General features: G+C 45.1%; 1 protein-coding gene across 1 annotated transcript; it reads right to left on the bottom strand.

Annotated features, from left to right (window-relative positions):
* Positions 1-707: 707 nt before the first annotated feature.
* On the bottom strand, positions 708-38,830 carry PARP1 (poly(ADP-ribose) polymerase 1). Its single transcript, XM_075042519.1, has 23 exons — positions 38,670-38,830; positions 34,594-34,756; positions 33,596-33,714; positions 32,319-32,533; positions 26,699-26,795; positions 24,913-25,029; positions 23,755-23,931; positions 23,173-23,314; positions 21,400-21,540; positions 20,417-20,659; positions 19,336-19,404; positions 18,475-18,607; positions 16,874-17,069; positions 15,454-15,582; positions 7,554-7,637; positions 6,630-6,752; positions 6,076-6,204; positions 5,623-5,721; positions 4,900-5,052; positions 4,499-4,626; positions 4,047-4,108; positions 2,829-2,943; positions 708-1,280 (listed from the first exon to the last, which is right to left on the bottom strand). The coding sequence occupies exons 1-23, from the start codon at positions 38,787-38,789 to the stop codon at positions 1,199-1,201; spliced, it is 3,036 nt and encodes a 1,011-aa protein (XP_074898620.1). The 5' UTR covers positions 38,790-38,830; the 3' UTR covers positions 708-1,198.
* Between the last annotated feature and the right edge of the window lie 22,118 nt (positions 38,831-60,948).

Raw genomic sequence — 60,948 nt, 5'->3', positions numbered from 1 at the left:
GATCTGCTGTTACCACACAGGTTACCAGAGACTGAAGCTACAACTGTCAGAATGAGCTTGAACTGTCCCTTCTTGGGAAGGGAACTGTCATAGTGGAGGAGATACTGAATGCACTGCCAATGCAGAGCTGTGCCTGGGGATTAGCCAACTTGCCCTAATAGCTCAGGGAAATCAGTAATTTTTGAAAAAAACTGATGTTGCTCTATAGTCAAGTACTCCTATATTGCTCAATGACTTACTGAAAGTGAGAAGTAACAAACACCACTAAAACATTGAAATTATTAGTTTATATTGATGTTTCAAGACAGGGATTTCAAGACTACCCACAGAGTAGCGATTGACCTCACTCCAGGTCATGAGTGCAGCTTGAGCCCAAACTCAACTTACAGCTCTGTTAGGACTTGAGTCTACAACAACCAACTTACATCACGTTGAAGGTTGATATTAAAGGAGATTTATTGGGGCTAATACTAAATTCAAACAGCCACAAATTCATTTCCATGTTTACCACACCAACCGTTGACAGATGAAGTCTCAGTGGAAAGTCCGAATTTTCATTTCACCTTGACTTTCTGAAACGTGACTACAGATTTCAATATTTGGCATTTGATCTTCAGAGGGAGATATCATGTTTAAGAACATTCTACCAAATACATTTAAATCGTGACTCAAAACCCAAACAGTTTGGAAGTTTTGAAACATAAAGCTGTTAGTATGAAATTAGCTTTTATTTTTTACCTCAAAATAAATGCACATTTATCATATATTCAAATGAAAACTGAAAAAGGGTAAACTTAAACAAGAGGGAACCTTAACAGAGCAAATATCGCAAACATCCTAAAGTTCCTTCTCCTGCTATTGCCCAGCTCTGTTTGGCTAAAGACACAAGCTTGGTTTTTGTTTGTGGGTGGGTTTTTTTTTTGGTCAGTTTGGTCAACTAAAAGAAACACTTAAAAGCCCCAAAATTAGAAGTGGTACAAAACAAAACCAGGTACTCGTTCTCATCAGAATTCAGGTCCGTGTGTTGCCACACATTTATATAAAACTTTCACTAAGTGTCGTACTAAATAGGATTTAGTAACCTCTTCTGCAGTTTAGCTCTTGATATCTTGGTAAGAGAAGTCAATGCATAAGCATGTCAGAAGTCAACGCTATAGTGTAACTACAGTATAACTCTAACAGGGCTTCTAAATACTGTTCACCAGAGTGATGTCTTATAGTTGAATTTCAATTTCAGCAGGTACTTCAGATTTACCTGAGCAACATCATACACAATATATCTGGGAAAAATGTTAAGGAATAATAATAGTTGTTGATATTAATAACACAGAAAAACCTCAAAACATAGTAAAACTTTACCTCTGAACTTAAGTTACGATACAGATGCTTGTGTAATTAAGCAGTTCTAACAGCTCAAACCACAAATCTTTAAATTTGACTTTTCTTTGAATCTGAAAATGATTTATACAATAGTTAGAAACAAACAACTAACAGTCATATGGAGAATTAACGACGGTGCAGCAGGAATCCTGAATGACAGGCAGGTGAACTGACTTAGATACGGGGCTGTAGCTCTTGAAGATTATTTTTTGTCAGCCAGAGCCACAACACACAACATCTCTCTTGCTATCTCAACAGTGGATTGACGTAGCCTAGATGATATCTGCAGTTACAGACTTGGCATCTACAATTATAATCATAGCTCTGTTGCTACTTTCCAGCACAAAGTCATTAATGTCCTCTTAATCTCCCACCAAAAACCCCAAACTGGAATCAGAGAGAAGAGCTCTACAATGGTTGGCAGTGCTTGCACATTCTATGACCACACTGCACCATTTTTTTTTTTTCAGAAGACAGTCCCAGCTTGCCTATTTGTTTCTCAATGCTTTAGGCCTCAAACTTACCTCTAATCCCAATTTTAGATGAAAAGCATCCCCATTAAACACAGTGTAAAACAAAATGAATGCACATCATCTTACCTCAATTAGCTATTATTAACTGTATTATATTGTATCATCTGACCAAGACAGATGCTGTATTCAAGAAAACTCAAGATAAAAACAGTGCTGCCATGAGTTCTGTTGCCAAGACTGCTTGTAAGAGGAAAACAGCTTACCAAGAGAGAAGACAGTTTCTGCCCAACCCAGAGGTTGTATTAATGAGTCACTTGCTTCACTAGCAGTGAAGAGAATTATCTGGGACCTCAGACATCGCTTATTCTTATGACCTCGTGTGAATGTTGAGCACCCATTCATTTGCGGGCACTTCTGCCTAGAAAGAGGCTTAATGGCTACATCTCATACATTACATCTATGATGGGCATCTGAGCTTTACCTCAACACTTGCAAAAGGTCTGGGGAACACAAGAGAAGCTGTGTGATGATAGACTCCATCGAGCCACAGAGCTGGCTCCCCCACCTCCTCCTGGCCAAGCTGGCCAGCCACAGCACCACGAGGAAGAAACCAGACTGGAGTGATGTGAAACCACAGGCTGCATTCCTCTCCCCTTGTCCTGGCACGTCTCTGGGCAAAGCACTACTGGGCTGTGTTGCCTGGCCACTCCAATGCTTTCACGTATTGAGTCTTGTTGGGACAACAGCTATTTGCTACATGTATTGTTTCCTTTTTCTGCAGAATAATAATTTAAGTGTGAGAACTGTAAAATCAGATGGAGAAGAGACTCTAAATTGTCTGCAAGTACTCCAAAGCAGATCTAAAAGAAACAAAACACAATGTGCCAAACTCCTGACCGATGTTAGCGATCCTGCTCCTGCTAAACTCAGCAACACTCAAACACAGTGTGCAGCCAACATAATAGCAAAGGATACTCATTATACAGAAGACAGGTATCATTAATTCCTGTTGAGATCCCATTCCCTAAGGGAACCTCTACACCACCAAGGGTGGTAGTGGCTGTGGGATCAGGTGCAGTTTTGCCCAAGCCTAGAAAGGGGAAAAACATTAGTTAGAAATCTAGAAGGCAAACACAGACTGTGCACATGAAGAAATGACTCAACCAGCCAAATATTACTTCACATAAATTTTCAAATGCTGACCAAGTGCAAAAGTATCTTAAAAAGAACACAAAGAATACAGTCTGTTTATTCAATTCAGCATCACCACACTTATGGTAGTCATACTCAGCTATATTAAGAGTAGAGAATTTTAGACTTTTGGCTACTAATTGTCTAATCTGTATGATCAAACCTAAACCAGACCAGATTTATAGCTCTCATATCTGAGGTCCATTAATGAAAACATGCACATTGCGGCATTTTCAGAGAAGTATAACAAACCAATTCTTATTCTCTTTAAACTCTTCAATACAAATCTGATCTGACATTCATAATAGTGTGAGTAGTATGTATTGAAAAAGATGCTAAATCACATTTTATTCTATTTTAGGCAACTGATTTTTTAAGCCTCTCAAAATAAATAGTTTAAGAAAAGCCACTCATTACTGAATGTTACTGTTCTCCGCTCTCCCATTTCGGTACAGAAGATAGTCATGATTACCATTTCTTTTGCCTGAATTAGAGAGCTAAGTCTTTTCTCTCATCTTCTTTTTCAGTGCAATATACTGATACTTTTTGCAGATAGAAGTGTAATGAGAACAGCTGTTCTATCTGAACTTTTATTCTTAGCTTTTCCCTTCTCTCCAAGCTTCTAAGGCACTTTGAAGGCTAAACAATTATTCTTCTGATCTACCAAACCTCTCATCTTTCTTCTAAAATACATAGTATTGTTATGATGAAAGCAAGTAAGAAGCTGGAGAACACACCTTACATTTTCTCTTGTGTGATGTCAAATGAAAGTTTCCTCCTGAACTTCAGGCAAGACATTAACTTCAGTCTTAACATTCCAAGCATACTAACTCCCACCTCAAAACACCACATACACATATACAGATGCAACTATAGGGCAACATTATGCAAACCCTTAAAGGAAGTACAGCTATGAAATTACTATAGTTCTCTTTGCTAAGCGGAGAGCCACAATAGTTTGCCATCAATAACAGATTACCAATGACAACTGCTAATGCTTACCTTTCACACTGTGTTTTCCCTTGGGCAATTTTGTTATGTGAGAAGCATTCTTTAGCTCATACCTGGACAGCACAAAGAACACACAATAGCATTTTACATTCATCTTAAACTACCTTGGTGAAAAAAATCACAGTTCTTTCAGGCTTCAGTTTATGGTGAGTCAATATAAAGTTAATTTAGATTCTAGACTTCTAGAACTCAACAGCCTTCCTTCTTTGTCTCAGTTACTGATTTTAATAATATTGGCATTTAGTACAAGATTCTAGACCTGCAACAGTGATTTCCACCCCCCTCCGCCCCACCCCAATAGCTCTCATTTTAAGAAGAAATCCTTTCTACAGGAATGCCACGTGCTCTTTCTTCACACTGAAGAAAAGGCTTGCAATTTTAGCATCACCTTCTGCCATGATATATTAAACATGTTCGGCAAATAGTCTTCATAAGTTACTTACATATTTCCAAGGGCAACTTCTCCCAGTAGTATTAAGCCAATGGGATCAGCTTGAGATGTGTGACAGTAGTTGGCACTCTTGGATACCATGTCTGCAAAATAGATGCCCTTCCCAAACATGTAGCCAGTCTGCAAGCAGCAAAAGAAACAAAAAAAAAAATTGGGACAATAACACAAAGGCAGCATTGAATCCACCTGGCTGGGCTCCCAGGAGAGCAAAGCTGCAACTCAAGCTCTTGCAGACAGCAGTCAGCAACCAACGTTGGACACACAATGTTGCCTGCATGCTGAGAGAAAACATTGAGCCTGCCCCACAGAGAAATTCTCCTATTTAGGTTGTCTCCAACTGTGGCCAACTCTGGGCACGGGGATGGAGGCAGCCAGAGAAGCTGTTTAACGTACCACAGGAGCTTCAGGGGGAGCTATCCGGAGACCCTGTGAGAGGATACCAGCGAAGTTGGTGGTGCGGGAACCATGCCACAGCAGCTGGCGATTATGAAGCTGCTTAAATGGCTTGTATCGCTGACTCTCTCCTTCACGCTCAATCCTGAAGATCTTCAATTCAAAAAGAGATAGGAAGAAAAGAACAACCAAGCAAATAAACCATTACCTTCATGCAACTAATCAGATGGGGAGGAAAAAAAAAAAAAAATCACCTATCTAGTCTGGAATATATACTAATCTGCTAGGAAAATTGATCTGGATGGTTTTTAGTATTTGCAGTTTGCTGTATCATGCTAGCAAAAAAGAGGTAGCATTGATCACACAGTACTTGTTATTGATTACTTCTCTATCTTCCCTTCTGCATTTTCATGAGATCATAGTTTTCTGAAAAATCATTCAGTGGACTAAGGCTCAGTTTTAGAAGATGATTACTCCTCCACCTCCTTTTTGAGGCCAATTAAATTAAAATAAAAACACATGCCCACAGACAGCTCAGTAAGCTTAGACTTATCTCTGTCTAGACTTTTACTATTCTATTAAATAGCAACTGGTCTATCAAACCATCCCTTCAACAAAAGAAACTAGATAAGCTACTCAAAAATAAAAGGAAACCGCAAACAAGTCAGTCAACTTAGAAGAGTCCATCTTCACAAACTTAAACCCCAGTATTGCCCAGCTTACATCCACGACTTTGAGATCATATGCATTGTGAGTAGCAGCATGAGTATTTTTCACATATTGTTTAATAATCTTGGCTTCTTCTGAATCTTTGTCAACAACCTGCAAAGAGGCAAATGAGAGAAGTTTCTTTAGCGTACAAACTAGCAGGCTTCTTATAACGTGATGACATCCACCATATGCTTGCAACTCCCCAGTTTAAGCCTCCTTTATCATTTAGGTGGAAATTTATTCCCAGCTAGAGAAGATGTACAGGTATACAGACAGCACTCAGTCACAGAATGTCTGAGATGGGAAGGCACCTCTGGAAATTGAGATGACTTCCAACTCCCCTGCTCAAAGCAGGGTCAGCTGGAGGAGGTTGCCAAGGGTTGAGTCCATTTCATTTGTTGTACTCTAAACTAACAGGACACCAGCTTGTATTCACAGTCACTCATTTCGTTTTATTTCCTTTACCTTAATATCAGTTCGAAGTTTTTCATAGTTGATGTCAATTGGGTCTTTATCTCCATCTTCATTTCCACCTCTTAGAAGGCTGTAAGCAACCTCAATATCAAGCAAGTTGTCCAACATCTGTACTTTAGCCTGAAGAATTTGAAAAGGTTATTTTACTTGTGCCTTTGACACGTTCAGAATAACTCTGGAATACCCCAAATGATAAAAGCGTATGTGAATCACTGGCCACATACTGCTGTCTTAACAACACAACATTGCCTTTTAAAGAAAAATATATATACTTAAACATCCTAAAATACAGACACATATACACATATATATAAATAAGACTATATTATATAACATATGTATCTTCTAATACCATACATATATAATTATTTGTATATGTATACACACATATATACACATAAACAAAAAGATATTCTGAAGAAAAACAAGCTTAACCTCATGAAAGCATGAGGTTAAAGCAAGTCTTAAAACCTCACAAATTCTCTGTTATATGTCTGATAAGAAGACCTGTTGCCTGCAGACAACACACTGTTTCCATTCAATACCTGAATGTATTCCAAGTTATTTAGGAGAGGTGGTTTCTTCATCCCAAAGTCATGAGGAATCAGAGTGTAGAAGCGGTTGGAGAGGTCCAAGATCTGGGATTCCGAACCACTGTCAGAAACAGCCTAGACAAAACAAGCACCGAAGAAAATTGCTGAGTAAGATTAAGTCTCCATAGCAATAGACACACACAAGAAATTGAGAACTAATACACAGAAGCAGCAATACAAATAGTGTTAAAGCTGAAACTCCCACAGAACTAAAAAGGGCAATTTATTTAATTGTTTTGCATGTAGTAAGTCACAGTACGTGCACAGAAATGCACAGACTTTCTGGTACAAGAAAAATTTAATGGGGATTATGTTTCTGGAAGGCAAAATAAAGGCTTCTGGATACGGAAAGGGTGCATGTCCTTGGCAAGGTACTGGTCCACTCTTAGCAACTGAAGTAAAACCTTATCTGTGCTTTGGCAGGGAGCCCATAACAAAAAGTAGGGTATACTGGTACACTTTTGCAAGCTGTTTAAGGCAATACTATGTAGTGATTGTTGGAATGGTCCAGATCATGATGTGTAAATACAGTAATGTCATCAAGCCAGACCCTTTCCTGTGTGAACATAACCTTTATTCTCATCCTCAGACAGAATTCTCTGGGGTGGAAACACCAGCTCGCTACTAGATCAAAACTCTGGCTTCATTTGCTCAACTGCCATTTATGCCTGGCTCAGCCTGAAGTTTGTGCTACAAAAGTGTGAAAGATACAAGTACTGCCCAAACTGGTATAACAGGGAAGAGAACTAGTTACCTGTGGAAGCCACATCCTCTTCTCCAGCGAGAGCGCACACAGATCTTTATACACACAGCTCAGCATTCACCCCACTCCAACTTCTGAATTCCCCTCTTGCTTTAAAACTCTTTCATGCTCACCTGCTGAACCTCGTTAAGGATGGAGTATGCGCTCTGGATCTGTCGCTTGCTCAGTTTTCCCAATGGCATCTTCTGCAGGTCAATCTGATGAAGATTTAAACGATTAAAAGAGGATTTCACTACACTGAAACTACTGCAGCATTCCCTCTCCAGTTTTTAGGGAACAAATCTCTCCATCCTGGTAGGACTGACCCCATGAAGAATGGAAACATTTCAGACTTGGTATTAATTTTCTGTGGATTGAGAAATGATGTCAGAAGGACAGTGCACACTACTGAGAAGACATCCTATAAACAAAGGAATACTGCAATAGGAAACTAAGCTTGCATGCTAGGGCAACAGAAAAATAAGGTATTAAGCATTGGCTAGAAGTTTAATATTGACCTGGTGTCAAATGCATTCCTCAATCACTTCAGTAACCATAAATTTCAGGCTGACAAAGAAGCAAACTGAATTAAATAGTTCTTGTTCATAAGATCATCTCTGTCTTTAGGTACAACCTAGCACACCTTCTTCCAACATTACCCTACAATTATCAAGGGTCAAACGCAAAGAGGTTTTTAAGGTGCTTTGTATTCATTAATGAAAAACAAATAAAAAAAAAAAGCAACTAAGTTAAAAGCGATGTCTTGGTTGCCTGCATTTAGAATCATAGAATCATTTAGGTCAGAAAAGACCTTTAAGATCATCGAGTCCAACTGTAAACTAACACTGCCAAGTCCACCACTAAACCATGTCCCTAAGTGCCACATCTACACATCTTTTAAATACCTCCAGAGATGGTGATTCCACCACTTCCCTGGGCAGCCTGTTCCAATGCTTGACAACCTTTTCGGTGAAAAAATCTTTCCTAATATCCAAACTAAACCTCTCCAAGCGCAACTTGAGGCCATTTCCTCTTGTCCTATCATTTGTTACTTGGGAGAAGAGACCGATCCCCACCTCACTACAACCTCCTTTCAGGTAGTTGTAGAGAGCGATAAGGTCTCCCCTCAGCCTCCTTTTCTCCAGACTAAACAACCCCAGGTCCCTCAGCTGCTCCTCATAAGACTTGTGCTCTAGACCCTTCACCAGCTTCATTGCCCTTCTCTGGACACGCTTCAGCACCTCAATGTCTGTCTTGTAGTGAGGGGCCCAAAACTGAACACAGTACTCGAGGTGCAGCCTCACCAGGGCCAAGTACCAGGGGATGATCACCTCCCTGCTCCTGCTGGTCACGCGATTTCTGATACAAGCCAGGGTGCCTTTGGCCTTCTTGGCCACCTGGGCACACTGCTGGTTCATATTCAGCCGGCTGTTGACCAACGCCCCCAGGTCTTTTTCTGCTGGGCAGCTTTCCAGCCACTCTTCCCCAAGCCTGTAGCATTGCATGGGGCTGTTGTGACCCAAGTGCAGGACCCAGCAGTTAGCCTTGTTGAACTTTATACAATTGGCTTTGGCCCATCAATCCAGCCTGTCCAGATCCCTCTGTAGAGCCTTCCTTCCCTCAAGCAGATCAACACTCCCACCCAACTTGGTGTTGTCTGCAAACTTACTGAGGCTGCACTCGATCCCCCTGTCCAGATCATTGATAAAGATATTAAACAGAACTGGCCCAAATACTGAGCTTTGGGGAACACCACTTGTGACTGGCTGTCAACTGGATTTAACTCTATTCACCAGAACTCTTTGGCCCCAGCCATCCAGCCAGTTTTTTACTCAGAATGCGCCCATCCAAGCCATGAGCAGCCATTTTCTCCAGGAGAATGCTGTGGGAAATGGTGTCAAAGGCTTTAATAAACTGCAGGCAGACAACATTCACAGCCTTTCCCTCATCCACAAAGTGGGTCACCTTGTCACAGAAGGAGATCAGGTTAGTCAAGCAGGACCTGCCTTTCATAAACACACGCTGACTGGGCCTGATCACCTGGTTGTCCTGTACATGCTGTGTGATGGCACTCAAGATGATCTGCTCCATAGCCCTCCCCAGCACTGAGGTCAGACTGACAGACCTGTAGTTCTACGGATCCTCCCTTCAGCCCTTCTTGTAGATGGGCATCACATTTGCTAACCTCCAGTCAACTGGGACCTCCCTGGTTAGCCAGGACTGCTGATAAATGACTGAAAGTGGCTTGGTGAGCACTTCCATCAGCTCCCTCAGTACCCCTGGGTGGATCCCATCCAGCCCCATAGACTTGTGTGTGTCTAAGTGGCATAGCAGGTCGCTAACCATCTCCCCTTGGATTATGGGGGATTAATTCTGCTCCCTGTCCGTGTCTTCCAGCTCAGGGGGCTGGATACCCAGAGAACAACTGGTCTTACTATTAAAGACTAGGCAAAGAAGGTATTAAGTACCTCAGCCTTTTCCTCATCCTTTGTCACTATGTTTCCCCCTGCATCCAATAAAGGGTGGAGATTCTCCTTAGCCCTCCTTTTGTTGCTAATGTATTTATAGAAACATTTTTTATTGTCTTTTATGGCAGTAGCCAAGTTAAGTTCTAGTTGGGCTTTGGCCCTTCTAATTTTCTCCCTGTGTAACTTCACGACATCCTTGGAATCCTCCTGAGTTGCCTGCCCCTTCTTCCAAAGGTCATAAACTCTCCTTTCCCCCCTCTCCCAAAGTTCCAGCCAAAGCTCTCTGTTCAGCCAGGCAAGTGGTATGCCCTGCTGGCTCGTCTTTCAGCACATGGGGATGGCCTGCTCCTGCACCTTTAAGATTTCCTTCTTGAGGTATGTCCAGTATTTCTGCACTCCTCTGCCCTTCAGGACTGCCTCCCAAGGGACAATGTCAACCAGGCTCCTAAACAGGACAAAGTCTGCCTGCCAGAAGTCCAAGGTAGCAGTTCTGCTGACCCCCTTCACTTCTCCAAGAATCAACAACTCTATCATTTTGTGATCACTATGCTCAAGACAGCCTCCAACCATCGTTATCACCCACAAGTCCTTCTCTGTTCACAAACAAATCCAGCTGGGTGCCTTCCCTTGTTGGCTCCCTCACCAGCTGTGTCAGGAAGGTAACTTCCACGCACTCCAGGAACTTCCTAGAGTTCCCTCTCCACTGTATTGTATTTCCAGCAGACATCTGGTAAGTTGAAGTCCCCCAAGAGAACAAGGAAGCGTTAGTGATTGCGAGACTTCTCCCAGCTGCTTATAGAATATTTTGTCTGCCTCTTCATCCTGGTTGGGTGGCCTAGAACAGACTCCCACCATGACATTGGCCTTGTTGGTCTTCCCCTGATTCTTACCCATAAACGCTCAACCCTATTGTCACCATCGTTAAGCTCTAGACAATCAAAACACTCCCAACATACAGAGCTACCGCATTGCTTCTCCCTCCTTGGCTATTCCTTCTGAAGAGTTTATAGACATCCATTGCAGCACTCCAGTTGAGTGAGTCATCCCACCACGTTTCCATGGTGGTGACTATATCATAGTTTTCCTGCTGCACAATGGCTTCCAGCTCCTCCTGTTTGTTACCCATTCTGGATGAGCTAGTGTAGATGCACTTTCAGATGGGCTATTGATCCCACCACCTTTTTGGGGGGAGAAGCCCTAAATCCTATGTGAACATTCTCAGGCAATTCCGTGGTTTCTAGCACATCAATAACCCTTGCATCTTTGCTGCTGCATGGATCTCCATGCCCTACCTCCACTGAGACAGCAGACCAAAGGACCTTGCTAGCATGCCATCCCTAAGATATTGGTGTGCCACCCCCTGGCTTATCTCTAGTGAGCCTGGTTTTATCCCTTTCCCCCTTCAAACCTAGTTTAAAGCTCTTTCAATGAGCCCTGCTAACTGCTGTGCAAAGATCCTTTTCCCCCTTTGAGACAGGTGTATCCCATCTATTGCCAGCAGGCCTGGTGTCATATAGACCAACCCATGATCACAAACGCCCAAATTCTGCCAGTGACAGCAGGCTCGGAGCCAGGTATTGATCTGCTGGCTCTGTTTTTTCCCTTATCATTCCCTGCAACTGGAAGGACAGAGGAGAACACTACCTGTGCTCCTGAACCCTTAACCAATTCTCCCAAGGCCCTGAAGTCTCTCTTGACTGCCCTTGGATTTCTTGTTGCAACTTCATCACTGCCTACCTGAAAAATCAATAATGGATAATAATCTCAGGGCCATACCAGGGTAGGAAGCTTTCTCTTCACATGTTTAACCCGGGCCCCAGGGAGGCAGCAGACCTCCCTAAGAAGTGGGTTTGGTTTGCATATTTGGCCTTCTGTTCCCTTCAGAAGGGAGTCTCCTATGACAATGACCTGTTTTTTCTTTACGGAAGCAGTTTTGACCCAGGGCATAGGCCAACGTAACCTCAGTGACACCTCCAAGCTAGACGAACCATTGTCCTCATTACTGTTCAGTTCCACTTGCAGAGCCTTGTACCTATCACTCGAGGGCACCTGGGAAGGTGGGGTAGTCACAGAGGAGACGTGCCGGCTACGCCTGGCAGGAACTTATCGCCATTGCCCCCTACCCCTTAAGTCACTGCGTTCAGCCGGGCGGAGAGAGGACAGGGAATCCTCCGTACCATGCATCCTGTCTGCCTGTCGAGCCTGTCTCAGGGAAGGGAGGGTGCAATTCCAGTAGTCTCTCTCTCTCTCGCACTCCCTGATACTCCTCAACCCACTCACCTCCTCCCGGAGCTCTGTCACTAAGCGGAGGAGTTCCTCTCCCTAGGCACACGTCTCACTGCTGCTGGCCACCGCTGGCGTAAGAGCAGGGCACAGCCTGCAGCCTGGCACCGGGATGGCAGCCTGTTCGCACCGGAGCTCTGTCTGAGCAGCTGCCTTGGTCGTGGTGGGTGCAGAGCTTAGAAAGGCCACGGCTTTCTGCCAGGTGGATACCATTGCTTCCTGGTTGAGCTGGCAGGGCTTCAGCAACCCTCCTGCATGCCCCTCTGCCCAAACTGCCGCCCCACACCCTTGATGACGCACCACACCCCGTATGCCCACCGTGGTCGCTGGTCGTCCCTAGGGGCTTCTTTTGTAGGTGTGTGGGAGCTTGCCTGCTATTGCTCCTGGCCCTGCCCAGGTCCCGTCAGCCACTGTGGCGTGAGCTGCAGGCTCCCAATGGCTCTCTCGGCTCCCCCAGTTTGGGAAACCCCCTGTGCACTGCGCAGGAGCACTCTGCTGCGGATCCTGCTGGCACCAGAGCTGCTTGCCTCAGCAACTGATTTAATTTCTATGCTGCTTTTGTTTGTGTATTGATGGATCTTGGGAGTTTTGGATTTGCATTAAATCCTTGCATAGTTAAGGACCATCTGAATGGAAAAACATTCAACAAAAGTCAAGTCCAATGGAGTCTTTCGCAAAGATCATACATACACCCTCTGGACCCTTGACAGTACTCACCGTACACCCCACAGGTCAGATTAGCTTTTACTTAACTTGATGGGTTTAAGATTCAGCTCAAGGACAGAAGATCCTATGAAACCATGTATATCGTGTACCGTCTGTGTAAGTTCCACATTATTTATTCGATATGGAGCTAGGAAACCCAGCTTTATGCAAATCTTCTCTGCAAACTGAACTCAGGAGGTTCTTCCAAGCTACAGACTGGTGTAAAAACCCTGAAGTGATTTTGTATAGAGATTTGCACCCCGTACTGGGCTTAGGAGAACTTTCACCTTGAGCTGCAGCTAAGCATACATAAAGCCAGATACTAAGAAAAGCCAAGATGGACTGCAAGAGAGAAGACAGGCTTCAAAACTGACTGTGTCTTGGGGACACAAGAGGCACAAAGCCAAGATTAATAATCTAATGAAAAACAACTTGCAATAGATTTGTAGCTCCCAAACTTTTGGGGCCCATACTTTCTTGTTGAGTACCATCTATCCATATTATTTAATTATTAGCTGAAAAATCATGAAAGACATGTAAAAGTAAAATGGGCCATTTAACTTGGATGTGCAGAATAGCTGCAGACACGTATACTAACTGTAAGTTATATAAACCTATCAACTAACACACGTAAACACTAACACATAAACTAACACATCCTCCAACAATGCGACTGAGTAATATATCTCTTACATGGCCCACATACAGCCAAAGGGCTGGAGTTTGTCTCCTATGAGTCATGGGAGGTGAACAGAGCCCTGCAGAGCTAATAAGCTGCATCCAAAGCTTTATCATTAGACACATCAAAAGAGCACAGCAGCCAAGGGGTTGGGTCTAAAACAACAACACTGCAATTACTGCCAGATGCACTGAGGGTAACATGAAGAACTAGCTCTGCATCACAGATGGGCGCACCAAGATTGTCAGGAGAGGCAAGGGAGATGTTTGCCTTCCACCCAGGCAATAGAAGACAGAGCACTAGAGTAGACTCAGCCCTCTAACTAGCCTTTTCATGTAAGGCTATGACACAGATAATTGTAATAAACTCCTGTATGCTTGGTGAGGCAAAACTCTTGAAAGCTAAATTTGAAGCAGGAAGAGAAATGCATTAGATAAATCTATCTTAACAGAAAGACTAAGAATTTGCTACAGTTTTGGCAGAGCAAGAGTGCCTGGATGGAATGAAATACTTGAGATCAGGCTGATTAAAGGAACCAAGCAGCCATTTTCAGAGGATGCACAGAAACCTCTAACTACGAAAAACATTATTTCCTCTAATGGAAAACAGCTGTTCAGCAGCAAGAGTACAGGAAGATAAATCTAATAGGAAGACAGGCCCATCTGGACTCCCAGGTCTCCTACAGATCTGCAGCTGGTGTGAATTAACATAGTTTCAACAGAGTTCTACAAAGCCAGAAGACATCAGATGATGATCAGTTCAGAGTCTTTACCCAGTTCCACTTACGAAGAATTATTAATATTTCAGGAGACTTTGATGTAAAGAACCACTGAAGATACAGGAGAACACAATTAACCCAAGGTACTACAAAACGTTGGCCAAGCCATCTGAAAGCTTTCAGATAAGCTGTATGAAATGGTGCAAAGCCTGTTCTGAAAAGTAGATACGTAAAATACTGATACAGAGAGCAAACAACAGCTGCTTAAATATGAAGTTCTAGAGCAGGATAACTAAGCTGGCTGAAGAAAACTGAAACTTGTTATTTAGATTTAACCCATTTTGAATGGCTGCATTAAAACAAACTGCAGGACCTCTGAACACCAGTAAAACTGTTTCTATGCAAGGAGAGACAGATGATACTACCAGACCACTCTCTGAAATCTTGTTAGAAACATGGATCGAGAAGTATGGAGGAAAGAAGAATGAATGAAAACAGGGTATCATTACAACAAATGAGAAATAGAACAAACAAACAAAAACCCCTCAAGTTTGGCCCTGTTCAGACAAAGATCTGGACTTTTGTCAAGGCACTTCATTAGTGCACATATCAACTGGCAGCATTTCTCAAGTCTGAGCTGCATGTTCATTTGCTACCTAAATTAGTAGTAGTGCTGCCCCCTCACCCTCCAATGTGGTTGACCACTCACGAAAAAAAAAAAATCCTGCCTCACATCACCAGCAAATTGGCTGTGTTAATATTTTAAGAGCATTCAGCAAACAGTGGTCATGATGCCTGTGTCACTAGAAAACAAACAAACAAACAAAAAACCCAAAAAACCCAAAACCCCATAGAATGGTTACTGATCCCAGGACTGGCAGATGAGTTTCTCATAGGCTTGTTAAGTTGAAGATGCTGATACAGACGTTTCCCCACTGAAGAACAAAAGGCAGCACCTACATTTTAAAAACTGCATGCATCATAGCTAAGTTACTATTTCCAGTGCTTGGCAAATTCTGGTCAGACTCTTGCCCTTATTATAAGGCTGATCTAAAACTCACACTGACTTCTGGGAAGTATGATGAACCCTGGATTGCAAAAAACTTGCTTCTGGCTGTATAATTATGATGTAATGAGAGAAAGGAGGATTAGAAGTGAGAAACATGAACATGTGTGGTCACCTCAAATTCCACCATCGCTTTCTTCATGCTCTCCACATCAAAGATCATCTTAATAAGGTCTTGGATTGGCTTAGCAAGTTTTGACTTAGTCCCGGCACCCACTGTCAGTTTCCTGACAGCTTCTTCATCCTGGGAGGTAAAAATAGTATCAGAATTAGCAAAATCACAAAGGATAAAAGTAACAGGCTGGCTGCCATGGTAACAACTCAAACCCAATTTAGTGTATGCATGCTATGACTAGCCTGAAGTTCATGGGGAGCGTGGGACATTGCTCTGACATTTTGGAACCAAGTGGATTTAAAAATCTACCTACTCAGTTATTTGGTATACATTATTTCAAGAGGTGCCACTGTAAAATATAAGTAGAATTAAGAGAATAGAAACTCTGTGTGCACCTCTGCTTCACCTCAAGCAATGGTATTAATTACTTTTTCTGCAAGCTTCCTGCTGCAGAGAGACCTTGATGTGAAAAAATGACTGTTTATTTTGTTGCTTTTATGATAAAATAGAGACGTAATAACTAGTTTCACTAAGTTTTTGTAATAAAAACTGTCACAGATGAGTACAGGAATCATCAATTAGCCACAATTCCATCTAGATGCTTTATTGGTACAGTGCTCTATTCATGAAAGCACCGGCCAGATGCTTCAGAATATCACTGTACATTGCAGTGTAACAGACACTTTGCTGCTGCAATATTCAAATTTCCAAAAATAAAGCTAAGCATCAAGCACTTCACACTGAAAGATGACATCCAGTAATTTGGCCACAGAAAAATGCAATGGCTTGAAAATATGTTCTCTGGTACCTTTACAGCTATTAAGAGCATTCAACTATTTCATCTGAAAATAGTTTAAGTTATGGCTATGCCTTTAAATAAACATACAAACCCCCGCTGGGCAGAAGGAAGAGAATTCTCATTTAGCTTAGCTGTCTAAATAGCCAAATCTTACTGGCAATGAATAATTTCTCTTTCTCAGCCTGCTCAATATGTGCACTAAGCAGAATGCTGCATAGGAGCTGCTTCACTGTTTGGGAGGATTTTGGATGCAGAAGATAGATGAGAAATATCTATTTTAAATAAAAGAAAATGGTGTTTTCAGACAGGATGTATGAAATGTCTGCCAAACTAAGTTCAAATTAACATCCTTAAAAATTAGAGTAAACAGGAAAGCACTAAAGGGACTTCGGACTTGACAACGGAAAACTGCTTAGGTTCCCAACACATCTATTTTAACGTGTGACGCTCGTTGACCTACAGCCCTCTTTCTATAGCACAGAGAAGATGCAATAGTTGCATCTGCACTTCATTCCTCAGGTTTGTTAAGCGTAAGTGATCCAACAGCAACTGCTGAACAGCACAGCTATAGCAAAGCAGCTGAGCAATGCTCTGTCTGGTACAGGGACATTTCAGAGTTACCTGTCCATAATCTATTTCCAGTGGGTAGAATTTTTTGGGATATTTAGTGAAGTTCTTTGAATGCCAAGAATTGCCAGTTTTCTCTTCATACAAATTCAGGAAGTGTTCAACGGCATCTTCTTTTGATGGCATCTGCTCCAGCTTGTTACTCCCGATTACAGTGCCCACGCGACCCCAAGATCTGAATACCCAGTATCTAGAGAAGTGAAACGTGAGAAAAGAACAGACATAAGATACTCTGGCTCTAGATCTCAGTCCAAATGAAACTGACCCTGCAAGAACCATGCGACTGCATGCGAATCCGCCATTTGCATACAATTAATTTTATGAAAGACAGTCCCTATCAGCAACTGCAGGAGAGCAACACAGGAGCCACCACAGAACATATGTCCAAGGACTGATGTAAAAAAAAAATCAGTGTTAACACACCAGACCTACAACCCTGAGGATAAGTGTGCACAGCAGGAACAGAGAGGATAATATCTCAGTCTTAAAGTTTTGCAAATAAAAATCTTCAGACTATTGGGGTCATATATTTGAAAAACAAACACCATGCATCTTTAAACCTGTGACTCAAAGTCCTGGAGCTCAGATTTTTAGAGACATCAAGTAATTCAAGTATTTGTTTGCATTACTGACACCACCTTGGGTGAGCTTCCATAGTATTTATAGGGATACAATCAACCTTTCCAATTCATCAGGCACAAAATGTAGGCAGAGATTCCTCCATGTACTGCATCACAGATCCAGTTACAAACCTCACATGCAAGAGCCAGCAATAAAAGCTTATTATGAAGATGGTAAAGTGTGATAAATCCAGAGCTGAACCAGGGTCGTCACTGACAGACATTAGCTCCCCTTAATTTCTGTGCATCCCTCATGTGCTATGGGGAACAGTTTCACCTTAAAGAACACTCTCCATTTCTTTATCTATTCAGTAACACAACCAGCTCTGCCATGCATTTGATGAGACTGGAAAGCTAAATACATGATTGTCCCCTGACAATTTCAGTGCATTTTGTCAAGCCTCAGGGCACTCAATTCAGGACTACACGTGGCAGAATAACCAGAATCTGGTTTTGTTTCCCAAGCTTACAGCTCTGCAATTAGAAGACAAGAGTAAGTTTGAAAACATGGGAAAGAGTCCCAAAATCACAGACTTTACACGTGGGGTCTTGATGTTAGACCAGAGGAACCTTCACCAAATTCTGTTTCTGTACTTTCAAGGGCAGCCATCAGTCAAGAGCACTGTGGCCCTCCTGTTAGCCAATTAACCCAGACTCCAACCATACGTGCCTCGCTCATCCCAGGATGCAGGAATGAGCACTACCAGAAGCAATTCTGCAAACTTACTCACCTCCCAACTTAAACTTCGTCAACACCACAAAGAAATGTCTCCATGCAGAGCAGAGGTCTCCCTGGGGGTTGGTTGTTGTTTGGTTGTTCTGTGGTTTTTGTGTTTGGCTTTTTTTAGATAAATATATCTATTCATATCTCCTCACAAAGACATTTTACTCATACTTTGATTTTGTAGATGCCAAAACCCCAGTATTTATTGGAAAAAAGTGAACAAAAGTATTTCTAGTCAAAACTAAACTCACCTGTTCTCTCTGTCATCCTCTAGCAGTTGCAGTTTATAATAGGAATTTGTTCCTTTTACAATATCTACTAGGCCCAGGGTTGCACTGAAAATCTTTCCACCTTTTTCAAAGACATGAGCAGAATCCTCTAAACCTACAGAGAAGAAACAAATTAGAACACAGAGAAGGTTACCATTTTAGGTCTCCTTCCCACATTTGTGCTTACCCAAACATTTTATGAAGTAGTGTGAATCTTAACAAAAATACCGCAAAACCAGTAACCACGTGCTCATAAATTGTGTGCATGCACCTTTAGACACACTGGACATCAATCCTAACTAGAGAACAAAAAAATTGTAACTTTTGACAAAGGACCATCTAAAATCTAGTATTTAACAGTGCGTGACTAGCTGAAGGAATTCTCAAGAGAGATACAGTTCTGCAGGTGTCACATTAGCAAATGGACTGAAAACCCAAAGGCTAGCCTTGGATGCAGTATGAATTCTCAGAACAACATCCGTGCACTACAGGTTTGGAGAGTAGCATCAGCTGCCCCCTGGAGAGTCTGGGGGCAGATGCTCATGCCAGACCTGTGGCTCTGCTGGCTGAGCCTTTATTCACCCCACTGACAGATGCTACTGAAGTTGACCAAAGTGCATGCCTTAGTTGAAGTGGTCCTTCTGAAAGCTGCACTAGAAAATCCTGGAATATCCAGCTTTGAATGTCAATCAATATAATTCCTTTGATAGCAAGAAAAAAAATGGTTAAAACGTTCATGTTCCTTTTATGCAACGCTTATCCTTTCACAGAAAAACATTTTGCAAACAATCACACATCCTGAAGACTGTGTGTGGTGCAGGCGCAGCCATTGTTACCACTCACCAGAATCAGGATCTACTGCCGCTCCACCCTTAACTGTTAGCTTCATTTTCTTTTCAGACTTGCTAGGTCCTGCAAGGAAATAGAGTTAATTTTTTTTCCTAGGCAGGCAACACAGTCTGACTTAAATCAACATTTAAATTCTCAGTTTGCATAATTATCACCCTAAGGAGACTTCAAATTGGATTCCCAGTATATGACTTCAATGGCTTTTTTAACCTGGCTTTAGCAGCCAATTCATAGACCCCACACCGCCAATTAAATGAAACAGATATAATCTGTGGAGATCTTATCTCCTTCCTCCCGGCCCCAAGGGGTGGGCCATATAATTTTTTCACCTGCACAGCAGACAAAAGTCACATTTGTAGTTGTGTTTAAGTGGGATTTAAAAACCTCACAGGGCATGGGAGGTGTTCAGGTCCCCTGGAGGTGCTACTGCTGTGACAGAGTCTGGCAATAAACATACCCAATTGTATGACAGAAACCTATGCTTGGAGGACATGGACAAGAACAGGGTCTGAAGATAGGCGAGCAGATCTGATGGTTTCGTTCACTGTTCAGCATTAATTATGCAAGCTCTCTATGGCACTGGTGAGGAATGCCACTGGCTTTGGCTATTTTTCCTCCTCAGTTAAAAACTGTTATGTTCTAAACCAAGTAGAACAAAGACCGATTGCTCTGGACCCCATATTTTCTCACATGCTAACACCCCTTGGGGGTCATGGTAGTGTCTGTCACATCTTGGTACCCCAGCAACTCCTTGGAGCTGCAACACTGACCCAAACTTGCAGAGAAGCTGAGGTGTTATGAGGAAGAGTCTAGACTGATGTCAGGTAGCCTGGGCACATACAGCACAGGAGATCTCTGAAGCAAGACTGAACTAGGGGAAAAGACAGCCAGCTCAGGAGACAGCTTCATGTTTACTTAAAGGTAGTCTTGCCCTGAGGTCTCACCATTTAAATTTATTATGAGAAAAAGGGCAGAGAACTCAAGGAAAGGTCAAGAATAGACTACACCCAAGTTTGCTTTGTGCATGCACAGCATTGAGAAAACAATGCGGAGAAACAACCGCTTTGTTCTTCACCTTGTTCTTCTTTGACCTTCCCAGCACTCTTCGTACTCGGGGGCTTGCTGCACTTCCCATCCACGGCCATTTCCTCATGCTCCATTTTCACCTCTGCACCCCAAGGTGAAAGTGCATGGAGAGATACAAGCTCCTGGAAGTCCTTGCTGGAGGATTTCACATCGTGAAGAAACTCCTCTGAGACCACACGGACTTTGGCCTCCTTCACTTCTTCCATCTTCTTGCTCATTTTCTCCACATCCTCTGCAGAGGCAGGGTGGGAAATGGAGAAAAAAAGCATCAGTGATGTTTCAGACATTAGCCCCTCCCTCTGGCCACAATTCAGGGCTCTGTAATGCTTTGCGGAAACACAATTCCACCACAATTTGGATTCACCATATTCTTTGGAGACCAAAATCCCCATTGGCTCAAAGCTGCAGCATGGGCTAGAGCAGAAACACTCCAGTTTTACCTGGCTGGTCCAGCTCTCCCCTTCCCAGGGTTGGGCTGGGGCTGTACAGTCCCTCTTGGACCTCCTGGCAGGTGGTAGCAGATCTCTTACTTCAGCAGCCAGTTTGCACCTTGACTCCAACAGGGAGCAAGAGCAGACCCTAAGTTGCCAGCAGAGAAAACAACTGCCCTCAGGCACTCACAGTCAGCTCTGCAGCTTCTCCGAGGCAAGCACAGATACAGTCCCCAGCACCCATCATCTCAACAAGGGTGGCTTGCACACCACCATGGTCTGCACATAGACCAGAGCTCCAGCTGCTACAGACCCAACAAAGCCTTATGGCACAACCTGCAGGGTTAACGTGCTAGGTAAGTAAAAATCAAACAGCACACATCTGTCTTTACTTTTCCAAGCATGCTAAGGCCACGTGCGCATACAACACATTATTCCTAATCCAAACACCAATCTCCAAACAGCTCCAAGGATACTCGTCCTCTGTAATCTGCTCAGCTCTGTTACCAGCGCTACCAGTAACCAAGGCACGGCTGCTTACTCTGTGTGCTGATGCACAGGGTAGCCTTGTTAGCTGTTGTCGTCATCTTTCCTCCCAGGTCCTCCACAATGCTCTTCACCTCCTCCTTGTTCTTTGACAGTTTTCCAAGAACCAGGATCTTCATGTTGGTCAGTGGTTTGTCTAGGGGTTCAGAAATAACACAGCATGTTAGCAACAGGCACAGAGCCCCCCAGACAAATAACAAGCACAAAGGGACAGCATCCCCCACAGTCAGTATAATCAGCCCAGCTGGCAGGGAGACAAAAGTCCAAAAGCAGGTCTGACCTGTGCTAAGCAAGTGGGAGGAAGCTCCCCTTCACCTAGGAAAGGCAACAAAGCTCAACACCTGTCAACAAACAGAAGGGATGAAAGGCAGGGAAGGTGGATATGTAGGCACATTATTTGCCTGCCTTTTTGGTTTTTTTAAATGGAAAAAAAAAAAACATCAGTCGTCTTCAGCACTGTGCTACTAGAGACTGTGCTCTGCTCCCCTCTTCTTTTGATGCCTGGACAGCATGGGAGAAACTCACTATAACATGAAAGCTCCTGCCTCTTCAAAACGAAATCTGTTTTTGAGGGGCTGGAGAAAGAGGATTGTCTCTCAAGCAACAGTGTTCCTACATTACAGTACATTAGATTCTTGACCTTATAGACAGCACAAGGTTGTATCACGTGAACCCATAACAAGTCAGGAAACAAGTCAGGAGCAAACTGCTAACCATCTGAGGCTCCATCACATCATTGTGTTAACGCTCTGCAATGCAGGTGGGTCCAGGACATGGCAAGTGTCTAAGAGTATATCTGCACTGCTAAAGATAAATGCTATTAACTCTGGTTGACCAACTGAGGGTTTTGTTTCCTCTCCTCCCCTCAACTCAGATTAGTTAGGTTGCTAGCAAACAAAACAACCTGGCTTTAATTCTGGTCAATGTTTTGACTTTACTTTTAGGGCACACTGGGGCTGGAATCAACTTGCCAATCAGAACCAATACCTGGGTTCCTTTGTCCTCATTGCTAAAATAACACGATCTGGCTAAAATTAGCTTTGCAGAATTGCTCCCCCCCTTTTCACCAAGTAACAATAATCCCCTGCTCCCAAAACTATTGCCAAGGCTAACAAGGCTGAATAAGAAAGAAGTCAGCATAGCTCTTAGTGGACAGGCTATATCACCAAGCATGCAACTCATTCCAACAGCCTACAGGGAATTTCTGTTGTCCAACCTTTTGCCAGTTTGTGGGCTGGAGACAGGACATTTATTTTGCATAAGGGGAGTCAGTGATTCGTAAAGCCAAATCCCAATGTAGTATTTAAAAAAAAAAAACAAAGCCAAAAAAACCTCTTGCCCTTAAAACCTAACACAATATGGAATATCTGGCATTATGGAGGTCCCTGGATGTTCCCCAAGAAACCAAGCAAGAAGGCATTTCACAGCAGGTCTCCCTTGGGACACACTTTGCAACACTGGCATTTAAGTTTCTGATACATTGCAAACACATCATTTCCTCACCATCAACAAATACCCAAAATGGTTTGTTAGAAAACAACCAGGACCTCAAGCCCATGTCCTCAGACAACCTGCCATATCAGGGTCTACCTGTGCTAGGAAGATGATGCACATGAGACTCTGCTATGTGTTTTTTTACCAGGAGAGCTCTGACATGCCTGGGGGCAGGAGAACAGCACACCCATTCAGGGTGGTGTGTTCATCTGGCTGGGAATGGCATTACACACCATCCTGAACTCCACTGACCCATGCCCAGCCAGCTGCTTACCTCTGGGTGCGGACACAGTCTCTGCCAAAGGAGCAGATGAGGAGGGAGGAGGCACAGAGTTCACAGTCGCAGCATCTGGAGGGAATACCCTGTCCTGCTTCTTACACTTAAATTTCTTCAGGTAAGGAATTTCCCGAAACTCCTGTGGGATGGAAGCATAAGTAGAGTTTCAAAACAACAAATACTATTATAAGATTTAAAGGCTCAGTTGAGCACTGGCCAGATGTTGGCATATACTGCATGTCTTGGAAAGGATTTCCAAGACATTCATACTAAGGTAGGCAAATACCCACTTTACTGACTGGGAAAACAAAGCTAGAAGAGGGTAAATGATGGGTTTCAAATCAAATCAGCAACATATCTTTCAATTTGGAAAATATATGATTTAGTTATGCATTAGCTGCCTGCCCCTGGAGGGATGTAGCTGTGACAGGACTTCCCCACTGTCACAGCTGCTCAGCACTGCAGCACACTCTGCTCTCTGGCATCCAACACTGATTGCTGCTTATTCAATCTCCTTACAAGAGGCAACACCAGTTAAGAAACGTGCTTCAGATCATCAAATTTGCAGTAAACACCCACCTTTGGGATTACCCAGTCCTTCCTGTTGGGAGTCTGTGTTTTAGCAACACACTTAGTCCAGGCAGTAATATCCCCTGAACAGTAGTATGCGTCACTCTTGAACACAAACTGCCCCTTACACTCCTCGCAGGGAAGAAGAGCTCCAAACGCCATCCCATCTGCTACTCGGTCCAAAATCTAAAGCAACAAAGAATACAAAACAGGTCATGGCAGAGGAAGCTGGAATCCCACACACTACATTACACTGGGCTGCACAAGAAAACTACCGTCAGGCTGCTGGCACGCAGACGTAGACGTTTCCAGTGCTTGTCATGCATACACTGCACTGTAAGCCAAGACTCTGATCAGCACTGATTGATTTACGACACCTGAAAGACGTGACACCAAGTTTCCCCGGTCACGCAATATCTGCTCACACCTGTGACTCGCAGTCTCTCCTATCCAGCTTTGACATTCAGGAGAGCATACCTACCACACAGCACCTGACCAGGCAGCCGTGCTGGAATAGCCGAGGAGGAGATGAGCTACTGCATCTGAGCACATGAGTAGGTAGGTGGGAATGTAGGCTCAGACAAGTCCCTGTTTTCCTGCCTAGAGAGTATTTCTTGACCATTTTGAGTCTAGACACTTCCCACATCCCAGCCCACACTCCTTACAAAGAGTCTTAATAAATACAAATACTTAAAGTGATGCGTGGCTCTGAAAAAGAGACTTTCACAAGTTACAGAGACTGAAAACTGACTGTTTTTAGAAAAGATACCAGGAAAGAATTTGTGCAGGTTTTGCTTCTTTTGGCATAATTTAACAGTTGAGGGAGGCAGTGTGAAGTGCCTTAACTAACCTGCTCTTGAAGAGCCAGCAACAAAAAAAACCAACCATGGACCAGTTTGGGCATAGCAGAATAAAGGTACATCACCGAGACCTAACACGTAGAATTCAGCATCACACGCCACAACACAGACCTTCACAAGCAAGCATAACAGCAATATCATCAGAGTCCTGTGCCAGAAGTCCCAGGACTTTGCACTGAATTTCTTTCTGAAGTGTTATGTTAGGAACCTGCTTCAGACTTGTGGACCTTGCAGCAATATTGGTTCGGGTTGGCTTCAGTGATTCAAAGACCCAGCACGCATGCAAAGCAACTACAGACTAACTCACCGCATTCTCCCCTGAAGGAACTTCCTGCTTGTTGGCGATTAGCAGCTCTTTCAGGTCATTAGTGGAGCAGACCTTCCTCAGCTCATCTTTGATGCCCCAGATCAGCTCTGTCTGCTCCTGTTGACAAAACTCAGCAGCTTAGCTACTTGCAATAGATTGCTTTCTAAGAACATTCCTGAAACTGCAGTATGTGGACAAAGTTTTAGCAAGCCCATGGTATCTTAAACACAGACTGTGAGATAAGAGCACCAAGAACCAGTAGCTTTACCAAAAGGGAGAGTCATGCATTTTATCCAAAAACCTAGAACAGGACTTTAAAGCCACATGCTTCAGATTTCAGTATGAATTCATGAGCACATTGCGGCTTCAGCAAATACTCTTCTCTTCTCAATATTATATGCAGAAGGACATCCCTATGGGATTCTGTATAAACCAAGGCTTCTCCGTCATGTACATGTGGAGAAAGGCCACAGAGTAACTTTCACAGCACTATCCCACATAAGAAGGTACAAGCCATACTAACAAGACAGCTTCCTTTTAGGTAGAGTGGAACCCACATTTCTATCACAGTTCTACCCTTAGCAAGCAAGTATCACCTAACTAGTTGACACTGACAACAGCGGGGATGCGGCTGCATTTGAACTTTGCATTAAAAGAAAAATCAGAAATGCTGATCGGCACTGTTCTTCTTTTAAGCTACCTAAGCATAAGAAGAATTTCTACCAGATCAGTCACCTGCAGCAGTGCAGAGGAGCCTTTATGTTCTTTTGGGCCTTTCTACAGAAGGTGAAAGGGTTGCACAGCAAAGCAGCACCCTAAAATATCACAGATAATTTCTGAATGTTATTCACTGGCTACAGTCAAAAATCCAGTCTACCCCAGAAGAACTGGTTGACTGTGTTAAATGGTTTAATTTTCAGTATTAATGATAGTGCTTGATGAAATGCTGTTAAAAAATATTAGTGAACCCAAAGTTAACCGTAATCTACAAATTGCCTTGATCCTTCCTAAACATCTGCACTGCAGCAGAAAAACTTTGACAATGTCTTGGCTAAGTTTTGTTGAAAATCAAGGTATTGCCACACAACAACAAAGAAAAATTTTGTTCAAAGGCAGACACACCATTTTTCTACAGCTCCATTAAGACTTCAACTGCAGCAAAAGCAGCTTGTTAATTTTTTTCTTGGAAAGTACCTATGCCAAACTTTCAATAAATACAAAATTCCTGATGCTCTGTTGGGAATTATTCCCACAAGATTCTAGAAAGTGAAAGGTAGAAAGCTGTGATCTATCACACTTTGTACCCAAGAACCAAACACGGCTCCCCAGAGGGTGAAAGAGACATGATTTCTCATTAATCTAGTTCCACATTTTACCTCTTTAATTTTTAAATGAGCTATTTATTGGTTTCCAAGCTCTTCTGCAACAGCGCTTGGGCTCAGAGCTTCAGCCACCACAACCAGATGATACAGGAAGGACCACAGAACCAACCTCCCTGAGAGAGAAGGTATTTAACGTAATCTATTTAAATCCAATAAGCACAAGTCCTAGAGAACTTCCTTCCTGTCTTTCAGGAGAAAGCAGCAGGGTGAATTGCCTTCAGCAAAGCCTTAGTGACAGGGCATCTCCTGTGCCAGGACATGAGGACCAGCTGTGCTGTGAGGACCTCTGCTTTGTCTGGGCACGAGGTACAGCCCCTCTCTAGGTGCCACAGCTCTTCAGTTAGTGCCTGACACTGCACCCTTCTAACGAAGCAGTTTTTAGGATGTGATCAGCTAAAACTCACCTTCAGCTGTTTTTCCTGCTTTGATTCTTTCTCTTTTTCTTTCTTTTGTTTCTTTTTCGCAGTCACATTTCCATCTACCTCTTCTCCTTTTCTCTTTCTGATAGAGAAAACCAAAACAAAACACACACACATGAAAGGAAGTTATTTAAATGCCTGTCCAGCAGTCACCAGAGCTCAGTTTACTGACTGCCGATATCTGCAGAGGCTTGAATATCCTCAGTTTTGGCAGGCAAACCCATTTTTCAAATTCCTTAGTGCTAGATTGTAGACATGTACTTGGCTCTGCAACACGAGCTGCCTCAATCAGGTCAGGTACCCTTAGAGCTTTTCCACAGGGTAACTGCATGGTCTGGCAGAAGAGCACATGAAATACTGCAACATTTTCAGGCATATTCATCTACACCTGTATTAGTTACACCAAAGGCATACCTAAGAATCACTGAATATAAGTGTACCTTTCCAAATCTGAGGAGGTGTAGCAATGCAGGTTGAAAGACTATAGTGTCTTTCAGCTGAATCAACAGTTTGATTTTTCAGCTTAGACAGTCCATATTGAAATAAAGGGCAGCAAACATGGTAACTTTAGTAAGCTAACACACTGGGGAAACGAGGTACTTCCCAGCTAGTTTCTCTTCAGACTGGAATTAAGTCACGTCTCTGAAATCAGACAGGAGGAAGTTTCTACTCGCAAAGTGCTCCCAGGCTGATAGCGGTTTTGTGATGTACTACTGTGCAGTTGTGTGTGAGGGAATTTATTGTTACTAGCTGGGGCCTTAGAGCTGTGCAAGGAAAAGTTACAGAAAACGCTGCTTGAGAAAGACTGCAAAGAAGAGGAAGCCAAATGAAAACTGGGGGATTTTGGCAGACTTCAGAATGACAAGAGATCTCAGAGGAAGATCATTTATGTTTCCAGAGTCATGTCATCCCCTTGGTCTGCCTGGCTTCAAAATACATCAATATCAATAAATCAAATCAGTGTGTGCTCTCTTGAGGAAATAAAGGGAAAATTTGCCCCACTTGAGGCAGGATGAGCCTGCAACTTGAGGCAGAGCATGAACACAGCTTGGATCTTGCACTTCATTTTGACAGAGCTGCTATGGTTTTGAAACATCAGCCAGGTTTCTTTTTAAGAAAGCATCTGTCTTAACTTTATAAGCTGTGGCTGATGGTTAAGCTGTAAAGTTGACATTCTCTATTGCTCGCCTACTTATAATTTTAAACACTTCACTTTCTAGTACTTCGCTACTGTTAAGACTAACACTGTATGACAGCTTATTAGCTATAAAACTGCAGGAGGATGTCAAAAGGTACTCTTCTCCCAAAGACTCACGCATAAGAGACCTGTAAGTTCTAGTAACTCTCCTGGCCCTAAAATTGGGCCATGTTCTCATTTTATTTGCAGTGGCCACCACTAGCCCATCATTAGCGCCTCTGACCAAACCAGATTCAGAGCACTTTTCAAGTCTTTAAAAGGGGCTGGTTTTGCAAAAGAGCTCGTCTTTCAGCTGTCCCCCTGCAAGGTCCCATCAGTCGAACTGGGGCTATGCTGTAAGGTGCACTGCCTTAGGCAGGGACAATAGCTGCACTGTGCTACTAGCAATTGCTCGCATTTCTTGAGAAAAACTCCATATTGTTTTCTAAATCAGGCAAGCAGGAACCCGCATGGCAGGACTGGATACAGCATGCACACAGCCATGCCTTCAAAAGTCCCCAGGCCATGCAAGTCCCCTCTCTTCCACGGCTGCAGCCCCTGCAAGGGGCAAGACCAGAGAATCCACTGGACCCCACCACGAGGACAATGACATTTGTAAGTTTTAACAGAGTCACAGGTACACAACATAATCTGGGAAAAACGTATCAGCTTGAGTGCAAAGCGCTCTGCTGCACCTTCGCAAGCCAGAGGGCTTAATAATGCAAGTATTTAGGATGGGTGCCCGAACACTGTGTATCTGCAGTGCCTCTCCCTCGGCAGGCTGACAGCCAGGCTGCCTCCAGCAAGCCAGCGCTCACTCCTATGCCGTAACTTGTCTCCCAGTCTCCAAAAGGAGGAAAGCCAGTACACCAACTACTGGAAGGCGATCACCCCGCTGAGAGGCCCTGCGACCCAGGGAAAGCATCCAAATTCCAGCAGGGACTCACACTTTTGGCAGCTTTTCCTCAGAGTCAAGGGGACAGCGGGTTGCTCTCCCAGACAGAGTGATTACTGTACCTGTTCCAGTCACTTGAACAAACTGCAGAGTGGGAAGGATCATCCCAATTGCAGAGAGGCATAAAACTGCCAGTCACCACCTTCTCTTTTGTCCCTGGCTATGCCCAAGGGTTAAAGCAAACTCTCATCATTTTATACAGCCTGGAGAAGGGAATGGCAAAGCCAAATTCACCTCGCATCGTCCCAAACCAGCAAATTTTAGAACAATCAACAAAATACACACTCACTGACACACACATTGATTTTATCTTCCATTCTTGGGATCAAACACTCTGTGTTGCTAACAGCAGCTGGGTGCTACTGTGTATGCCCTTTCTCCTGCTGGGGAAGGGACAGACTTCCCACATTCAACAGGTACGACCCAACAGCTTGCTTAGACAGACTGGTACTTCCCAGCCAATGTAAACCACTTCTTCTCACCTTCATGGAGAATAGACAACTAAAAGATTTATTCCAACTTTCGAGAAGATGAAGAGGCATGTAAACTGTCCCACTGTAGCCTGGCCCTTCCTTACCACCTGCTCTCCATTTCTCTATGTTCACCACCCCACTACAATGAAAATGAAGGGTGGAAAGGACAGTCACGGCAACCCTGGATAAAGCAAGCAGCCAACACAGGGAGGAAAAAGAAGTGCCCTTTTCTCCTCCTCCCTGTAAAGCACCACCAGATTGTTGCTGACCTGCGTACTTATCCTCTGCCTCAGGCAAGCCCTGCAGTTAATCCGGTACTGCATGACATCTCCAAAATGACATTTTGCGCCTGTCCTGGGCAGCAATTCTACCCAAACAAGTGAGGCAGAAAATACAGGAAAGTATTAAGCATGGAGCAGGAGGGTGAAACACATGCTACCAAAGTAGCACAGTCAAAGGGAGCTCGCAAGCTGCTACTGCATTTCCTACATCAGTACATGAGCACTCTTTCCACAGAGAAGCTGCTGGCAAGCACACAAGATCCTCCTTCCCCAGGCCTGCAAAGTGCTGGCGCTCAGGCACGACAGCCCGTAGCCCAGGGGAGGGTCGGCATGTCTCACCCAGAGCTGAGCGAGGAAAGGAGCCAGGATCCTTGCAGGAAACCTTCCCATTTTTGCCCTTCAGAGGGAAGGGATTTTTCCAACCTATTCTCAGTAGTCCTGCTCAGCACCTCACTTCTCTCATCTGCAATAGGCACATCACAACGCTGCTCTTACAGAAAGAGCTGAGAAGGCAGTCCCAAAGTCTGAGCTTCTCCTCAGAGTATGGGCTAGATATGCAGAAGCAGCACATGAATTTGGATGTGTCACATCTGAATCGCAGAGACATGTGAGTCAAGATATAATTTGGACACAGCGCAATTAGAAATATCTTTAAAGATCATTTTGAGAATCTCACCTACAGCAGATACTGTAATATCATTTCTGCAAGATGCTGTAATTTCTGTTGTTAATTTCTGTTATCTGATTGAATGTACAAGATGAATTATCAGAGGCAACTGCATCTCATTCAAGCTTCTGGGGTGTTTTTCTTTTGGCTTCTCCAGAACTTCTGCGCTTTCTTGGCAGAAAATCACCAGGTAGGAAGCACACCACACCTCTCCACTTCTGTTTATTTACACTCTCATTCAGTTTGTTTGACAGACAACTATTTTTCCAATTGACCCTTAATACCCTTGGCTCAAGCACACAGCCCAAACAGGAGAAGAAAGGTAGTGGAGTGTAAGAGCTGGCCAGCACTTTCACGGTTGAGGGGCTTGTTCATGCAGTGCTTGGAAAGCACGAAAGATGAGACGTCCTGCTGCTTTTCTGGCGCGAGGTTCTGGTTCACATTACCCTACATCACCAGTCTAAGCTTTTTTCCACTGCAATTCTAGGCTTTTATTTACACAGTGACTTGGCAAACTACTCTGTGGCCTATCTTTACAGAGCCTTCATATTTTCCATTGCATCCCAGAAGTGGCCCAGAAAAGCAGAGTCAGGGCAGACAAGAGAAACACTTACACAGTCAAATCTCTAGAGCTTTGCTGAAGACATGGGAGAAAACTACAAATAACCCTATTAAACTCACACACTGTTCTAGGACAAAGTGGAACACTCACCTCGGTACAAAAAGCAAAGGACTACCTGAAAAGCTGCAAGTGCATTAAAACACTGTACTTGTACTCACACTCGGCAACACACACAGAGGTAAAATGCCTGTGTGAAAAGATGGCAGGCTGCTAGGCAGATGCAGACAGCTCATCTCAGCCTCCAGTGGTTCAGCCAAGTGAGGTGAACAGTGCAGAACCTGATGGGGCTCCGGCAGGAGCACCCGCTCCTGTGGCACTGCAGGACCCTCCCCGCAGCACCCGCACCACTGCTGAACGCTTCTGGAGCAACTGCTTGCCAACCAAGAATAAAGCATGGAAGTTGCAGCCTCTTAACAACACATACATCAGTTTATGCACGCTCTGCTCTGTTACCTATGGCCAAGGATGACGTTCACATACATGCCAGGCTCTGAACAGTACACCACACCCATCAGCCACGTATCTGGAGGACCAATACTGACAAAGACTGCACAGATTTGACTTGGCTACACCTTCTCAGAATCCAACATCAGTCTCACTGGACAGTTTCATGGTCAATCCTTGCAAAAGTAAAGCTGAATTCAGTCTACAATGTACACAGGGAAGCCAAACGTTTTAGAAGAAGATATCTCCTATTTGTAGGACCCAGAAACACCTTATGTTCCTTCCTCCATGGGGACAATGCAACACTGGCTTGTGTTATGAAGCATGACTCCAGGCAAAGCCACTTTGAAAACAAATAACAAAAGCCTTCATTAACAGAGAAAGATTGACCAAACCTAGCAAGTCACCTGGAAGTGCTTCTCTGTCAGTACAAGTTCTGTCAAGAGCCTCCACTAAAAAATTCAATGCAAGGCAATGAAATTTCAGATGTACCATAAAAGATTTAGCAAACAAAAGCATCCAAGTGTAAGCACTACGCAGCCAATAAATACCATTATCAGATTCAGTGCCTGTCACAGATCCCCAGCTCATAGATAAGAGATGTCAAATCAATTCTCTAACAAGTGGTTAGAGCAGAGAAACCATTGCTGATAACAGCATCACACAAGGAGGCACAGAGCCCAGTATCCATTTGTATTAAGCATGCATTATTTTATGGTTGAAAGCCCCACATCAGTCCTCCAAGTCACAGCTGCTGGTCTCTGCATTTTCTCAAGGCAGTCACAGGGGGCAAGTGGACTGTATGCTTCCAGGGACAGGGAATTTGTCTGTTGTCATCTGCCTAAGGTCACAGGAAGGACCAAACCCTCCTGCAACCAATATTCTTTTAACAGAGACAACAGTGTCACAAAACATTTATCATGGATGTATTTGAAGGCAAGCAATGGCTCCTCTAGACAATGCAATTTCTTACATTGCTCACGTACCCTTCACTCTTGGTAGCCGGGAGCTGCTTCTTAAGAGTTTCTTTATCTTCAGCTTTCAAGATGCTGAAGCCCAGGAGCTGGGTGGCCCCATATGCCGGGAGGAAACCCAGCTCTGCTCGGCGGCTCACAAAGCAGTCTGGATGGTACCAGTTATCTATCATTCCCAGCTGCGGCTTTTCAGGATGCACCATCTTCTTGGAAATCCGAATCTGGCCCTGAGGTAGATTAAAGCGACAGAAGAGCAATTGTTAGGCCATTCTGGCTAGAGCAGGATGGTAATAACTTACCGACATGCTTCCTCCTAAACACCTGTAAAATAGGAACAGTTCCTCTATCAAAGCTTGCAACTTTTGTTCAAGCCCTTTCACTACAGCTCCTCTGTTCTCTTCAGTACTCTTTCTAGGTCAAAACCCCCAGCTTTTTAGGTAGTTTTCTGTTCAAAAACCACTCAAAATTGGTAATCCTGCAGTCTTTACTTCAACTCCCAGTAAGCTTGAACAAGCAATACTCACATGACCAAACCCCATGTAGGCAACTCCAAAAATTAACTTTATGTCCCTACCACTCAAGCATCAGTGCTAATATGATCTCACCCTATCTTACTACAAGTTACTTTGCAGATGCCAAACAAGTAGTTGTTTTAGGTGCTTTTAGACTGCAATATTTCATGCTCCAACAAGTAAATGTCTACACAAGTCACCAATGTTTCTGCAGATACAAGCATACCAGCACTGGTGTTTGGCCCTTGCCAACTTTACCCGACTGGCAGGTCTATTCACATCTATCAGAGGCTCACAACTCCATTCTGCCAACTGTCTTTAAAAGCAGAACACCAAGACATGTTAAACCACAGGGCTGCGTCATTAGTCAGCTGCATCACTGTTTTTGTCTGCTTTCATGAAGTTAATATGGATACACTGCACACAAGCAGAGCTGGTCTGGCTGAGGAGGAGGAAGAGGCCAACACCTTTGCAGTGCTGCACCAAGCAGGAAAAGCTGCAGTTAGCGGTGGCTTTCTTGCTACAGAAATGCTGGCGAGCCAGGTTCCCTCCTGCTCTAAGACCCAAGTGAAAGGAAGCATCAGCAGGTTTGAAGGCCAGGCTACAATGCCTGAGGGATGCCTTTACTGTCAGCTGTCCAGGATGCAGCTGCTCCTCAGACACAGAAATGCAGCTCTGCAAGTGCTTTCCATATGCAGGACAGACAGGAAGCAATTATAAAAGTCACTGTTTGAATTGGAACTGGTGGGAGAAAAGACAAGAGATGGAGCTTTTTACCTTTTCTATTTTCTGTTCACAGCCTTTGCAAGTACTTCTGTTAGACTTGGCATATTCTGCAGCAAAGTCGTTTAGGCTCTTCTCAGCCTTGCCACCTCCTTCCTGTTCCCCTCCTTTTCCTGGAGAACAAAGCAAATACAGAGTTCAGCTTTAAGAGGCATCCCCTTATTTTCTTATTCTCTGTCTCAGATTGTTAGCAGTCTGGATTAATAAACCTCTGTGTTCCAGCAACTCATCTGTCCAGAATTTGAATACAGAGCAAGATAAGCAGTCCATGCTCAAAAGCACTTTTAAAATAGAAAGAGTTCTTTAAACAGCCAAATAGCAACTGTACAGGATTGCTCACTTAATGATTTTAAAAGACTTTCAAAGGTACACAGAGCTGATCCTTTTTACCTCTTTCCTGAAAGCAGTGTAAAATGAGATCTTACTGGAGAACTGACTGTAACAGGAGTCACAAATAGCTCTGCTTCAAAGCAGAACTCCTCTTCCCAACTGCCAGTTTCCTTTTATTTTTTTGTATTACTACATTTCAACAGGCAAAGATCAACCTAAAACTGCCCAGCATCCTTGGTTATGCAGAGACGTGGTGAGTTTAGTCTGGTCTGTACTTAAGACCCTTCTCACTTGTTCCCCTGATTCACTAGTTCATGGTATAACAATTTCAAAGAGCCACCATAACCATACGCTGCAGTGAAGGTACCATTAAAACAACATACTACAACAACATTTGTTAATATTGAAGAACTGAAAACAAAATACACCAATCATGATAACAAGAAATATTTGGCAGTACATCTGCCAACTGACTTGGCTTTTTACCTTGTTGATTTAACATGCTGGATCATACTGCCAGTGTCCTAGCCCTGGAGTGCAGAGACACCACAACAATTCTTCCAACATCACTTGCTGAAGGGACACGGCAATCAAATAACCATAATAACAGTTTGACAAGAGGCAGCATGGTTCCATCCAAACACTAAGAGACCTCTGCTTACCTCCTCCAGGGCCTCCAGTTTCAATGGCTTTCTTGATTTTTTCCTGATCTTCCCACCGGAGCTCAGGGAAGCCATCAATGTCTGCATGGGACACAATTCGAGCCCGCTTCCAGAAGCAGCTGTAGTGGTGCCAGTGAGGGACTTTGCCATCAAACATGGGTGACTAGGAAGAAAGCACATTAGGCCAAGATGAAGCAACTCGGAATTAAGGAAAAAAAAAAAAAAATCAAGATAAAAAGGACTATCTGGGTAAACACAAGTGATTTCTTTTTTTTCTTTTTTTAATTAAGAGATGGATACTATTTAGGACAAAGTCTAAGAAGAAAATCTAATATGACAGGCAAGCTGCTGGAGAGATGTCCCAAAGGGGATAAACGTGGAAGGAGCATTTACCTAGCTTAACCAGTTCATCACCCTGCTGCTTAGCCGTCTGTTTTACTCGAAACAAAAAGGTCATAGCATCAGCATGGCTATACCAACCCTGAGCAGACAAGGAGAGACTTCTTCTCTATGAGAATCAGACCATCTGCAGGCACGAGCACAGCAAAACAGAGGTTGTGGAAGAAGTAACACGAGTAACAGCACGTGGCTCATCTGCTACAACCTCCTTTGAGACTGCTGCAGCACAAGAGGCTGCTGGCCTTGCTCTGCAGGACCTTCGAGTGCAATGCGCAATCCCTTTGAGAGCCACTTCAAGCAAACTGCCCATCGCCAGGCACAAGACAGGAGGAGCAGCTCCAAGGACTGTGGCCTGAAGAAATTCCTGAGGGGGCTGCAGGAGGCAGAGGCAAAATTTAAGGGAAACACCAGAGCCCAATGAAGTCCTGCATCAGAACAGAAGCATCACCCAAGTCCTCCCTGACGTGCAGCTCCCGAGTGCCCTGCCTTGCACCAGCCCCGCTGTGGAAGCGTTCCTCTTGCTTATGACTCAGACACGTTAAGTACCAACCTGGCATCGTTCCAGTTACCCATCAGACAAAATAACCGTATAGTGGTTTGGCTCCAAGTAATGCACAGAAACAACTGCTGTACTAATAATACTCAGCGTTGTATAATTATTATTACCAATGATACAGAATTAATGACCTAGGAAAGCATTCTACATATCACTCACCAACAGGAGGGAGATCTCCAAGCTGAAAATAGCAGAGTTTCGTGCATGAGCAGGAAGGAGGAGGAAAGGGCTTTGAAGACCACAGCGTGGGACTAGGAAAGCTGGGAGCCCCAATTACAACTAACCATCAACCAAAACCGCAAGAGGACTTTTATATTTCCAGCTGGACTCTTCCCACAAGCCAGCATTCGGATTACCTGGTTACCCTCACAGTACCACAGCCACACGACAGTCACTCTAGGGTTGCTCTCAACATGGCTGGAAGTCACACGCAGCTCTGGCACTGAAAGTTGGTCACACCTGAGCTCCGGGCTCATGTTTGGAGTTTTGCTGGAGGTCTCCTCGTGGCTCTGTCTCTAACACAAAGGCTTTGGAGGCACAAGGCACTGGAGTGCATGGAATGGGGCAGAGCAGGCTCAATCTTTAAGACAACCATGCAGCGAGTAGATCTCCTCCACTACATAGAGTTGTGCACCTGGAGCACGACTTTTCTCTGTGTGGGAAATGAAACTTCCAGGCAAACTAGACCTTGTTTACACAACTTCTCTCAGCTCACCTATCTCTAGACCATAGTTTCCTAAACAAACTATGGAAAAAGGAGAGACCAATTCGCTTTCATATTGCACATGCAGGTAACAAAAGCTGCTCAGTTGCAGCTGGAAGCAAAAGTCAAAGCTGTGCTGGTCGTGCAGGATGTGGGTGCCCACCCTGTGCCAAACACCGAGCATCCCACTGTTATTCAGAGCTCTTCACTTGAAAAACCAAAACAAAAGGGCTGTTGTAGTAGAAACCCAGCTAATAACTTGGTCTGGGCCGCCCTTTAATTTCTTCTGCACATTTTGCTAAAGACCTCCCATCGCAGAGGCTGCTCTGCAGGGGACTTCCCCAAGAGGAAATGAGGGGCCCCTGGGTGCTCTGCTCTGGTGAAATTCAGGCCCTGGGGTATGCTCAGCAGCAGGGTGTGAAAAGTGCTCTGCTGGCACAAAAACTGGCAATGGGGAAGAGGGAGCCCTTTCCAGAAGAGATTAAGCAAATTCAAGAGGTTGTGGGGGAAAAAAAAATAATTACAAGTGGTTGGTGTAAGACGAGAAGTTTGGTGAGATGGCTGGGTAAAAGGCAGTGGCTCTGTGAGGGATGCCACCGTCCCAGCTGTCCCCCTCCACTTGTCCCCAGGAGATGGCTCAATAAACCTGACCCTACAAGACCAAACTCACTCCCTGAACTAAGGCGTGCTTCGGTCCCACAGGACCCTGTGCTGAGGAAGACCAACCCGCCTCGCATCAGCTTTAACTGCTAGGGAAGACAGCAAAGGATAACAAATGTGAGGGATACTGGAGAAGCAGCAGCCGGAGAAGAGGAGGAGGAGCGGAGGAGAGCAGACACCTCCAGCGAGCGACTGAGGGCAGCAGGAGAAACAAAAGAAAAAGGCAGCAGGAACACGTGCGAGCAAACGCTGCAGCTTGGCACCGCACGGTGAAAAACATCGTTCCCAGGGGAGGGAGGCTCTGGGGAACAAAAGCGGAGGAAGGTATTTCCCCTCCGGGGAAACAGCCCCTGCCTCCAACCTGGGCAGACCTGCCAGCCCTGCCCCGGCAGCCAGGCGTCCCCTCAGGGGGAGCCAAGCCCCCCCCACCCCCGGCAGCCCGGGCTAAGGGCGACTGGGCTCTTCCTCGCCCCTCTCAGGCGCAGCCTCTCCCAGGGGCACAAGCCACTCTCGGCTGCGCAGCGTGGTCCAGAAATTGCTCCTCAAGCGGCTGGGAACCACAGCATCCATCTGCAGGGCTCTGCTCTAGCGTTCGCACCCCACGTCCTCGCTAGTCTTCCATAAAGATACATCCATGCATTTGCTTATCTTTCACAAGACTCAGCAACAGCCCGCTGTCCGCCAGAACGCTGCAGGTGCCTTTTCATCTCCCTTGCCTAGAGAGAGGCCAAGGCCCACAGCCTGGGCAGGCAGCTCGCCGCCCTTCCCGAGCAAACCCCCACCTCCCGGGAGAGCCGCGTTTGCCTCCCCTGCAGAGAGACCGATTCCGCCCCTCCATCCTCCCACGACAGGGTGCCAAAACAGCAGTACAGGTCTGTGCTCAATCCCCAGCCCTCCCGACACCAGACGGGGCCCTCCTCTTCATTTTGAAAGGAAGCCGAGCAAGCCTTTTCCCCAAAAGGCCAATAACCTGAGGACAGCTGACAGCAAAACATGCCTTCGCGTTCGGTTTGCTAATTGCGGTTCAGCTCTCTGTTTCAAGTCTGCAATGTACCAGTCAGCTCTGTAAAAACACCCCTCTACTGCTGGCAGCCGAAGCCTCACCGCTAACCCTACAGCTCCCCGTGCTGTAAGGGGAAACGGAGGGGAAAACGCTGGTCTGTGCACGACCTCTAACGTGTTTCGGGTCTCGGTTTTTCCGTCTCGTATGCAAAGCACGCACCAAACCCAGATTTCCCGGACCCGACACAAAACACGCCAAGTGACAGACGCTTCTCAGGGCACAGAAAAGTCGAGCCACAAAACACGCCTCCCCTCTACGCCCACCTCCCGCTCCCCCGCTCGCCGCAGGACAACAAAGAGCCTCTGCCAGCGCCCCCGAGCCGACCCCTCCGCCTCTGCAATCCTCCGCTAAGGCGCTTAGCGGTGAACTTTGCGCCGCTTCACCTCCAGGCGCCTTTACAGCCCCGGCTGCCGACGGCGGCAGCTCCCACCCGACCGCCCCGGGGGCGGGAGGGCGGCGGGCAGGGGTGCCGCGGGGACCGGCGCTGCAGCGGAGACCGCGGGCAGCGGCGGGCCAGGGCGCCTCTGCTAAAAATAGGCTGCGCTCAGCTCCCGCGGCGGCGGAAGGAGGCCCGGCCGAGCGGCTCCGGAGCGCCGCGGCGGGCGCAGGGAGCGGAGCCCCGGCCTGGCCCCGGCGCGGAGCCGAGCGGTCAGCCCGCCCGCCCCCCTGCCGGCCCGGGCCCCGCCACGCGGTACCTGCACCATGAGGGCCAGGCGCAGCGAGTCCTTGGCGATGCTCTCGCCGCATTTCTTGCAGGAGGCGCGGCCGCTCTTGGCGTACTCCGCCCGGTACAGCTTCTCCGCCGGCTCCGCCATCGCCGCCGCGGAGCCGCCCCACGCCGCGCACCCACCGCCCCGCGCTCCCCGCTCCCTCCCGCCCGCCCGCCCGCGGGAGCGCTAGCCGAGCGCCGAGCGCCCACTCCCGCCTCAACGGCGGGCCGGATCTGCCGCTCGGGGATCGATTCGGCGCGCCTGGCGGCGCCTGGAACGTTCCGGTTTGCTACAGTGTATCAATGGGGGGGTGGGGAGAGAGGCGGCGGGTCACGTGGCGGCGGGGTCGCGCTGCCCGGGGACACCCGGGAGAGGCCGGTCCCGGTCCCGGACCCGGTCCCCGTCCCCGCCGCGACCCTTCGCCTCCCGTCCCGGCAGCGGTCCGGGAGGGGAGGGAAGGGGGCGGCCGGTTGGTTCCCCGGCCCGTACGGGTGTCCCCATCCCCATAGAAGGTCCCGCGAGAAGTTAACTCGGTAGCAAGAACAGGGGGGTGCGGAACGGTAACCGGCATCTCCCGGTGCCGCTCCCGCCGCGCCCCTCGGCCTGAGCTCTGCGGGCCCGGCAGGTCGTCCCGTACAGCTGCACGGACGGCCACGAGCTCCCGGAGCCGAGGAAAGGGCTTCAATTAACGCCGAGCCAACGTTTAATTAACGCCGCCTCCCGTCGCGCTGTCTGGGTCTGCCTGCCCGTGGGCATTTTGTGTCCAGACACGCCGGTGCCTCAAGTAGCCGCTCCGGCCGGGGCCGAGCCCGCCGAAGGCAGGCTGCCCAGGCGGTGGGAGAAGGCGTGCTTAGCAGCTGTCCCTCAGCCAAACACGGGACAGATGGTTTCACCCCCAGGCAGGAGTTCCTTCCACAGTGTGGGGGCTGGAGGCACCAAAAAAGAGCTCTTCGGCGAGTTAAATCTCGGCTTTTTCTCTTACGGGAGGCAGTAGCCTCTCGTATCAGCAGAGGGCGTTGCGTTGGTTCTGCAGCTTTGCTGCAGAAAGGAAGAGGAGGGCACTGAAGTTAGACCAAACCCTTGCTACGTATTTGTCGTTAGTTTTATACTGACTCTGGAATTAGGCTCCAGCTGAAGCAGGTTGTTCAGTCCCGGGTGGGCTTCAGACACCTCGCAGGCATCAGTGGGAGTTGCACACCGGCATCTTAGCAAACCTGTATGGCCTGAGGTGTTAAGGCACCTCCGACCTTGTACTTTCCATCTCCCAGATTGTCACACGTTTGCTATGAACGTACGCAGCGTTTGCCTTCACGGTGAGCCCTCCAACAGCCTGCAGACAAGCAGTGTGCCGGGGATGAAAGGATGTATCCTGAATACATCACTACACGTTTGGGGACGGAGGAAAAAAAAGATCTCCGTAAAGCACTAGATGGTGCTGCGTACACGCAGTCAGATACAGGCGCTCGACACAGCGGGTCTTCGTTAGTTCTAATTGCTTCTTACAGAAGTTCTTGAACCAGACGCCAGCGATGCAGAGGCAGATCAGCGCATTTAGTCTCACGCTGGAGAAAAGTGAAAGACCCGGGAGAGCTCATCCAGATGATCTGAGCGGGAGCCAGGGGTGGTTACTCCCCGTGCTGCCCAGCATGCCTGCCAGGGGCTTTGCCCGGTTTGAAGGTGACTAGCAGTGAAGTGTGGAGTTGCGTTCACCCATTTCAACAAACCTACTGCCACCATGCTCCATCCAAGGTTTTCCAAGGGAAAAGCAAATTACACGTCAGCCAGGAGCTGACATAAAAAAGGTCAAGCAAGCAGTACTTGCTCTCCCAAATATTTCCCAGCTTCCCAAGATGTGTGGCTCAGGGATTTCCTGCATGCCATCATCCTGGGGGGAATTTTTCTTCCAAGAATTTGTCCAGTTTCTCTGAAAATACTCTTTTGTTTATATGGTAGTTATTTATAGGGTTTGAGCAAAAGAGAAATGGCTTCTTGTTCATGTTTCCTTGGCTGGGGCCATTTTCACTTCTAAAGAAAGGCAGCCCTGTTTAAATACCAAAGCGCTGTTCCACAACCTGCAGCCTAGAGACCAGCAGGGGATCTGTAAGAAATCATGAAGTAGTCTACAGAACCATACACAGACATTCACAGGCACGCAAGCATGAAAACAAGCAAAGAAAATGACAGTAACAAATGGCTGTTCAAAGTTCAGCCCAATTTTTTTTGATTGTGAATGCAAACCACTGAGTTAATACTATACAAAATGGGGTTTAGTGGATTTTCTTTTTTAAAAAGGGTAGGTGGTTCCTCTGTATGAATGAGCTCAAACTGCTTGAAAGGATCAGGCTCAAAGCTCTGGGTGCTTTACCTTTTCAACCTTACTTGAGAATATGTACAGGAGTTTGTATGGTTATAACCAGCCTGAGTCTTGCTTTGAAACAGGAATGTCTACACAAAAAATAATGACATTGTTATGATTCTTTTTACTGCAATGTAATTTTGTCTGTAGGCAAACCATCATCCCGATTTGTGGTGTTAGAGTTGCCAAATCATGTTAATCCCTTTCATAAATATATTGATCTCGACGGACCTGCCTCGCTCTGTGTCTTTGTTTCCCAAGTGTGGATCACAACACATCCCTTCCCTTCTCCCAGGGCAGTGGGAGTCCAGCGAGTTAGTGCTCACGCAGGGCCCTCAGTAATACAAACAGCGCCGAGGGTGCTAAGTTTTGTTACAAAACAGAGAATGCTCTGGTGGCAGCATCCGCAAGGCCACTTTCCTGGGGGACCATCCCTTTAAGTAAATACAGTATTTCAAGAGCCCCGGTATTTGGCTGCTGGGTTTTACCAGAGGCTGCAGCAGGAGCAGGGGCAGTTAAAGAGGGAAAGATTTTTATGATCCCATACAGGCTGTCTACATCCTTTTCTAATAATATTTCCACCTCAGTGGACCGCTGACTTTTGGGATCTCGTTGGATGACAAGTGCTGCATGGACATGTGAGACCAATGGTTTGTTTTTCCTCTCTGTTACCAGAGCAGAAGTCATGGGTTACAGCACCAAAATCCTTAGAGATAAGTTTTGTTTATCTCCAAATACTGACGCTGAGATGCCAAACTGGCTGCTGGTGCTTACAATGAGGTGCTTGCCAGGAAAAACCCATATGACATGCAACCATAGACTCCCATAGCTCGCTGTGCTGCAGACAGGAGCGTAGGTGAAGAAGGGGATCTAATCAAAGGGTCTGATTTGCAGGCTTTGTCATAAATGTCAGTATATTTGGCATTTTTCTTAAAGCCTCTGTTTCTGGAGTCATGTGATTATATAGGAATCTCACTTACCTTTAGGATGCCCCCAGCTATTTCTGACCTCCAGAGGCAAAACCCCCAAAACAGCAAAGAAGAAAAGAGCAACCCAAGGAACCCCAGCTCTGACAGTTTTGAGTATCTCATGATGTGAAACTCAATGCCAAGCATTCAGGTGCCTGGCTTGTGACTTCAGGGCACCACAGAGAATTGTCTTTTCCTTTCTGGTCCACTTTGCATTAGATTCCTCTGGAAGCCAGAGGGAAGTGGGTCAAACCGCTGGTACCAGGAAGCCATAAGATATCTCATCAGTGTCACAGGACCAAATGCTTCCCCTCACATTGTGCTGACAGTACCCTGAGCACTAAATCTTCCAGACTGCGTTGCTTTGGGCTCCATTTCTGACACATGCTTGAGATGCCTTCCTACAAGATTTCCACCCCACTAAGCATCTCATAAAGGGTGAGAAAATGTTCAACGTATAGAGGGAACATTATTGCTTATAGCCTGTAGGGGAGTCAGAACGGTCCCTGCTCAAGTCTGGATTTGTTGCTGGGGTAGATGTTACATTATCTGGCCTTTGATATCGGATAGCTTGAGAGTTTTGTAATAAAAACCCATGCAGTGCTAGATTATCCTGTCTATATTGATGATCCAGTTCTTTCATGCCACTGCACATAATCAGTATGGCTGGTATGACCCTGTTTGCATTTAGGCAATAGGCTACAGGCAACAACTGCTATGGTTTGGCTGTGATTTCCTTGCTTATGCAAGTGATCGTCCAATTGACATCAGTGAGACTACACCAATGGAAAAGGGATGCAAGATCATGCACCCCACATCTAGCTGAGTGTCATATTGTCTTTTCTTTCCACTGAATAAATCAGAGGTCTTACCTTCCTGTCTGGGGGTTCTAAAAAATGTTTTGAATAGCTTAATAACCTCCCATGGGTCCTCTCTCCTGGATGATAATTAACATATGCAATCTCTTAAACTGAATTTAGTGTGTTCCCACAGGGCAGAGGTGAAGTTTTGGTTCACAGAGCTGACTTCTTTCTCAGACCTCCTGAGCAATTTGGCATTACAGACCAGCAAAGAGGTCTCTAGGAAGCAGCTCTGATGCTTCCTCCATTCTTTAGAAAGCTTCCTTAAATAAACCTGTTTTTTCAGCTTTCCAGATGCCTGGGAAAATAGATGTGGGAAGAAGCAAGGAAGGAGGGGGTGATAGAGAAGCAGCATTTCAGACTGGCTGGGAGCTTAACTGAGCAGCCTTCTTTTAGTAAATTCAGTGGTAACATAACAGTGGTGTGAGTTACACATCCTGAGTCTGGGGAAGTTCACAGTCTGAAGTCAGTGGCAGAGAGCTGAGTGCAGCTACAGTATTTGCCATAGTTAGTAACTGGGTACTTGCCAGGGTCTGAGGATATTCACTCTGACATGAGCCCCGTAGAGGAAGGACTGTGCCATTATCCCTGTTTTACAGTCCCCATGTGGCAACTGAGACACAAATGACTATTTGATGAAATTAGGGAGTGGGGAATTAAAAAAGGGTAAAAGGAAATTTGTTCTCATGGCAGGTTAATTAAACCAGAGTCTATAGCCAATGGCAGATGTTGTGGCAAAGTAATGCTGAAAGAAATTATTTAGAGTTCTCCTAACTGCAAATGTTAAAAGCGACATAAAACATTGAGCTTTGGAGATTAAGCTCATACCTAATTAATGATGGTCATGAGAAGACGTAACATGGGGAAAAGATGATCCTCAGTCTGACTGTGGGGCCTTCCTTTGAAACGCTCAGTCCAGTAAGTTGGAGATGGATGAGCACTCGCCAAATAGGCAGCTGTGGTTCATTCTTGATTTCTGCTACCTGCCAAGAAGAGTAAGAAATCATATCCAAGCAAAAAGCAGATTGTAGGTCTCCCAAATCTCAGGCTAATCCCACAGCCATTTGGTCAGCTTTGGGCACAGTTCATGAAAAAATTACAGCAAACTCCTTCTTGGGCTACCTTGCTACTTTTTTGTGTGGATGCTGCCCAGAAGCTTGTTCCCCACCTGAGTTCCTAAGCATCATCTTTCCCCCATGTGGTGTAGTGTGGCTGTTAAGCATCCTGCCTGCGTGGATGCCTCTTGTAAAACACTTTGCTGCCAAAGGAATGAAGCACCAGCTGCCACACTGGTAACGTTCAAGAGCAGGAACCAGGAGAGAGAGTTGGAAAGTTCATGCTCTGAGATCTCTATGTGCCAGTCCCAAGCTGTAGGATTATGGAGAAGGAGTTTAGTTAATGCTGGCAGTTTCCCCATCCAAAGCTCTAATCTCAAATACATCTTGTCTCCCCATAGGCTTGAAACCAAGCTGTGAATCCTGACTAAGAGCACCACACTGCTCTGGCCCCATGGCAGATGACCACACCTCTGGGGTGGTAGATACCTGCCCTACCTGTGCCAGCAGTCTGGGTATCCTCTGGCCCAGCACAGCTGCCAAAATACGTATTGGGCAGCACAAGATACCAACTAGAGAGTCTGGATATGGCTTCCAGTCTGTGTTCTTGAAAATGAATAAACAAAAGCAAAAAAGAAGAGCCAGAGGGCTAAAAGGGACAGAGTAGCCAATGACACTCTCAGTAGCATTGCGCTAATGGGCTACAGAAGAAAATGACATTTCCACTGTTTTGTGCATGCTTTGTGGTAGATTCAGGCTGCACAAATCTATAGGCCCCTTCCACAGATATCAGCTGTCTCTGAAACAAATCTGTCTTTGAAATGGCGATTTCTTACAGCATCCTGTGTTCTGTTAAAAAGCAGTGAAACTGCACATGGAGTTGAAACATGTCAGGTTACTGACCCACCTAATCCCTATAATTTATCCAAAATCTAAATAGCATCTGATTTTGATGGACACAGTTGAGACCTTGCCTTCCCAGCCCGGCTGAAGACAGACTTTGCTTTGCTTGTACCCACACTGGCTCTTTTTGTCAGGCAAAGGCCAGACATACATTTGTTCAGATGCTCTGCAGTTCTGCCCAGGTGAGCAGCAGGATGTTTTTTCAGGTCTTTGAGGACCCATTATGTGACTAATTCCAGTAATTCATTAAGTACAACAAATGAATGGTGACAGTGGAGGCTACACCACCCCATAATTCATCTCCCTTGCCTCTTGATGAGGAGGTTTCCTGTTACACTGGACAGACCTGTCCTCATCGCTCTCCTTACAGGCTCGCTCTCATTCTCATTTGCCTTCAGACACAGACATGTCAGGTCCCAGAAACTTTGTATGCTCTTTTTCTTCGGTTGCCAAAAATCTGCAAGATGCTTCCTGTCTATAGGACCCCGGGTTTAGCTAAGAGTTCAGCATTGCTTACACTCATTTAGAAGACCTAAATATTTCTGCCTGGGTCATAAGTTGGTAAAAAGCCAGTCTAGCTCCTCTGTAATCAGCTGGTTTCAGAAAACTGTGAACTGCTTGTATAAAATGCCACAACAAGGAGCACTGATCATTTATCTAATCAAGTTTCCTTTCTGAAATATTTCTCATCTTTGACTATTACAATCACACAGCTTCATGTCAGTATATATCTCCAAGTATGGATTTTATTGTGACAGTCGTCTTTTAAATGGTGTATTCCTGGTAGGGAATCTTAGACTTCCTTTGTAACTAATAACTGTTAGGGGTTGCTTAAAGGATAATTGGTTTCTTTGTCTTAATAAAAATGAACATTTTTTAAGGGCATCTGATGTATACACAGATCTGCAAAATATTCAGCCACTAACTTAGGCGCCTTGCATTTATTCAGAGTTCTAATTCTAGAGATCCCATTTACACAATTTACTCTGTAGTGATCACACAGAGAGGGAAGGCTGGAAGCAGAGGCCAGGAGTCCTGATGTCTGGTCTCCTGATCTTGGAGAACAATGTCAACACTGAGTACCCACACTTCAGTGTTGCTTTGATTAGAGCAAACCATGTACAATCAGATTAACTTTGCACCGTGTTTGTAGACAAACTATACATAAAGCACACCAGAGAGCTAAAGTGTACAGGACAGTGATAATATATGGCATAAATTAAAGAAAGCAGTGATGAAAGTGACTGCTTGATAAATACATAAGTCCAGCCAAAGGCAACATATTTCAGAGGAAGATGTTAGTTTTCAGTAAAGCTGCAGCAATCTCTGCGGCTACTAAGTGAACTTTAGAAAGGATTAGCAGCCCCGGAAACTGAAGTCTGCTCTTCACTCAGAGAAAAACTGCATGAGGGCAGTACAAGGCCAGTTTTGCCACCAAGACAACGTATTCCTGGGCACACTGACCTCTTGGTAGGGGTAGGAGGGGAACCAATCCACCTCTTCGCTGAGGTCGCGGGCAGCCAGAGATGGCTGTGCCACTGGTGCTGAGGAGTGGACATGTCCCTTCTGCAAGTGAGCTGAAATGAGGGGCCCCCTTCATGAGGCTTAGCACATGTTCAGCTGCTGGCAGCTAATTTTGGGTACAGTCAACTTCAATTACCTATGGGGAGCTTATATGGCCCTGACTTGCCGCAATGCCACTGACTATGGTCCAGTGCTGTGGAGGGTGATGCAGAGGACGAGCAGCTCTTGCCTACCTTGATGCACTGGCAGTGGCTGTTGCTGCTGCAGAGAAACTGGCTTTGGCATTTCTCAAAGTGGAAGACTCTAACTTTGCTCACCAGGTCTTGTTAACAGGTACTTTGCCTTATCCCTGCTTTTGCTCTGTCTGAATAAGGGATTTATTCCCAACTGCCCCAGATTCAGCATTGGCAGAGGCCTCATTGCTATTCTCAGCCTCCTCGGGTCATGTTCCCTCTGCTGTGTCAGCCTGATCCCATGGTCTACAGTTACAGTTCACAAACTGCTTTTGGAAATAGTGGTCCTCCTTTACAGTGTCTCTTTAACAGAATCAGCTAGTTGCAGGGACCAGTGCCGAGACAGTAATCTCCTGTTTCATTAAAGGACTGACAAATCAATGACCTCTGGGAGAGATCCTGGAGTCCTATGGTCTTCCTCTTTCCAGGGTTGCATGTGTAGTTGCTAATTTGTTGTCATGTGCATGCTTATCTCAGTGGCTGCTCATTAAGTGAGACCCATTATCATTACTGCTGATGGGAAGAAATGCTCAGACCCCCCACTGAACCGAGAATCTGTAGGAGTTAATGCGATATCATAACTTCATTATCTCCTTCTCTAACACCAAGAATTCAGTGACCAAAACCAGCAGGGAACATGTAGCAAGGAACTTGTATCTCCAAGCCAAGGGAAAGCATATGGAAATCAATTATCTAGGGCATGAAACACTCATGGTTCTCCCAAAGGAAAATACTGTTTAGTTTAATCATTCTGCAACTAGCCTTAATTAGTTTTCATGCGTCATATTTCTATTCACATCCCCAGGAATCAAAATAGGCCAGTATATGACAGCATGTGCTTCTCAGGACAAAGTAAAAAAAAAAAAAAGAAGAAAAAAAAAAAGATGTATAGCAGCACTTTGTTTTACAGCAGCTTTCACATGGCGTAGCTTTCATACTGCATCTCTATTTTGGCCGCCTGACACCTCGGAGGTCAGAATATCCTGGCCGGGGAGGACCCTGGTACGAGGCAGCCCCACACAGTTGCTCCTACCTGCACAAGCTGGATAAGCAAACTGAGCCCAGAGCTGCTCTGAGGAAGTTTGGTGTCAGTTGTCCTTGTCACATCCAGTCTGCAGCGTCTGGCACATGGGGGCAGAGAAGTCATGTGAGGGCAGGTGATGGCGATGCCATGGTGAAGCAGCCAATGCCATTTCTATAAATCAGCAGTTCTCCTGGCCACACTGATGCTGCTGTGGTATCATTACTGAAACCGGATAATGAACTGTAGCCTTGCTGCTGAAACAGGCACTGAATTTTTTCTCCAGTGCCTGTGTGGTTAGTGGTGTGTACTTTTTTAGCTGCTATAAGGAAAATTATGACCTTTAGACTCATGTATCCTCTAGTTTTCAAATGCCACTGATTTAAAAAAAAAAGAGGAGCTAGCAAAGCTTTCTGCCCTCCCTAGTCCTGATTCAGCAATGTTTCTGAATTCACTCCTGTGCATAGGTCTTATATGCCCGTCTAGAATTAAACATACACTTAACATGTCTTGTTGGATTCTTAAGCCTGACACCCAACACATATTTTCTTCATAATTTTGTATTACAGTTACCTATCCAGGTGACACTATCGCCCATAAGTGTGAGCTTCAACAGGAGAAGAAACTTACTATAGCTCTTCAGATACTTGAGAATACAATTCCCAAGAGACCTCTTACAGTTCTTTAAGGTTTCCTGTTTCACAGATGTTACTCTTGTGATCCTACATTGCTGCCGTTGCCATCAGGTGACCAATGCAGTGAGCCAAATTCAGGGCTGACCTTGAAGTCTGAACACATTGACAGAATTGCAGCCTTTTACTGTCTTTGGCTTTGACTTATTATACCAACCAGTTTTAAGGGGATATCCATTCCTGAGGGGAGCAGCACTTAGCATCACATATCAAATCCACCTGGAAGAACAAAAGGCCATCTCAGACGTGACCACCACAAAGTGTTGGGGCACTCACAGGCTTTTTCAAAAGAAAATTGGACAATTTATTTGGAAACTTGTTTGGAGAGGAGTTTCCCTTTGGCTCTTCTTAGTAACAGATTTGGTCTAAATTCCTTGATCTGTGCAAGGCTCTGAATGATGTTTGACTCTCAGATCAAACATGATTTTTGTACATTTTTGTTCCTCACAGGTGATCTGAACCAGTAGCTCAGACTAATTCCCTTGGAGTTGTAATATCTGAAGTCTCAGTCTGGATATACATTCTGCAGCTCTGCCTGTCTCTTTTTTCTTATGTGACCCAAATTCTGTTAATTGGGAGTGTTTAGAGAAGACAGAGCCAGACCCTTTGGAAAGGTGTACAGCAGAAGGATGAAAGGCAATAGAGAGAATTTGAAACACAAGAGATTATGACTCTGATAGCAGGAAAAAAGGATTATCACGAGTGTGATGAAGCACTGGAACAGATGCCCAGGGAGGCTGTGGGATCTCCATCCTTGGAGATACTCAAAATTTAGCTGGATGAGGCCCTGAGCAACTTGCTTTTGCTGGACTTGATTCAAGCAGAGGCCAGAAGTGGTCCCTTTCCACTCACCCCAGTCTGTGACTGTTATGAAGCCTGTTAGCAGCACATGGAAAAAAAGTAATAATTTCCACATTTTCTTTAAAGGAGCTGTAATTCTTGTGTTGGTGAAGAACCAATGGGGTAATACGGCATTTGACATGTCACCAAGGAGAAAGAGTCATAAACTACGTACAAGCATAGGGACCAAATCCTGCCAGTAGCTCAGCATATGCATTGAGCTTAATGAAATTTGAGGCTGTTCATCATTTTGTAAGATCAGTTTTTAAGAAAGGGAACCAGCATGAGATCCTTTTCACAGTAAAAGTACATGGCAAAATGTCCAGCAAGTTCAGTGAATGCAAGCACAGATGCCTCAGTTTTCAAGCTCACAATACGCATGGTAGTGGAGTCTGATGAAGAATTGTGCAAAGTGCTTCACCCCATCCTTTTTTAAAGCTAAAACCAGGACACACACCCGGAAAGGTGACACTGTGGCTGCTTTCTGAAGGGAGGCTGAAATCACAGCCATATCCCTTCAGTTCTGTCCCTGGTGGCCTCAGCTGTTCTGGATGGCTTTCTGAACTCCAGTGACTTTTCTCAGCAAAACCTGTCTTCACATCGGATTTCAAATCTCACTCAAGCTTTTCTTCTTCACGGAGGAAAGACACAAACACCAGCTTGTCTCTTTTCAATCAAGGAACATGCAGTGCCAGAGGATGAAGCATCAGATTCTTTACTCTTGATTGAGGCTAATTACTGTTTCCTCTAAAGAAGATTAGAAAAAAAAAAAAAATCCACTGGGTATTCAAAACAGAAATTGCCTGAACTCACAACCAGAGCAGTGTTGCCTGAAGGAATTGGACTGCCTGATACAACTCCAGAGGTTTCCAAATGCTTGTTTGGACATCTCATTCACAGGTGAGGAGGAAAGCCCACTGAAGGCAGCTTCTTTAGCTTGCTTTACAAGCAGCAGAAGTCTCTGCTTTTAAGAAGCTACAAAAAATCCCCACACTTGGAGAAAGTATGTTTCTGCCCTTTTGAGCTCCTCTGACCTTCACAGTAGGAAAACCAACCATATGAGGCTCAGGAATTCCTACTGTAGCCTGCAGCTGTGGCCATAATCAGGAATTTAACCCCATCTTTCTGAGCAGGGGAGGCTCCAGGACTGCAGCCTGGTGATGGCTCCAAGACACTTTGAGTCAGAAAACAGTAGGGGCTGAAGTCCTTCCCTTCCTTGTGGGCTGTATTGCCCGCGTCCTTAACATCGGGCATGACAGCACTCTGGCTGCTCGCATGCTTACTGAGTGGGACAGACACAGTCCTGCTCTACAAACTCATGAGTTGGGGGCTGTCCCTTATCAGGCAACCTCAAAAAACATGGCATCACCCCACTCTGCTCACAGTTGGCAGCACAGAGAAGTGGTCCTGAGCCCTTGCCTGGCTCCTGCCTTTTCTGGGCTCGGATTTCTGCACCTGCTCCACAAGGAGAAAAACCATGGTACTCCTCACAGGGAGGTAGACTCAGCACTGAAAGTATTTTGTAATACACAGTCTTAATGGCACAGGACACTGAAGCTCTACGTAACACACACTGGGACAAGCAAAGCAGCCAAAGAAATAAACCTCTTGGTGTTTGCTTGTTCAAAGTAGCTATCAGCACACACATATCTGCCTCCTCCTCCCCAGCATTCAGAGTGTGGGCAGAGATCTTGGAGGACAAGACATGCTGTAAGGCTCTGCAGCCAGCTATCCCCCACGCCCTGCACAAGCGCAGTGGATGCATTGCCAAGGAAAGGCTCTGGCAGAGCATTTCTCTCTGGTTCCTCACAGCTGACCAGTCTTGCTTTTCTGCTGGCTGTGGATGAATGGCTCTCTGTTGTTTCTGCCTCTGGGGTACGTATGTCAGAGCTTGGATCTTTGTTCTCATCCTTTCCCACCAGAAGTTTGGCTTCACCAATACCCCCACTTCAAGTCACAGTGACTGGTGCACAGTTACAAGATTTTACCCTCTCAGCATTTCAGCATATCATGACTGTAAAGTTTGCTTCCTATTTACACATGCAAAATGAAGAACATCACACACACAGGTTTCATAACAATTCACAGCCCTGGAAGAAGCTGCTGTTTTGCACATGTTGCTGCACTAAATCAACAAAACAATTTTTCAAGGCCTGATTTGCGGGGCAGGAGCAGAAGTCTGACTGGAAAAGCCAAGTGCCATTACCATGCCCGTGACTGAAAAAGAGGTGCCTGCCAGGCTTGAAGGGCTTAAGGAAGCTGGTGATTAGCCTTCCGCCCAGGTCTCTGTTTACTGTCTGTGAGACAGGAGGGCAGCTGGTGCCAGAGCTCTTCCCCCACCAACAGGACAGCGGGTCACACTGCAAACATTTCTTTGCATCCAAGTAGAGTACGGAGCCCACTTAGTTCAAGAAGTGGCTTCACTTTGTGAACCTGACCCCTGTCCGTGATGCACGACCTGTGGATGCTGTACTCTGGGCTTTATCTATTTGCATGTAACAAGCGTAATAAAAACGTCACTGCTGGCACCAAAAGAAGAGATTCTACTTCTCCATCTAGTGAATTTTGTCCAGAAAACTCAGTTCTAATACAGCATTCCTCCTATGTTAGATGCAATACTTTTTGGAGGAAGAAACTGTCACCTCTGACTTTTAGAAATAGGTGTTCTAATGTTGGCAATATGAAATAGTGAAAGAATAAGATGCTACAGAAAAAAATATCAGCAGATAAGTAAGAGGAGAACTAGGAGGAAGAGAAAAATGAACAGAATAGGAACATAGAAAAAAGAAGGATGAAGGACAACCTCAGGTCCAGAGCTGGGCCTTTCCCCACATCTTAGAGACAAATTTAAGTTTGAGGCTCAGGCTCTAGTACCTCCACAAACTCTGAGATCTCCTCAAGCTCTAAGATCTACATTTATGGCTGATTACTAGTTTTACAGTAGGCCAAAAAATCTCTACATCTGAATGTAGCTCGACTGTGGGGAAATGTCCCTCTGACCCCAGACAGAAAGCTTGTGGCCTGGACACAATTCTTCTCATTTACTCCAAGAGAGTTTTTTTTGTGGGGTTAAGCTAAATTCCACTGCTTAATGGTAAAGATCACATGGATTTGTGCTGAACAGACGGGAGAGGTATTGCATAAGGACTGGTTCCTGTGTTCTTTGATTAGTGCCTATTAGCCTTTATCTCAGACTCTTGGAAACACCAGCTTTCTATCAAAAGGAAATGTCACTGCTCTAGCTAATACACTTTTTTCTTTCCTTTGCAAGAGGCTCTAATTGACTTTTTTTTTCAGCTGAGTACAGCTTTAAAAAGGAATATTTAATGTCAGGCATTAAAGTTTCCATATTGGCTTGCAGAGGAAATCTCAACTCACAGAGATGCTTGTCAAGAGAAAGAAAAGGCAGACCATGCCTCCCTTCCCTGCCATACATAGGAAAGGATTTGTCTTTGTGTAGCTCTGCTATCTGATCGCATAGGTGATTTTATGTCTGAAAGCAGCTTTTTCCACCCAGTCCTTCCTGAATGGCTCTAAGTGATGGGAAAGCTGCCTCCAGCACCCACTACCTCCAGCATCGGCACATTCCATTCGACGAGACACTGAATCTGGCAGGCCTGTGGCTCACTCCTGTCCAGAAGTCAGGGAAACCTGCCAATTGCACGGAACCAGTGTTTTGCATTTTTCCCCAGCTTTACAGATCAAGCAAAAGGCATTAAAATTGCTTTGCAATACTGAATGCCAGGCTCTCTGAAGCAAATGGAGGACTTAAAATTATAACAAATCTGTTGAACACTTGTTTAATTTTGTGTCTCTGCTTAAACTCCTTGATGGCAGACTTAAAGCATAAGCATATGCTTTGCGCAATAGTGATTCAAATATTTGCAGAATCAGGGCCATCTGAGGCACTGTTCGTATTACATGACAGTCTATGTAATAGCTAGATCACAGCCATCTCCTGCCACCCCATGACAGCCTGATGGCTGATGCCAGAGCTGTTTAAGAAACCAGTGTTAATTTTAGTGAAGTGCCACATATAACATGACACACTGAGCTCTAAGGGATGACTATGTGTTCGGCAACTGCCTGCCAGCCACCTTGGCCCTGCACTGTGCCACCACCCTCGCAGCAGTAGATGCTCTCCCAGACCCCAAAGCACACACTGACTAACCCACAGCACAGGCTACAGTAGGCTCTGCTGCTGCTGCAGACAGACAGACACTTGCACCTTCTGGAAAGACCAATGAAATAATAGCCTGACCTACAAAATGCCAGATACTTATTGTCAGCCCCTTACTTTGACTTTTGCCTACAGGAATAGGAAAGCTGGCTCTGGCTGTCACTGCAACCCTCATACTCCAGCACCAAGCCTTATGTCAAAGTTTGCTGTGTTAATCCAAGACTAGAGCCAGTACTGCAGTCCTGTGCTCCCCTGGGAATTCCCTTCAAGTGTATTTTTGTGAATCCTGGGAATATTAATTGGTTGTTATTATTAACAGCACAATATAGTTTATGGGAAGGCACAGGCTGCCACATGCCAGGAGGCTCAAATGGATTTTATTGAGGACTACATTCAACAGCAAGAGTTTGCCAGATAGGAACAGATCGCACTCACTGACTATCTTGTCCACCTCCATGATGTTTCAGGGGAAGGTCTGAGATTGTGAGCTGAAAGAAGCTATACTAATGCAAAGCGCTATCATGAACTAGGCAAGACAGATGAATAGTCAAGTTCTTTTCAGAATGGGGGCAAACAAATATCAACAGGATGCCCCAAGGTTATATCCCTTCCTGATCCTGCCTAAGGGTCAGTTTGTACTGTGAAGTGTGAAAATTTCCATCTGTGTTAAAAATGGTAAACACTGCTTTTATCCAGGGGAACATCTGATCCTTTCTGGTAATCTACTAAACCATTTGCTGCCTGTGCAAATCATGAAAGGAACATTTGAATACAGCTAATTGCTAAAAATAGCCCCATTTTCAGCAGCAGAAGAGCTGGCAGTTCTTTCAAGTCATGTTAAAAATACTGCTATAGCATGACTTCAGCAGAGAGCTGCCACCTGTGCATGCTGCAAGAGTGGGACTGCCTGGTCCCTGGACGGGATTTCCTCCAACATGTGACACGACTTGTGGGTCCTACATCTCAGAAGTAGGTAAGCTACAAGGTCTAAAATCATGACTGCAGCAGCAACCGAGTGGTTGCCTGTGGTTTCTTCTTTGCATCTCTGCGTATTTCAAGTCCAATTTAAGGACACATCTCTCTGACTATTAGGTTGAAGTGAACAAAACGTTACTTCTTATTATGTAGGAGCCTTCCGGTTCCTTTGGTGTGCAAGCCTGGTGGTCTGAAGCTACAAAAATGACATGCTGATCGCTGTTGATACCTGCTAATGAAGAAGAGCAGAAAGTCACATGTGCTAGAGAAGTCCAGACAGCCAGTGATCTCTCTGGGCTGGGTGTGTCTCCACTGGTAAGGGAAAATGACTGTCACCTGCCAATGACTGCCATTTTAGTGTGTGATGGCTTGGGACATTTTGGTTATTATACAGTTTAATAAATATGTGGAAGGTCTTTGGATTTTAGAAGGTAGCCTGCTACAAATCCATTTTTCTAAACAATGTCTCCATTTCTAATCTAAAAATCAAGAGATTGCTGTATTTTTGGGTAGAAATGTTTGAAATGTTAGGAGGACATGATTTTCACTCAACATTAGCAGGAAGCTTTTGAAAACAGCTGGTTTCTGCTACTCAGGATGACGGAACTCATGCAAAAAATGCAAGTGCTGTGCTTTTAAATCCAAACCCATGATGTAGCTGTGTTTCAGTACTGAATCCTGTTTCTGAAGTTACTCTTTAGTCAAACATTTAGTGTTAGCCCAGCTGTACTTTAAATTTATGGATCTGGAAAGTGGAGGAAGAATGCATAGCTCACAGAATATTTAAGATGGTTCAGCTGGAATAGGACTAGAGACATAAGAGATGTGAATGTGTCCACACAATACACCCACTGTACAAGAGTGTAGATACACTGATAGACCTAAAGGAACAACATTACAATCAGTTTGTGCATGATGGTCAAATAGCCTTTTGCTAACCTACAATCAGCAAATGCTGGGCTGGAAATACAAGCTTTTGCTGTGCTCTGAAGACCAGCAAATTGGGACCAGCACCACAAGTGACCCAGGTGCCAGCACTGTCCCTGGACAGTGGGTCCTGCAAGCCCAACCCAAGGAGCTGTCAGTGGAAGCATGTCTGTTAACCTTGGCTGCTCAGATGTGTCAGCCAAAGAGAGATGCTAATCAAAATGTACCTGACCCAGAGGCTATACTCTGTCCTGTTTAATTAGATCTAATTTTGTTTTGCTGCCTTTCAGAAGTATAGGATAGTGGCCAGCAAGGCAGCAAGGTGTAACCATCTCTGGATTCTCCCTGTGAAGCAAGGGCTGGAAGTTGTTTCCTCCAACTTGTGCTGGTTCCCAAAGGTACATGGAAAGTGCTTAGTGGGACCTAGCAAAGAGCAAAAGTCCCAGTCAGACCAATATAACTCAATGGCCCAAAGGAACAGTGCGGCCTTCACAATTGAACTACACATCTTTCTTTTTTCTTTTTTTTTTTCTTTTTCATTCTACCTTTTTCCTTTTATCCCCTATTCTAATGTTTTCTTGCCTTCACTGCTTCTGCCAGGTGTCTCTGTAAATCTGATATCATCACAATCCAACATCTAACTAGAGAGTAAATGTTTAGGGGAAAAGAAAGGAAGAATTTACAAAACATGTATGCTACATTAACCAAGTGTCCTGGTTTCAGCTGGGATAGAGTTAATTTTCTTTCTAGTAGCTGCTATAGTGTTATGTTTTGGGTTCAGTACCAGAAGACTGTTGATAACACACTGATGTTTTCAGTTCTTGGTAAGTAGTGTTTAGACTAAGTCAAGGATTTTTCAGCTTCTCATGCCCAGCCAGCAAGAAGGCTGGAGGGGCACAAAAAGTTGGGAGGGGACACAGCCAGGACAGCTGACCCAAACTGGTCAAAGGGGTATTCCTTACCATGTGATGTCATGCCCAGTATATAAACTGGGGGAAGTTGGCCTGAGGGGGGAATGCTGCTCAGGAACTAACTGGGCATTGGTCGGCGAGTGGTGAGCAATTGCATTGTGCATCACTTGTTTTGTATATTCCAATTCTTTTATTATTATAAATGTAATTTTATTATTGTTGTTATTACCATCATTATTATTAATTTCTTCCTTTCTGTTCTATTAAACTATTCTTACATCAGCCCATGAGTTTTACTTTTATTTTTCCCCAATTGTCTCCCTGTCCCACTCAGTGGGGGGAAGTGAATGAGCGGCTACATGGTGCTTAGTTACCAGCTAGGGTTAAACCATGACACCAAGAAAGAAATTCCTCATGTTCTATCTAATGCAAGTTCCAGCTGAGCACTCACATTTTATGGGACAAAAAAAGCAATTTGAAGAGATGCTGTCTTATAAGTAAAGACCAGATCCAAGGTTCTGTAGGTGATGGAGGGAAAGGAAGAAAAAAGGCTGCTGTTCATGAACCTAAACCCAGAAATGAACTAGACTCACTAAAGCTCATACTGGATGCGATGATATGACACACTTACTACATAGTCACACACTGAAATTGTGTGTTGGAGCTTTTAGGGAAAAGGATGCTTTCACAGTGCTGTGACTGCAGCCCTCTGGCATGTAGCTGCTCCTGCTGCCCTCCCAGAGGTCCTGCCATGAGGACCATGTGCAGTGCATGCCTTGCATGCAGGACTGGGAAGAGGGGTGGCTCTGACGAAGCAGGGAGCCTTGCTGGAGAGGAATTTCTGCTAAAAAGCAGGCTAAATTTGTAGAGACATTGTGTTTCTAACAGTGATGGGCTAACCTTAATAGGGCAGATGAATAGCATGTATTTCAAAGTAAGAAACCCTAACAATTCAAGAAGGAAGTTAGAAAGCTAACAAGTGAGTTTGCTGAGCAGTAGCAGAGGTGGTTTGGGAGCCAGGGACCAACGACTCCCATCTGCCCCTGCGCTAAGGCTGAGCTCAAGTGTCATAAGCACATCCTTCTTCCACACGATGAAGATAAGCCTGGCTTAGCAGCAGTGCCTGCTCATTTTAAGGGTTTTTGAAATATTTCCATTCCTTGTGTTGCTCCCAGCAAATCAAATACACCCTTATCTGGTAAACTTTCTCACATTAGTTGAAATGATATATTCATCACCAGTTAAACTTAATGATATTTGTTGCTGCTAGCTGAATACAACAGCTACCCAACCTGGGCCCTGCAGGAACACAAACAACCCCTGCTCCTGCCTCAAGAACTGCTTCTCTAGATTTAATATACAGAAATATAAAGAGCTAAATATTAAAGCTCAAGAGATTAATTCAGTGGTGTTACACTGAAACTGTACAGCAGGCAAAAATTAATTCCGCCTTCCCAGTCCTGACTTGTTGCAGAGCGATGCTGCACACACTCTCTCCCTCCCCTCCTGCCCTTTGCATGCTCCGGCAGGATAACAGCCTCTCCTTATCTGGTCATAACCCAGCCATGTGGCACTGGTGCCAGTAATTTAACACTCCCATTGCTGCTACATAGATGCAAAACATTTTATAAATGTGTTTGGGCTGACCAGTTCCCTTAGCTCCCCTGAGCCAAGATTACAGGAACATCTATGGTGTTTTGGGGCTGAATAAAACTCTCTCCAGTTCAGTTTGGGGCTGTGGTCCCCCATGCTTCACAAGACTGCTGACGGAGCCCAAGAGCGGTGTCCCAGCATTGTCATGTGTTTTAGGGGACAGATGGATCAGTTTTCTCGACCACCTAAAATAACAGACATGCAACATGCACATACGCATGTTAAGCATCGCTCAGTGTTTCCCCTCAGCTGGGAACTGTTTTGTCCGTATTGCCTAATTCCTACTCCCTAAAATTACCCACCCTTTACAAGCCCATCCCACATGCTGCAGGCTACGAGGCCCCAGCACAGTCTGGCAATGTGCAGCACCAGCAGAGCTCTGGTCCTGCCACCCTTTAAGACTCCAGCACTGCCTCTTTTTGTGCACCTAGGAGAGCTGCCTGAGGGTCAGGGTTTTTATTTTGCTTGCTGAACAGCATACTGCACCCTCGCAAGGGAGTTTCATTAGTTAATTGAAAGAAATTTGATAATTAGAGAAGATTCCATTAATAAATTAGTGTTCCATCGAGGGATCTCAAAACATTTCTATCAACATAAACTTCATTTCATATCAGCTGAGTGCGCAAGGCAAAATTCAGTAGGGTGTCTTTTGCAGAGAGGAAAACCAAAGACAATAGCCCACTGCGCACCAGAAGTCAGGTCCCCCCAAGTCTCAGTCCCTTGCTCCAACTTCTGGGTGAGCATTCTTTTGGTGACAAATCAATTGCATATGCGCTATATGAGATGACAATGTTATATAAGTACGAAGTAGTAGGATTATGGGTGTGGGGGAGAAAGATCTCCTGGGGAGAGGGGACATTTTGCATCAATCACTCCCTCCCCCACAGCCACCCACTGACTGCAGGGATTTTTCAAAGCACTAAAGATTATATAGTTTGGTACATTTTAATCAGTTTCTTACCCCATAGAATTATGGTAGAAACATTGCTTAAAAAAAGTAGACACACAGCAATTAGGGGCTGTGTAACCTGTAAAGGAGCTACACGTATGTGACAGCATGTGCTCTTCAGACACCATGGAAGAGACCGTAGCTACCACCTGATGCCTCATTTCACCCCACTGGACAATAACTGTGTCGAGTACTAGGACTGCAATTAAAAAGTGACAGTAATTTGAGTGCAAAGTAGAGCAAAGAAGTCTGGGAAAGGGCTGTGGCAATGGGAGACGAGATACCAGGATACGTATTTTGCCAGGAGAAGTGAGGAAAACCAAATTCTGTTCCAAAAGGAATAAAGGGTGTTAGAAGTGGCTAGAGGAATGATGCTCTGATCCTAGTTTGGCACTCTAGAAAAATCCTTGGTGCTAGAAGTCAAAGTTGTGAGCCAGATCTTCCTCAAAAGAACAGTGAAGATCTCTGTCCCTGTCCTCATTTTCCTCTCAAACCTTCAAATATTTGTTTTCCTGTCCTGGCCCACAGATATGGAGAGAAGGGAAGGTGCTGAGGCAGCTCTCTGGTCCAGAAGCGTCAGAGGAGGAAGGGAACAGCACCCTCGGACTACTGTCATCACAGTGGCTACAGCCAAGTCTGGCACAAAGTGGTAGTGTTTGGGCTGCTGTTCATCTCTGCTTCTGTTAGGGTTGTGCCTGAAGGCCTTATCCCTAGAGGGGGGAACACCAATAGTGTAGAAGAGGGCAAACAAATGCCAAAATGAGAGAGGGAAGTCTGGTCTGCTGCATGCTGTAGTAATCCCTTCTGGGCCATAAATCTATTATCTCCAATTTTAACAAACTGCCTGAATCTGACATTCATGAAATACAATATAATCTAGACTAGCTGTTGAACCACAAAAATGTGTTTTATTTCTCTTGTTCATTGAACAACCATAAGAATAAAAGAAATACCCTAATGGGCATCCAGACCCTCCATTCTGTCTCAGATCACCTGAGCCTGGCCACTTTCTGCAGCCTACACCCTGCTTAGTCCATCAGGATGCACAGCTGTTGCTTAGGGATGCTACAAGTTATAAATCTGCAGAAGCTCACTCCCTGCTGTCTAGAGAGGTACACGTTATTTCTCTATGAAACCCATCCCCTACAAGCTTCAAGTCCACCTTAGCTCTAGTACTGTGTGATTTGGTGAATAACAGCTCTGTGTTCATTTTACCCCCTGCCTCCATGCTGGCCTACCAGGAATGCTGGTACAGTGGCCAGGGAGGGCATCTACAGGCTGGAGGACATGCTCCCTAAATAGCAGCCGGAGTCAATGCTGCAGGGCCAGATAAGTGTTGTGAACAGGACCCTCCATGGAAAAGACTGCTGGGGAAAGATGCTTTGGAGGACACATGCTTGGTGGAAGGTCCTCCGTGTGGATTTGTCTCACCTAAGACGTTCAACTGAGGTATTTATGGTGAAGACTAATATCACTAGGGTCCTCATCAGTAGAAAGGCTCAGCCTACCCTTGAGAGCAATTTTGTCCATGTGGGATCACCTCAGGGTGCCTCACAATTCTGCTTGCTCACCTGAGCTGCTGTAGTATGGCTGGTTTATGCCTATATCCTCTGTGGGTGGGCAGTGGTGTGGGTGAGAAAGGAGGGATCTCACCCTAACAAATTGATATTTCTGCTAGTTTTTCCTCCAGCCTTCTCTGGTTAAGAAAGAAGTAGCCAGAGAGGGCTTAGATAGCTACACTGTTAAAGCCTATTGATTTGCTCCTGCTTTATGCTAGTGTGAGTCAAGCAAGGCACAAAGTTTGTCTCGTGGAAGCTAATCTTGAGTACCTATTTCTGTTACTTTATAAATTTTAAAGATTTGGGTTTTTTCAGGGGCAGTGCTTATTCTTGTGAAAAATCATTATCTGCCATACATGTTCTGCGCTGTGACAGCACTGTGCAGCTGTGAGGAAGCAAACACAACAGCAAGGGAAGCTCTTTCACAGGCTGCACGTGAAAGAGAGAAAGGCATGGGATAAATGTGGATTTAGTGCCATTCCTCCAGTGATGCTGACTGGGACATCCTGGCATCCTGTGATATAGCTGCTCCTGCACAGCTTCTCACCCCCCTCCCTCCATTTGGGCACAACAGCCTCAGCTCTTGAGGGATATGCGAAGTCTTCACTACTGCTGACCGGCAAGCCAAGCACATGGACAGCACACAATGTACCGCAGG

Source organism: Buteo buteo, chromosome 12 (genome assembly GCF_964188355.1).
Source record: "Buteo buteo chromosome 12, bButBut1.hap1.1, whole genome shotgun sequence".
Taxonomy (NCBI): Eukaryota; Metazoa; Chordata; class Aves; order Accipitriformes; family Accipitridae; genus Buteo; species Buteo buteo.
The sequence above is the reverse complement of the archived record's forward strand: the minus strand, read 5'-3'. Positions and strand labels throughout refer to the sequence as shown.

What these genes read in the sequence shown, in the direction of transcription:
- PARP1 (XM_075042519.1), bottom strand. Translation starts at nt 38,789, where the DNA reads ATGGCGGAGCCGGCGGAGAAGCTGTACCGGGCGGAGTACGCCAAGAGC. An exon ending in AGCAGGAAAAACAGCTGAAG is followed by an intron (nt 25,030 to 26,698) that starts GTGAGTTTTAGC and finishes TTTTGTCAACAG; the next exon opens with GAGCAGACAGAGCTGATCTG. An exon ending in TGGAAATAGATTATGGACAG is followed by an intron (nt 15,583 to 16,873) that starts GTAACTCTGAAA and finishes TTTACCTCCCAG; the next exon opens with GATGAAGAAGCTGTCAGGAA.